Raw genomic sequence first — 72,089 nt, 5'->3', positions numbered from 1 at the left:
AGAAACAAACTGAGGGCTTCAGAAGGGAGGGGGGTGGGGGAATGGGATAGACTGGTGATGGGTAGTAAGGAGGGCACGTATTGCATGGTGCGCTGGGTGTTATACGCAACTAATGAATCATCGAACTTTACATCAAAAACCAGGGATGTACTGTATGGTGACTAACATAATATAATAAAAAAATTATTATAATAAAAATAAATAAATAAATAAAATACATTAAACTATAAAAAAAAGAAAAGTTCACTGTAGAATGAGAAACTATCCAAACAAACAAACAAACAAACAAAAAACTCTAAAGATTGCGTATCTGTATGTTAACATGGTATAATAAATAAGAAAACTACCGTAATCATTTAGGGGAAACATCTGAATTATTTATGGAAAAGAGATTTTTTAAATGCTTATTAAAAAAATCAAGATTATTCCAGTTACTAGTCTTATTACTGGCTAAGGCCTGAAATGACTATTTTACTGTCCCTGCAAAATCAGTTACTGTGGTGATTGGTAGCATCTTATGCTAGTATTTTTAAGGGATAAACAAACAAAAACAATTCATTATGATCTAGATGTTAGAAATTTGGTTTTTGGGAATGAAATATAGCTGAGGAAAAGATAAAAGTCACAGAAATAAAACTGGTTGTACAGATTTACATTAATGATCTCATCGTCATTCACAAATCCTAGACAATGTTTTTCAGGGAAGGTGGGAACAAAAGCACAAATGAAAAGTTATCCTGACCTACTTTCCTTCAGGACATTGGATAGAAGCTTTCTCTGCTTTCCTCTGGGAAATGTCATCTGAGCAGGGAAGTAAAGGAAGAGGAAGACATTGGAGAGCAGTAGGGAAGGAGGGAAGAAAAGAAATCTGGAGAATAGAAGAAAGAAAGGGAAGGATAATATTCTAATACAGGTTAGACTGAAAGAGAGATAGGGAAGAAATTCACAGAGGGACATATGCCCATGAGTTAAAAAGAAAGAACGAACTAGCCAAATGATAGGGGGAAAATAGAGAAAGAAAAAAAAAGGAAGGAAGGAAATAAAAGAAACCTTGTTTACATTATCTAATAAGTAGAAAGTATGATGCTGTTTTTGCCACTTGTAATAGAAATTAGGAAACCAAGAAAAGTTTCATGTGAAGGTTACCCTCAGCTATCTCTCAAACAGGAACTCTTCAGTCAAATGATGATTTTGGGGGGAACAAATCATTTAGTGGAAGGTGGAGATAAAGAAGTGACTGGAAAATTTGTGATATGTAGTGAAAGGGAAGGATCAATGTACAATCTGTGTTTACAGAATGTAGTCACGCTTGTATTTACTTTGCAGTCAGGAAGACAGCGTGGTATGTTGCATCTTGGAATATTCTTTTCCAATTGAGTAAAACATGAATTTTTGGAAGTAGGATCCTGCGAATAACTGCTTTATTTATACAAAGCTGGACTGAAGTCCCTTGTTGATTTATTTATCCAACCCTGAGAGGCAGCATAGATGGAAAAAATATTTTACATCAACCATACAGTTAATCATTTCATATTTCTTTGCCAAAACAGAGGTACCTTTAACCACAATCGCACTCACTCCTGCATCACGCACCATTCTCATGGTGGGGAAGAAAGCCCTGAGACACAAACTGTCAGTTCATGATCCTGTTATGGAAACTTTTCTACACCTTTGCTTGAAACAATTCCATTTGGTTCCAAAAGTCCTAAATAAAATGTTTATCTACTTTGAAACTTTATTATTTGGACTTAATGCTTGTCTACATTCTCACTTTCAACCTGACCAGCTGGGGAAATAAAGACATATCCCATTCCGAATACATTTCTGGATTTGTTTGGCTTAATAAAACATTGATATCCATAATTTGAAGGCAAGCCACCTCTGGCTCATCAAACTGACTCCACGATCTTTGAACTTCTCTGTTCATAGCCCTCACGTTAAATGTCTGCTGGGAAGCAATGATTTGAGCGTTAGAACCTAATCCTTGATTTCTCATAATGCTTTGGCTTAGAGTTTAATTCATGTGCATTTCTTTGTATGTCTTAACTAGTGTATTCTATTCCCACGACTCTAATAGAAACTGCATTTGTAAAGGACACTAATGAGCTCTATATTTTCTAATTCAATTGCCATATCTCCAGCCCCATTTTTTTGAATAACATTTGACACAATCACTTGCTATCCTTGAAACCATCAGTCCTTTCTACTTCCAATGTACTTGTCACAGTGGAGAGTGTGTATAGCAAAAATTATGTTTAACAGACTTCCTGGAACCTGTGATTAAAAATGGGATTTAGTTTTGAACAAATTAATGTTTTCTCATGTGACTTGATAAGCAAAACTCAGAGGAGGGCAGAATTCCTACTGTTTTTGCTGCTTCTGCGAGGCAGGTAGAATCGTCAGAGGATTTGTTTTTGCCATGGAACCATCAGTAGAGTTCTCAAAGGCCAGCCATTATATTCAAGGGTTTCAAGAGTGAGTGTCCATTTTGTTTTTGCAGAGTGTGTCAGAGAGGTTTGATTCCAGATCTGGCAGCAGTAACATTCTTCTGAAACATGCTATCAGCAAGGGAAATCTGTAGTCATGTTGCCTGATCTTAGAAGAGGCGTAGTTCTCATGGAGTCTAGGTTCCATGTTATAGCTTGAGAATCATTTCTAAAATTTAGAACTTAAGTCTTTCTTCAGTCATTCGAACAATTCTTAATACTCTGTAATAAAAGCATTTCTAACCTTAAAACCATCAGTGTTTCCTACGTCTGTCTCATTCTCTCTCCCTCTCTCTCTCTCTATCTCATGTATGTATAAGACTGATGTATTGAAAGAACAGAGAAGAGGTGTTACGTGAGGAGATACCACCTACTCTAGTTTGTATAGGCTGTTCTTTCAACACATTAGTCTTGTTCTAACTACCAAGACATTTTTAAGCTCTTTCTTCTGTATCCAACCCTATCCTTCCAGTTATTTCTTGTGCCTCACTCCTTCTATTTTCAGGTCTCAGTTGAAATAGCACTTTCTCAAAAAGGCCTTTCCTGACTACCAAAATATTCTGACATCCTATACATTCCCTCATTGAAAATATAAAACCTAATGTCATATTTACTTGTTGATTATCCCTTTTCCCTCATTATAATTTAAATTCTGTGATGGCAGGGATCTTGCTTGTGTTCTTTCCCACAGATGTTAGAATACCACAGACTGTATAGTTGGCATTGAGTGAATGTTTTCTGAGTGGAAAAAAAGATGAATAAATAAGTGAATGGTTTGGGAATGTGTCTACTGTGTTCAGGAATTAAAGACTGAAGCTATCTAGATATTATTTATCACATGATTATTTTTTCTTTTACTTGAATGCACACACATATCTGTATATATGAAACATATAGAAATTATCATTACTCTTCTTCTTTCAGATCTCTGTCTCGAGATAAACCTCAAAAAAGAGAGAAACTCCTCCTTTATTTCTCAAACAATCTTTGTACCTGTCAACTTCCAAGTCCAAGCCCTCAGATGACAAAAATTGGTTATTATTTTTAAAATAAATTTTGTCTTCTAGAGTAGTTCTAGACTTTCCAAAATATTGCAAAACTAATACATAGAATTCCTATATACTCCATGCCTAAATTCCTCTATTATTATCTTACATTAGAAAGGTACATTTGTTACAACTAATGAGCCAATATTGCTAAATTAACTGATGTCCATATTTCTCAGATTACTTCGGTTTTTACTTACTGTCTTTTTTCTGTTCCAGGTTCTCATCAAGGATACATTATATCTAGTAGTTGTGTCTCCTTAGGCTCCTCTTGTCTGCAACAGTTTCTTAGCCTTTCCTTGATTTTGATGGACTTGAGAGCTTTGAGGAATATTGATCAGGTGTTTTGTAGAGTGTTCCTAAATAAGGCTTTGGCATATGTTTTCCTCATGATGAGACTGGGCTAATGAGTTTTAGAGAAGAAGACCACAGAACAAAAGTACCATTTGATCACATTATATCAAGAATATATACGGTCAGCCTGACTTATCACTGTTGATATTGAATCTGATCACCTAACTCAAGTAGTGTTTATCAGGTCTCTCCATGGGAAAGTTCTTCTTTTCTCCCTTTCCAAATTGTGCTTTCTGGAAGGAATTCACTATGTGTGGCCTGCACCATCTTTTGAGGACAAATTATCTACATAAATTATTTGGAATTCTTCTTCATGGCAATTTTTCTCTTATCCCTTGTTAATGTAGTTACTGAATTATTTATTAATTTAAGTATGGACTAATGGATATTTATTTTATACTTTGAGTTACAATCCAATGTTAATTTATTTTGTAGCTCAAATTGTTCCTGCTGTAACCATTGGGAACTCTTTAGTTGCCAACATAGTTCCTGTGTCCCTTTAACATTTTCTCATAATTAGGGTTTGGGGTTTTTTTTTTGTTTTTTGTTTTTTTTACTTCCTTACTTTTTGTCACTACAAAATGCACTAAGCTCATCTTGTATATTTCCTACCCATTACTGGAATCATTCTTTTCTCTAAGAATACTTGGCTCCTTCTCTTGGAGAATGGTATTAGAAATCAAGATTTGAGCAGAGGTATGCTCTTTGCTACTTGGTTTTTTTTGTTTCTAAACCCTCTCAGCTGACAAAACACAGAAATATGTGTGTGTGTGTGTGTGTGTGTGTGTGTGTGTGTGTGACTGTGCGTGTGTACTAACCCATGTATATACTCATATCTATAAATATTTCATATGTAACAATTTCTATCTGTATTGTCAAAATAAGTTCCTATTGATGTCTCCAATTCCACTCCATTACCATTTGAGGCATTTTATCCCCCTTTTTTTGCTGATATGTAATCTTATAGCATCTGCTGTCAAATCAATGAGCTGTTCAATTCCAGTGTGTATGCATAATGGTATCAACTAGAGTACAGTGCTTAGTTTTTTGTTCCTTTGTTTTTTGGTTTTTGTTTGTTCGTTTGTTTGTTGCCTTTATTTTCGAAGATACCACATATTTCCAGAGTTTTTTATTTTGGTGTCTTTTTCTCTTACCTCTTTCAGTGAGACTATTTCATCCATTTGTAGTATGGTTGATTATTTTGCCACATTCTACATTCCATCCACAGATACATCATCTCCTAAATATTTTTTTAATTTGTATTCATGAGGAGTCACTCTTTATACTCTGCAATGCTTTGAATTTTGACAAATGCAGAGTGACATGAATCCATGATTACGGTGTCACAAACAATAGTTTTACCACCCCCAGATATCTCCCTTGTTTCATCCATTCCAACCTCCCCAAAACCAAACCCCAGGTAATCACTGATAGAGTTACTGTCTCTGTAGTTTTGATCATACAGTGTAAAGCTTTTTCAGGCCAGCTACTTTCACCTAGCAACTTACCTTTATGTCTTTTCATGGCTCGACAGCTCATTTCTTTATTATCACTGAATAATATGCCATGTGTAAATATGCCACAGTTTATCCATCCTGCTATTGAAGGACATCTTGGTTACTTTTAGTTTTTGGCAGTTATGAGAAAGCGGCTATTACACATGCAAGTTTTTATGTGGACATAAAGCCACTCCAAAGATAGCCATCAGAGATAAAGGAAAACTGCTCTTTACTTATCAAAGAAGCTCTGTAGCTTTCACCTCCCAAAAAATCTAAGTTTTCAGGTGGCAGAAATTGCTTGATACATTTTTTCTCTTTTAATTACATATATAATTCTGTAACACCTTTCATTGGAACATATATCGTTCTGGTTTCATAAAACCTTTCATTGGAACACATATGGTTCCCTTGTTAAGACACCACTCACCCATATGAACATTCACTGATTTATTCCCTGCCAGTGTCTGTGGGTGTTTTAACTGTCATGTATCTGGCAATGTACCATAATCCTTCACTCTGAAAACTGAAAGTCATTTAGCATTCATGGAGATTAAAAGCTAGCTGAAGAGAGCAAAGCAAAGCCAGAAATGTAGTTAGGTGCTTAGTAGAATTCTGTATTCCTCATTTATTACATAGTCTTCAAATAAATGTGTGGGTGGAAGAGATGTAGGTGGAAATCAGCAGTATTCAGAAACACCAAATTAGGAAAATTGAAACTACAGAGGCATAGTTATATACTTTGTTTTTACATGATTCAGAGATATAATAAAGACAAAGCATTCTGAAATATTGTTACACGGAAAAGTAAAATAGAAAATGAAAGTCCGTAATCTAGGAAGGAAGACAGAAAAAGCCACATAGATTGAAAAAGAGAGAAACCATAGAAGGTATTGATCAAAGTGTCATAGATCAGGACATGTAGATGATTATACAAAAGAGCTGAATATTATTTACTGGTAAATCATATCATTATAAAATCAATTTACATTTAGTTCTCTGCCACATGTTAAGATCATTCATCTTGTAACACTTCTATTTCTGAAGTCACAACTGCATGAGTAGGCAATGAAGTAGAAATGAAAATTTAGGCAATATAGACAGTTAATATAACTGTCTAGATAACTTGAATTAAAGATATTCAATTCGTTCATTTTGAAAATATATCTAGGTACAGTGAAAAGACTTCCAGACTTTCACATTCTTTAGGTCTTTTTTTTTTTTTTTAAGATTTTATTTATTTATGTGACAGAGAGACAGCCAGCGAGAGAGGGAACACAGCAGGCGAGTGAGAGAGGAAGAAGCAGGCTCCCAGCGGAGGAGCCCGATGTGGGACTCGATCCCGCAACGCCGGGATCACGCCCTGAGACGAAGGCAGACGCTTTTAACGACTGCGCTACCCAGGCGCCCCCACATTCTTTAGGTCTTATACTTGAAGATAATTCTTTTGGAAAGTTTTAATTGATACCCCCGTGATGGCCTTAAGGACTACTCCTCCAAATGTTTCCTAGCATCTGGAAATGTCTTAGCCATTCTCACGAATTGTACTTGCCTCCTTACAGGCCTATATCCCATACTGAAGACTAACTTCTCACCGTAGGCACTTGATACATATTTGCCGCTTCATAAGCTTATGGTTTAGAGCTGAAGAGACGTGAAATTATGAAGACTAACTCTGCCGTTTACTGTGAAAACTTGGAAAATTTATATGAGCTTCATTGGTCTCTGGTTCTTCATCTTTAATGGGAAGGATAGTAATTTCTTCTTTCAGGATAAGTGTACAGAGTCAATAAAGTAACACACAGAGTCCCAAAAAGATAGTGTCTGGACGTGGTAGTTGCTCAATAAAAATTAGTTTCCTCTAACTTCATCTATTTTGGCAGCTGCATAATCACCTAATTAAAAATTTATAGGAATGAACACATCCATTGACAGCAATACTGAGAAAGATAAAAGAACTTCAAGAACTTTCCACAGCATATTCTGTGTTTTATGCCTTCTCTGTATTCTCCTACCCACCTGAATCCACTGCCTTTCAGGGGTCTCCTGGTTGCTCAAACTTCTCTCTTAGGTACTTCCATTGATTTTGTCCATCCTTACATGCCAGCAAGGGATTTGAAGTGCAGAGACCTGAGTGTAGACCATTTTCGCATTTTGAAGCCTTATACAAACCCCTTTGCCTACCTGAGTTTCAATTTACTCATTACAAAATATAATAATTCCTACTTTGACAGCATTTACTTGACTCCTTTCAATTAACAAAGAAGATACAGCAGGAAAACAGTCACGATCTCAGTTCTTCTAGTGCTTAGGCAGTAAACTAGTATTTGCATATGCCGTGTTCAGTCAGTACAAAGTACAATAAGCACAATGTGCCAATTGAGCAGGAGTATATATATAATATATAGTGTCTGTAAAGTGTGTGTGTACATATATAATACGCATACATATAACATATTAACATATATAGCTTAATCTCAGAAGTGGAGGGTAACAGGAGTGAAAGTACTTTATAAGGCACCAAACCTATATAAATGCAATATATGAGCAGTATTCTCAGTAAATCCCCTTATTTCTTTCCTTCCTTTATAGCTCCCATAAACATTTTAGTCCTCTGTCTCAGTCCCCATCTCTCTGTAAACATTTGTTAATATTCATTGAGGAATAAAGTTTCTTTTATAGGAGATGGAGTAAGAGACCCTACCACTGAAAAGTAGCATTGCTCAGTATGAGATGCTGAAACAGCTTCTCTCTTTGAGATAATTCCTGTTAGGCAGATTCTTAGTGGTTCCACTTAGATTTTGTCACTCCGTGGTTTTTCTGGACCATGAGTTAGTTTCCAGAGATTGCCTTGACAACAAGATTTTTTTTCTCTCCACCTACAGATTTGCACACTGACAAAATGGGCCTACTCTCATTTTTTAATTTTATGCCTGGTTCTTTGCCCAGTTCCAACCAAGTGTCCTCTCACAGTGATTCAATTCCATCTTCTAGTCTTTGATGTACCAGCTACTCTTCATGCCTCCATGTCCCTCTAAAACAGTGGGACTTGGCAATTTTAGCACCAGCTTTGGCTAATCCCCACACCATTGACAATCGGCATTAGCCCTCTTGGGGAGAATATTATTTTAATGGAGACTAAATTGAAGCTTGCAACTTTCAAATCTCAGTCATGTAACCGGCCTTTGCAGAAGACCAACAGCCTATCAACCCTAAAACAGTATCTAAGAAGAGGTGACATGCTGTCATGCCTGGTATATTCTAAATTCCTTCTCTGGAAAGTATTAAAGGGAAAAATGGCCCAACTCTGAATCTTTTTTGTTCATTGTCACATCTCCAGTGGCCAGTATAAAGTCAATAATAGGTAAGTTGTCCAATATGTATTTGACGAATTATCGAGGAATGAATGAATGATGAATGGAGTACAAGAGTAACTCTCGAAATGAGAAAAATCATTTTTTTTCCCCTCCAGAGCTGTAATCAGTTACTTTATCCATGAAAGGAGATACATTTGTGTTAAACATATTGGTCACTGCCCAGGTGACAGAAAAGTGCTATCAAAACATGGGTATTTTGTTTCACCTACTTTGTTAGAATGCAATATGCTTATGGATCATTAATTTATTCAAGTTTATCAATGATTGCTCCCAAAATTCTTCTTTCTTCAGTGTTGTCTTTTAATCAATAAATAGTACCACTGTGCCTAATTACACAGACCCTAAAAAAAGAAGTCATTCTTCAAACCATCCCCATTTTCAATTAATCACCCAATCCTGCCCATTTTACCTCTTAAATGTCTCCCATCTCTGTTTATTTTCTCCAGCTATATTGCCACCACCCTAGTCCAAGCTTCTGTTGGAGTCTCTCTGAATTACAGAAATAGTTACCTAACTAGTCTTTACTCTTCTCATTTTCAATCCAGAAGTATCTTCATGCTGCATCCAGAGCACTCTTTTTTTTTTTAAGATTTTTTTAATTTATTCATTTGAGAGAGACAGAGCAAGTCGGAGCACAACAGCGGGAGAGAGAGCTGAAGGGGGAGAGGGAGAAGCAGACTCCCTGCTGAGCAGGGTGCCCCATGCTGGGCTCCATCCCAGGACCCTGGGATCATGACCTGACCTGAAGGCAGATGCATAACCACCTGAGCCACCCAGGCGCCCCCAGAGAACTCTCTTTAAAATGAAAATATGACTATATAACTCTTGGTTTAAAACCCTTTTATATCTTCTTATTGTTCTTAAAATAAAGACTATGCCCTTTGCGTGCTAATAGGAAACACAGCAGAGTGGGACCTCCCTTACAGGCTTATCGTGTCCTGTTATTTCTATGAACCACACCTCCTGAGACCCTGGCCTTGCCCAGGCCATCCACTTCAGGAGGTTTGCACATGCTGCTTTCTGTACAGCACTATTTCCATCAATTCCTTCTTCTTTTATTTACATCTCTCCACCCTTTAGGGATCAGTGACATTTCTTGTGTCAAGGAAACATGTGTTAACCCCAAACCATATGAGATTCTCCCAGTATGCGCCAAGCACCCTTTACCATCCTCAGGACCTCTAATCTCAGTTGTAATTTAATGACCATTTATGGAATTAATTGTTTTGCCTATGTGCTCTCCTTGAATATGCGCTTTAGGAGGGCTAAGGCCGAGCCTGTCCTTTTAATGTCCAGATCGCCAGCTCTGGCTTACGTAATTGAGACTCAATAAACATACTTTCAATGAATGAATGGACGAATAAATGATGAGCAAATGAGAGAAACTGTAAAGAAGCCTGTGTGAGTAATTGTGCTTAATTCCAGTTAAGTTTTTAAAAATAAATATTAGCTTCAGTAAGAAAAAAAAAGACATCAACTTTAGTTATCACAGTTGGGCTATACTGTCCCCAGCGCATATCTCTTATTTACAGTCTTCTTACTAGAGAAACTGCTTTTTCCAAGCTGAATTTTGAGCACAGGTAGAAATTTGCTGTTGATACTTGAAATTATCCTACTCTACCCCTAAGCTTTTGGATTCTAAATGATATCCACTCCAGACGCCTTGAAATCTGACTGTAACATTGCTCGCGCATCACCTCATGACCTTTGCTCAGCCAGTAAATTGAAGTTTTATGTCCCTAGAGTTAAGTTGGAATAAACTGGAAAATAGGGTTTCCTTCACTATTAGTTCTAAGCCATCTAATCTTCTTGCTCAAGGGATTCACCTCAGTTCAATTATCACATCCGGAAAAAGATGAGTCTTAACCATTTGTTCATCATCCAACAATTTCCAATGGGGTCATTGATATCCACCAGCCAGAGCCACTGACTGCTCAACCTTACCAGAACCCAAAGGACTATAAAATAACACGAAGTGTGAATTGTGTCTTTTTCTGTTCATAATTTAACTTTCCTAAGCCTCTCAAATAATGGCAGTGGTTGACAAAGCAGATTGATGCTCTTATCTAAGTAATGTAATGTAATTATTTAATGTCTTAGATCTTATTCAAGTCATAATTTCAGTGTGTCCATACCTAACTCAAAGAAGGAATGATAATAAGATCGACCCATTAGCCAGTGAAGAGATTAAGAATATGTCTACTTACGTTTGATACGTTTTTAGTACAAAGAGAAATCATCTGTATGGTTATTCCCCCAAAATAAACTCAGTCAGCTGGTTTAGAAGAGCTGGATTTATCCTCTCACCAGACCACACATGCTAGTGCCAAACTGCATGGCAGAGCTGTTGCAAGTCCAAGCATCACGTCTGTGACTTAGCTTTGTTTTTCTAACAACAACTCGTATGTAGAGATCACGAATTATCACGTGATCCCGCTCTGCTCCAAGAGACTATCTGATAAAAATATTGTGAAGAATTCAGCAGCAAGCGAGGAAGTAAACAGCAAAGGGGACCAAGTGAGGTAGGAACACATTCTCCCCCAGCTCCAAACTACAAGCTCCTTTCTAAATACAAAGCATGTTTCTCATACTGTAAATCAGCAGGGTATACGACAAAACATCAAACTTGGGAAACTAACATTTTTGCCTATTAAAGCATAAAGAGAAACATCTTCCTGTAATCCAGTAAAGCTTTGCCATAATAGGATACAAAGTCTTAGTTGCTTTAATGGTATATCACTTTTATTATTCTTAACACTTTTTTCTTGAACTGATCTGTTCTTTCCATTCAGTAATTAACTTCCTTGTTAATAGAGGCAGGATTTTACAGACCCTCTCTCTCTCCCCAGCCTCCAGCACAGTGCTGGGTGTATACTAGATGCTCAGTAAATATTATAATATTTATAATAATATAATATAATATAATATAATATAATATAATATAATATAATGTAATGTAACATTTGCTCAGTAATAGAATAATTAGTTTTGAACTGGGGTAATTATACAGTAACATGGCAAGATAGAAAAGAGGCTATCTGCCGCTCCTAGCTTTATTACTATTCTCTCCACTTAGAATTCCTGTCTGCCCCTCTTTCATTTGGCCAACTCCCTAGGCATACCGCAAGTTCAACTCAATATCACCTCCCCCACATAAAATCTTCCTTATCCATAAGGCAAAGATAGTATGCTAAACTTTGTGACCCTGTAATTCCCTAATCATCAATCTTTTAGCATTTACCAACAAAATAAAAAGTATTTGTTAGTACTCCCCTTTCTTCCAAGATTATAGGTCTGCTGGGTACAGAGGTATACCTTTTCTCATCTTGAAATTGGATTTTAAAAAATGGTTAATGCTAGAAATAGATTTTAAAAAAAGAAATAGATTTTTAATGAGTCAATAAATCAAGGAAATGGGATGATGCATGCTGATGGTAATTTACATTAAATTGTAGACCTAATTTTTACTCTTCTTTTGTTTTCATTTAAAAAATCTATGGGGCGCCTGACTGGCTTAGTTAGTTAAGATCTGCCTTCTGCTCAGGTCATGATCCTGGGGTCCTGGGATCAAGCCCTCATCAGGCTCCCTGCCCAGCAGGGAGTCTGCTTCTCTCTCTCTCCCTCTGCTGCTCTCCTCTGCTAGTTCTCTCTCACTCTCAAGTAAATAAATAAAATCTTTAAAAAAATAAAAATTAAAAATCTAAGTATTATATCTTCATTCTAAATGTGAAATACACTATCATTTCAATATTCATTAAAATTGCTTAATTAGCAAAGTTATCCTTCAAATACAAATATCTTATTCAACATAAGAATTTAGTCAAAAACTAGAGACATGAAAGCTTGCATGGCTGTCATATCAATCAACTACAAGCTGGTTAAAACAAGCTTCTGAAGACAAACTTGAGAGTAGCTTTTCCATTCTCTTTTATTGTATCTTTTCATTTAATTCCTCCAAATATAACTTTCTTTAATACAAAATTCTTTGAGAACAAATTTCTAGTGCTCTAATTTAATAAACAGGATACCAGTGTTACATTCTGAAGGGCTTTTATTTCCCACATTTTTCAGAACATGACAATAATAGAGTTTTGTGTGTTTACATGTTTTAGTTATTATTTTTTTTCTTTTTTTAAGGTTTTCCAAAAAAAAGTGATTTACTTTTTAAATAATTTTCTACAATTCAAGATTTCATGAAAAATCCTAAGTTTATATGGCATTAGATTTTTTTTTCCACATTGGGCTCTGGTGATAAATTTTCAAGACTTTTAATGTCATATTTATAAGCTTCACCTCCATGTTGAAGTACCTCCAATCCTCTTTAATGCCTAAGGATTCCTGGCAGCTTATATTTGTATGTGTAAAAGATAGGCCAAATCTCCATGGGAGAACATTCAAAACAGAAACAAATGTACCCCTGCTTAGTTTATGCATTAAACATTTTTCTCCAAATATTTCAGGAATGAGACAGTTTTTAAAAATTAATATCTTTAGTATTTTAAAATAATGTTCTTTTGTTAACTATTAATTTTTCATATTATGGCAATTTAACATCCTTGGAGATCTGGTGTCTTTATAAATTCCCTTCTATCCTTCTTCCATAGAACCCGTTTTCCTATGAAATCATATGAAACATTTTCTCTGAATACAAATTAATTTACACTCCATGATTTTAGTTTAAACTAAAAGCTCAAAAGTTTTAAGTTAATAAAAATCTCAACACATCACGTCTACCTTTATTGATTAAATTTGAATTAACACAGATATGGGCATTCAATATTTTTCAGAACAAACAAGAAAACCTAAATTGCTTTAAAATAGTCAGGCCCATATGAGGTCTAAGGCTGTTAAAAAACTGGAAATGTTACATTAATTACAAGAGAGCCTCAATACAAACATCTGGAGTTACTCAACAGATTTCTTAAGGAATGTCAATTTTGCACCTGGATGTGAGTATTTTCACTTCTGTGAATCATTACGGTTAATGTTGGCGCTAGGTCCTCTACTCATAGATTATTGCACATTAATGGCACCATTCAAATGCCGTCCCTAGCTGGAATGATGCACCTCCATGCTCTACTGTTTATAGTTTTCTGGGCACCCCTCCATCAGCCTCCAAACCTGTTCAGATACTATTGAATCCTATCTTCTTACAACAGGTTTCTCACTTTAGGACTCAAGAATGTAATGGCCCAGAATTTCTCCCCTGCCATCTTTAAAATCAATAACCTTAAAACAATCTTACAGCTCTCTTCTGACTTAGGACCAAATCTATATTCCAGATGGAGTCAAACAGCCACATAACACATACACACACACGTACATACATGACAATTTTTAACCACAGTTTCTCCTTGTGTGGGAACATGGGATTTGAATCATGTAACTTCTAGATGGGGAAATCTGACACCCTGGCTCCTCATTTTTTATGAGCATTGAAAAGCCATTAAAAGTTATGTTTCTTTGGATGGCTATAGGACAGTACAGGTTTTCTGTCCTACTTTTCTATATGCAGTTCCTTCTTAAATTGTATTATTCACAACATTTCAAAGTCAATATCCTGGAGGGACATGAAAAAGGTTACAGAGAAAGAAATGCATATTTAAGAAGCCCCTAGAGAATCACAGATAAGACAGTTGGAATTTATTTAGACCCCATGTATGCAAGATTCTATATAAGTAAATTAGGGGATTGGAGCAAGATAGCCAAAATATCACATCTCCATCCAGCTTTGCCAATTTCTGTTTCTTATTCTTCCTTTTGTTTCTCCATAGTACTTATTCATTTATTTATTTATTGTCTTTCTTTATGCACCAAATTAAAACCTTGTAAGAGTCGGGGCTTTGCCTGTTTGTTCACTGCTCAGTTTGACCCTAGAATAGCGCCTTGTACATTCTATATGCTCAGGAAATATTAGCACAATGAATGAACGAATGAATGAACATAAAAGAGAAAAGATTCATATTCAAAGAAAGCTGGCCGATTTCCTTTCATAGCATTGAAGGAATGTTATCACCAACATATCTTTCCTTATAGAACGTAAATGGTAAATGAAGATTAAATATCTCAAGAAACACAGCTCAGCGTCACTACAAGCAAATTCCTATTTGCCGCCTGAGAAGCAAAATAAAGTAGGGAAAGAAGGACTTAGTTATTAAGGCAGGGGCATTTCGTACTGTGCTAAACCACGCAATCATCCCTGATATTGAAGGCAGCTTTGAAAATCAGAAACAGGGGTATGGAGTCTTCTATAGCATAAGCGGATGGTTTATGATTGCGTTGTGATAAAAAAAGCATCAGATTCAGAGTTCTATCTCAATTAATGAGTAAGTGCTCAGTAAATGTTAGCAATCAGTATTAGTATTACATCTTTTATTATTAGTTACACTATATATATGTGTATGTATTTATGTATAATACATATGTGTAATAATTGTGGGAGTCCGTTGGATTTGGTTTCAAATCCTAACCCTGCCACATGCCAACTGGTGACCATGGCAAGATACTTAATCTCTCTAAATCTAGGGTTCTCATCTCTTTCCCCGAATCATTGTAAATCCCAAGAGACATAATGTATAAGGTGCTTTACCTACGTCTGATATGCTAAATACTGATGACGGTGATTATAATGGCAATGTTGATTCATATAAATTAACGTTGGGTAAATGGAATAAACTAAAGTATTGACATACTAAAGAAAGTTTTTTTTTTTCCAGGTAGAAACAGAATTTTTGAGAAAGACCTTAAGAAAATCTACATTTCTATGGCCTTGATAAAATTCTGTAAGAGTGGATGATGTGACTCTAGAGATCACCTAGAATCATTGTAACTGAAGGAACAAAAGAATGAAATAAAGAAGAGAATATATATGTGTGTACTGTTTTATGAACAAAACACAAATATCTCGAAGATCTTTAAAAATAAAAAATATTTTTAACAATAACTCAAAGCTGATATTTTCAAAAAGATCTCAACATAAATATTTACCTCTAGGCCTCAAAAAAATATATTTGGATATTCCTCTGTTTGGAGTTTGTTTTAAGGCTCAGATATAGACCGATGACCTTATTAATGGTCTCTGTTTTCTCCTTCTTCTCTGAGCACTGATTTTTTTCCTGATGGATAAAGGTTTGTTGTGTATTTTCATACCCCTTAAACACACATATGCTTGTGCATTGATTCTCTTTCCAGTCAGGCAATATATGACTGTAAACAGTCACAAGTATGTATCACAACTTCATCAGATACCCCTTCTCATAACAACAGTAAAATACATAGACTGGAGAATATGCTGGTAGTTCTGTAGTGAGCAGCTTCACACACAAGCAAGATGCAGACAGCTATCAAAACTTAAAATATAAAGAACAAAGCAGAACCGCAGCCACTGCAGTGGCAAAGACATTATTTGTACTCATACATTCCCTGGGATTAAGCGAGACTTCTGAGTGCTCACCTGGATAGATGACCGTAAGGTAAGGAACAAAGCTTTAAAATAAGTAGATTCTTCACTTCATGTTTTGAATCTTTTAGAATTCCTGTCTCTGGTTCCTAAAAACCATGCCAGGCTTCGTAGTTACCAAAGACCAGTCCCCATGTAAGCTTTTCGGCATCACTGCTTCAGTGGAGAGCGGCCAGGCTCCAGGAGTCTATCTGGGCCACGCATGTGCCCTGTGTCCCTTGCCCTTACAACACGATTGTCGTCCGACCGCAGATTAGTTTAAATCAGCACTGTTGCTCATATCAAGGTTGACCGTCTAAGGCCTGGAGGCCAAATCCAGGCTGTCACCTCCGTATGCAGGTAAAGTGTCACTGGAACACAGCCACAGCCATTCACTTATACGTGATCCACAGTCTCTTTGGTTCTACAGTGGCGGAGTGAGTAGGCACTGCAGAGACCCTGTGGCTCACAAAGCATAAAACATTTACTCGTTAGCCCTTTACAGAAAGCTTGCTGACCCTAGATCACCACTGACCTGCAATCCCTCCGACCACAACTTCTAGATACCGCTTCCGTGTCGCCTCCCAGCCTGCCTCAGGATCTGGTTCTGAGCATCTCAGCTTTGAAACTCATCCCATCTCCTTCTCTGACTTCCCTTTTGCCCCATGGACATGTTTTCTGAAACAATTCCTCTACAACCCCGCTGGCTCCTCTCTCCAACTGTAAAGCACACCCCTTGAACAACAACTGCTCTCATTCACTTGAATGTCGGCCAAGCCTGATCCAGTCTGGCTTCTACTCAACTTCAGCCCACACAGCTGGAATCCCTTTTAGATTCACCTGTTCCCACAGATAAGGCCTCTGGCAGGTGTACTGCATGTTAATGCGTTAGCCTCCTAAATTAACACATACAGTTGTAGAAGAATATTGTCCTGCCTAATCTTCTCTCCCCATATGACTTTTTTCTCCTTTGAAGCAGTAGGCAGTCTTCAAGCAGTTGAGTTACGTTTCAAAGAAGAAATGGCAAATTAAATTTCTTTAACTTGTAGGTCCCTTTAAAAAGAGTAAATTTAAAGGATTCAGGGAATTTTGGCTAGAAAGGAACTTTTTCCAAGTTCATCTGTGGCACCCTCATTCATCATGGTGTTCAAGCTCCTGCCATATTTTCTCAATTCGTTGTATATTTATACCAGAGAGAAACATACTAACGCTTATAAATGGGAAACTGCTATTCATAGGGTCATTCATTTTAGTTGGGATTGAGTCCTGTTTTCAGCTTAAAAAATATTTGGGGATAAATTCACCCCAGTTTAATATACGTATTATTGCCTGTAGCAAAAGACAGTATGTTTGAATTTCACAAGTCTCTAGGAGCTCTAAACTATCTTGCATTGCTTGGTAGAAGTTTCAACCTAAGCCAATTTTTTTTTTTTAATTGAAGGATAAGTTTTAGAAGTGAAAAAGCCTAAGAGCCTTACTTAGGCTATTAAGTAGATTATCATGACTTAACAAGTACAACAGTGATTAACGAATTTTTCTAATAGCCATTCCCTGCTCTCCTCTCTTTAGACATGACATTTACTCCCAGATAACAACTTACTTAAAAGTTTCACCAAAACGTAAAGAAACAAAAGAGACAGCATGAAAGAGCTTTCATTTTCGTATTTATCTTTTTTTTGAGTGTTATCACTACTTTGTACAATGGCTACTCTGTTTGCCTACAGACTCCCTACTCTAACAACCTCTCATTCATTATTTATAAAGCACATTAGGATACTTTGAGTGTGGAAGATGCTACGAAAACCAATTCTCCTCTTCTTATTGTGCTAATCCTGGATTAAAATTAATGAATTTTATAGCAGAAAGAAAATGAAATAATGCATGAAGCTAATGTGGCAAATACAATGGAATTCAGAAAATTAATTTTTAATACATTTTACTTTGTAACTTATTGGTTGAGTGTGATGTGATGACCACTTTTATTCTGATGTCTCTATGAAGCCTAGGGTAAAAATTATTACTGCGTATGATCTGTGTTCACTAACCTAGCAGTAGTGAAGCTGTCCTAAGATGAAATATGGATTTAACCACAACAATGAATCAACCTGCCTCAAGCCATCATGTGTACCCTTTATTCCTATAATATCTATGTTCTGCACTTTCCCATCGGACAACTTCATGTGCAAGTTATTAGGATTAGAGGTTATTTTACAGCCTTGGACCCATGTTATAGGAAACATCATCTAAGCTCACAAAGTCTTGCTTAAATGAGCATTTGGAACAAATATAGGGAAACACTAACGTAAGAGATTCATTAGCATTTGATTTCCTTAATGCATTTCATGCAAAATATTTACTACTCATGTTGCTTGGGGTGAAGTAGCTTTGCCACTTTAGACATCACTTCTTTTGTCATCTGTAATGTGTGGGGTGCATGTGGAGGGGGGTGAGAGGAGAATAAACAGCACCGTTGTGATAATTAGCCAAAGGTGTCACTCTCTCGATACGTGCACACCCTAAGAGCACAGCTCGGTTACATCAGAAGAAGGCACTCTTTACGCTGGGCAGACACAACCTTACAACAGAGTAACAGACTTAACCAACAGAGTGGAAATTTGGCTTTATTCTTCACTTTTTCCCTTAACTGGACACGCTTGCGCAATGAGCAACCTGCAGAAACATGTCTGGTAGCTCTAGATAAGCAGTAGAAAAGTAGACAGCCCCCAGTTTCTTCATCTCTCCCACTGTTCACTCTTCCTGTGACTATAATTGGAAGCATCGTGTTCAGAACAAGAGAACTTATGATCAGACCAGACATGGAAAACTGGTTCCATTTCTGTGTATGTCAGAGTATACTCTGACCGTTTGAAGTAGGCATCTACGCGCGGTGTAAAATAATACGGTGGTGATGGGCCCTAAGCTACGCCAGAGAGAAGAAATGGACAGAAGAACTGAAAATTCTTAGCATGACAATGGAATGAATAAAGAGAATCAAGGAAGAAGAAACAAAACAGGAAGGCACATCTTTTTTCTAGATGTAAATAACGACAAGGCAGATTTTAATATGACATAAGAAAGAAATGTTAATAGAATTCTTCAGGGGCGCCTGGGTTAAGCATCTGCCTTCAGCTCAGGTCATGATCCCAGGGTCCTGAGACTGAGCCCCACATCAGGCTCTCTGCTCAATGAGGAGCCTGCTTCTCCCTCTCCCTCCTTGCTCCCCCTGCTTTTGCTCTCTCTCTCTCTCTCTCTCAAAAAAAAATAAAATTAAAACAAAAAAAGAAAAGAAGAAGAAGAGATTAGCTGGATAAAGTGAGGTGGCTTCCTAGATAGGAACCTACAATTTAACATTTACCTTGACAAGTTCACTGCTGTGCAGTGACCAGTGAACAAAACTATTCACCATGTTACTCAATTGACATTAATAGAATACCCTATACAACAATAGAGAATATACATACTTTTCTAGTGCATACAGTATATTTACCAAGACTGACCATATCCCAAATCACAAAAGAGGTCTTAATACATTTAAGACCATTCAAGCTATTAAGAGCATGTTTTGTGACTACAATTGGATAATTTAGAAATCAAAAATGGAAAGATCTCTGATAAATTCCTAAATATTTGCAAATTAAATAGCATATTATAAATAATCATGAGTCATAGAAGTGAAAGAGATATTAAAGATTATTTTGTCGGAGTGAAAATGTAAACATAGAATATCAGAATTTGTGGAATGCCACTAAAGTGGTACTTAGAGGAATGTTTGTGTCACTGAGTTCTTATAATCGAAAAGGATCAAATCAATGATCTCAGCTTTTACCTTAATCTAGAGAAAGAAGAGCATATTAAAACCTCAAAGTAAGTAGGAGAAAGAAAGATAACTGTGAAATCGATGAAATAAATGTTTAAAAAAGAAAAGAAAAAATAGGGAAAATCAATGTAACCAAAAGCTGAGTTTTTGAGATTAATAAAACTGATAAACTCATCCAGACTGATCAAGAAAAAAAAAGTTACAATATAAGGAATGTGAAAGGTGATGTTACCGTAGATGCAGTTTCTACAGATATTAAGGGGTTAAGAAGAAAATATTTTGAACAAATTTATGCCTAACTTTGACATCTTACAGGAAATTTCAATTTCTTGAAAAACACAAGCTACCGAAGATGTCTTTTCCAACACGAACTACAGAAGAAGCCATATTGGTAGATTTCTTGGTGAGTATGAAATTAGAAAAATTCATCTTAGATTTCAAATGATGCCTTCTCTACAGGAGTGGAACAGCGAGCTGCCAGGAGGGTAAAGAAATTCTGTCAGTCTCAGAGACTAGTTTTGCCCCAGGAAGATCATTGGTTGGGCACTCAAAACATTTGCGTCTGTGATTCTCTTTTTCTATATTTCCATGGTTTATAAATTTCTGGAAATTATATTCATTCTTCAATAGATTTGCACTACCAGGTTAGAACAAGGTTTCTCAATCTCAGCATTATTGACAGTTTGGAGATTAAGACTTATTTGTTACGGGAGTTGTTAAGTGCATTTTAGGACTTTTACCAGCATCTCTGGCTTCTGCCTATTAGAGTAACTCACTTCCAACTTGTGAGAAAAAAAATGTCTCTAGACATTGCCAAATAACCCTTTAAGAGCAAAATTGTATTTGGGGGGGGGGAGGAATCACTAAGTTGCACTCAAGTATTGCTGACCTAGGATCTAGTCTCTACATTTCAGGTAATTCTGTAGGGCTTTATTATCGTGCATTGTGCTGATTTCTGAGTTCAAGCTTGTGAGAACAATAGTTTTTTAATCCTTGTTTTCCATGTTTCAACAGTAAGTAAGAATTTTCCTGTATAAGGAGCACTAGTAAATAGTTGTAAAAGGGCATCAATCAGAAAGATCAAGGTGAGCAAAAGAACGTGGGAGCAATGTACAGCTGGAGAGAATCCAGAGCTAAGAGACATGAGAGTGTATCTGACAGTCTTAAATCCTTGATTTAAATATTAACCCTTTTCATTCTGTACTGATAAGCAGCGATAATTAACACTGAAGTTTAGAACATGTGAAGAAGAATGTCAAGAATTACATTTATTATGTTCTTCAATGCTTACCCTATGAAGTAAGTACTATTATTGTTCCCATTATGTACATGACACAACTTAAGTAACTTAACCAAACACATACACTAAGTAGAAGAAATACTTTACAAACAGACATCTTGTCTGTTTCTATAATCTGAAATCTAGACAATGTGCTCGCCTACAGGGATAAAGATAAATAAAACCATCTTTCAAGAAACTCATAGTCTAGGGAATCCTCAATAATCCAGTTTTATCTTTATATATTATTTTATCCTTTCAGAATATCTAACCATTAAATTTTAATGTAAATAAATATTAATTACAAATTACTCTGTAGTTTATTCATTTCCTAAGCCTTGATCATAATATAGCCTGAATATTTACATCTTTGGAAATTTTCATTTCAAATGCCATACTCCTGAATCAATTGCATCCCGTCATGTCTGCAAGAGGTGAAGTAAACAAACAATGGGGGGAACATGCAGTGATGTGACTACGCCTAAATTGCAAAGACCAGATAGTCAGCTACCTCTGGTGCAGAGGCATCGGCCAAGGAAGGTTTTGACATAGAAAATTATTTGACAGAACTCTAAAGGAATATTTTACTTAGGCTGGATAACAATGGCGGTAAAGAAAGAATGTGTAATTCTGTATGCAGATGGTTTTCTGTTGTTGTTGAAGGTAAGGCATCTTCATGTTTTCTTTTGCAGTATTTTAGGAAACAGGTGGACTGAAATCGGAAAGCCTTTTTTTTAAAATTCATATTGATGTGAATGTGTTCTTATCACCCTAAAGTATCTGCTGTTTACAATTTAATCCTGTAAGAGAAACAAGGAAAGGCATCCAGCTGAGACAAGCCGTGCTCAGGTCCTCCTCGAAAGATTTTTTGATTGGCAGACTCTTCTCAAATGTTTGGATTTGCATCCTAAGTTATGTGCAGGGTTCAGCAGGTTAGTGCCAGCCTCTGTCATTTCATCCTGTACAAAGTATGTCACCTGCTGTCAGTACTGGTAAATAGGAAGCAATGATTCAAAGGAAAAGGTCACATTTGGTTTTTTGTTTGTTTGTTTGTTTGTTTGTTTGTTTGTTTGTTTGTTTGTTTTAAGACAGTCTTCTTTGAGGAGAAATTTCCTATTTTGCAAGACGGCAGGTCCACAAAAATTCTGTCAGATGTTTTTCCAGAAAAGGGCATGAACGACTGTGACAAATAAAAAAAAAGTAAAGATACTGTGTGTGTGTGTGTGTGTGTGTGTGTATAAATAATTTTATAACTTTCCTCCAAAAATGTTTGAAGAGGCTACCAAAGGAGTTATATCAGATGGCTTACGGACAAGGACAGACAACATTCTTGTCTGCAGGATCCTTTTGAGATGACAAACCTTTTTCTTCACTGATGCCTATGTACTAATTTTCATTTATTTAGTATTTTAAAGTTTTCCCCTACCTCAGAGTAATGTTAGTAATAGCGAAAAAAAAGGACAAGACCCTTTCTAAAGGTTCTCTAGTGAACCTATTGCATGTGAAACCCACCTGCAATATTTATTTAAAATATAGGTTCTTGAATTTCATCTCAGAGGATTCATCTCAGAGGAGTAAGTAGGTCTAGGATGAGGTCCAGGAATCTTCATTTTATAAGTCACCCAGTTGATGAGTTGGTCCCACACCACAATTTGAGAAACATTTGTGAAGAGAGCCCAGCAATATGGTATGAGATATATAAACTTTCAATCCTTTAGGAACTAATTATTCACTAAGGCCATAATGAAAGAAAAACATTTAATATTTCTAAACAAAAATTCCAAGTAAAAGAGAACTTATTCTGAAGGCCCGGAGGTCTAGAAAACCCTGCTTGAGGCTAATGTCAGACCTAGAATCTCTTCTGTCACAGCATTCACAAAAAATTCAGCCACCAGATGGGGAACTCAACCAACAGATCAAAGGCCAATATCCTCATGAAATCACAACATATCCAGTGGTAATTTATTATCTTTTTCCAAAAATCACAGAAAGAGCAATCAAGGCAATAAGATCTCAAGCTTAATTTGAACATCCCAGTCTGAAATTCTTGCGTCCCCTACACTCTCAAAAAGAACAAAGCCTGCAGAAATTATTTGAGTGAAGATTATATAGTCTAAATTTACTTTCCACTCTTCTTTTCAATGCAAACCATTTTTGAGTCTGTCAACTTAGCTCTTGTCTTGCTGATTTTGATACTTGTCTAAAATAATCTGGGAAAAATAAGTCATATTGTGCTGTTTGTGGAAGTGGAGTTGGTGCATGTATTTTTTAATGGATTGTGTTTGTGACAAGAGCTTTCCTTTACCACTTGATTTTAGGACATTCCCTTAAGTGACAGAGAAGTAGTTCCAGTGGAATCAGCCATTTAAAAGAGCACAAGAGGATTGTACGCTCCTCTACCAAGTCCTCTACCAAACTGCCCAGAACACTCTACAACAGGCTAAAATAAACTATTCCTGAAAGAAATCACAAGACTGGCAAGACAGCATAGCACAGTGGTTAAGGGCACAAACCCTACAGCTGAGCTGCTTGAATGGAATTCTTGTCACTAGCTTGTGACTTTGGTCAAATGACTTAATCTCCAAGTGGAGAATCACCATAGTACCTATTTGGTTAGGTACTGGTTAGGAGGATTACATGACTTACTACATGCTAAAGGGCTTAAAACAATGGCTGCCTCAGCACTTAACAGCACTTCTGTAGTTTTCTATGTGCAAAGGCTGAGGAAAACTATGAGGGAATGGCTGAGAGAAAAGTTATTATATGTTAGATACAACAAAACACGTTGAACGTCTTTATGTACCAAACACAACAATTATATGAAATGAAAAAAAAATTAAAAATGAAAAAATGAAAGAGAGAGAGAAAAGAAATGTTTTAGTATTTAGATTCTCTAACTCCAAATAACTCCTCTTTTGGCTAAGACGAAATGCATGAATGACATCGAGATAAATTCAAAATTTCAATATTTAATCAGTCATTTAAAAAATTGAGAGAAAGGAATCCAGTGGGGTTTAAGTGAAGGCAAAAAGAGTAATTTGAAGTGCCCTGCTAATGAGGCAGACCAACTGTTTCTAGCACACGCTTGGTGCTATGCCCACTGTTCTCTGTAATACTGCCGGTTGCCGCAGAGAAAGCCTCAGATCCTATCGAATGGCATCTAAAAGGTCCAGTGTCAACGAGTACATGGCACCTTTTCCTGAGGCAACACACTGACAAGCTCCATGTCAGTTTAATACTGTCTAGGGGAGTAGTGAGAAAGCGGATACTTATCAAGGAGTAATCAGCCTCTATGAGGTCAAGAGACAGGTGAGCGAGAACAGAGAAGGAGGTAAATGTCATTCCCCACCCTCCACAGAATGCATTTAAATGGCTTTGCTTATGGTTATTGCTAACTAGGGATGGGGAGAGGTTGAGTAAGGCAGGATTCTCTCCCTGTACTTGAAATAATAGCACAGATGGTTCATTTGTAGAGACGGGAAAAAAACCAAAGCACACAATTTTATCAAGTTCAGTTGACTTCACTCCTGAATCTGCAAAATTTGGTTTGAAACCTTGTGAGACCCAAGTTTCTTGTGAGATTTCTCTGCTTTCAGATTCCATTCAAGTGGAAAATGAACAGGTTCTCTCTCAGCAGGATACTGCTTCCACTCGGGGTAAATCAGAGACATCTGGGGTTGAGGGTCCACGAACCCGCCAATCCTAGCATACTGTCTCTAGTTTCATATACTCTAAGTTCCAAGGAAAATCTGCCTTCCCAACCTTGAAGTTCTTGCTCCCCTTACTTTGCTAGAAACACCTTCATATCAATCATTCTACATTGACACCCATCCTTAGTCCCTTTTGTCCTCAGAGTAGCATTTGTTGGGGTGTGACAGAGAAAGGAGAAGGGCAAGTACTTAGATGCCACAAAGAAGAAGATTTCTGGATTAAAGGCTTTGGAACAAGTGATACTGGATGTGAATAAGAACACTACCCTGAATCAATATTCTGTGTGAAGTACATAAAAGAAATACGCTTTAAACAGCGATTATAATATTCATTTTCTTCCATTTCCTTTCTCCATCAATACCTAGTTCCCCCAAAATTGCTGTTGTAAAACAACAGCTAAGTTTTCTCACACTTTCTTCCTTCACCTTCAGGGTTTTAAAGCATCCTTTAGCTGCAGGACCTATTTCTTAACCTCATAGCACAGATGGTCCATTTGTAATGATCTCATTAAATACACACACTGGAAAAGTGGCGGTGGATCCTTTATGAAGATGGTTACTGTGAATACTACTAAGCATAAATACCTTTGAGCTAGTGACAGACAATTGCATCTCCTTACGCCCACAAAATCCCACCACTGTGCCGTGACTCAGATGAGAATGGAGGTAATAAGCTGAGGAAGGCAATAGGGATGTGAAGGAATGGGGAGGAATGGTACCTGCTAGACAAATGAACTTCCCGTGTAAATAAAGTCTACGAACAATCCTAACCTTTTTATGTTCAGAGATTTCTTTCTGAAAGCCCATTCCAAGTTCCATTTCTAGCTGGGGCCTACAGTTAGAAGAAGGTCTTGGATCAAATCACACTTTATTTTACTAGATAGACCAGTTTGGAATAAGAGCAGCATGTGATCATTAAATTTGTTTTAATAGAATTGCTTGTTCTATGTATCTTTTAAGTTGTAATGGGGAATTACGTTTGTAAAGTGGTGTTTATGAAACGAGTCCCTTTTTCCAAGATTAAGCAGTTTAATGAGCAGATTTAACAAGACTGCTGCTTGGTACCCCGATGACCAGACCTTAGGAAAATAAGCCTCGCTGACATTTAGAGTTATATGTTAATTGCAAGGAGTTTTTTGTAAGATTCATTTTGGGGAGTTAATTTCACTCTTGTAAGTCTTGAATCTATTTCTTGGAAAAAAAAAACTGTCATGAAAACCTACGTCTGCCAACGCGGGGTTAGGAAAGGGTTCTTTTCAAGTTTTTGTGTGCGTATAAAGAGCTAGGTCATTAACAATGGTTATATACACATTTCAACCAACTCCAAGAGGCAGATAAATAGTTTTTAGTGTGCATTTTGACAAGACTGCATCTTGAAATACATAGATATAATAAAATATTATTTCTTCTATTTTTCATTAACGAGGCTATGGGAGGAGAACAGGACATGAGAAGGATTGGGGAAGTCATTACTGTAGATACAAAGAATGGTGGGTGGGGAAGTTAAGGATCTGCACAAGGCTTTGCTTTGTATGTTAGTTTTTTAAAAGTAGCTAAATTTACTTCTTAAAGCATTGCGTTATAAAGTTTGTCACAGTAGGCCATCTTAGAAGTCAATATATAGAGAGAATCGCTTAAGTATTTTTTCATATTGGACCAATAATATATAATGGAGTTTCTGAGGAAAAATTGAAATTTTCTCAGCACGTTTGATGTGACTTTTAATAGACAATATAAAAATATTTCATTAGAGTTACTTGGCACATTCTTGTATTTAAAATGGATTGTCACAAAAACTAAACTCTAATATTTTTATGGAGACAAGCAGGAAGAGAGTTATTCTGGACTGGAGCCGACACGCAACACATTGAAGAGGTGTGGCTTTTGTGATAAAGGTAAAAACTGCACACTTGCAAAGGTCTTTTTTTTTTCTTTTTTTCCAAAGGTCAGATGGTATTATATTTATTTTGCTCCTTTAAAACTGTAATTAAACATTTTTATTTGTACTGTCTCTAGCTGTTAATCAACATCTGGGTAAAATGTCAGAATCACTTTTCATCTTTCTTAAGTGCTTTTCTTACCACTCAGCAGCTGGGGTAAGAGTCACACTGAGGGAATGGTTGTGGTCTCCGCCTTCCAGTGTGGGCTGGGGGGCGGGAGGCGGACGAACGGGGTGCTCCAGCCAGAGGGTCTTTGTTCTAATCCCTCATCCATGCATTTGACCAATATGGTCAATCTGACAGCATGTTCCCAAAGATTGATTTAAAAGTAGTCACTCTTAATGGTCAAGGTAAAAGAAAAATACATTTAATATTTACAGGAGTGATTTTAAGGACTCAGACTTTAATTATGATTCAACGGCATGGTTGTTGACTTTTGTTTTTTTTCCCGGTGTCAGAAAACAAGACCAGGCTATAAGGAAGTGGTTTAGACTGAAATCAACAACACAAAACAAATCTGCAGTCGAGTCCTATTTCTGCCCTGACCTGTGACTCACCAATGACGAGTGGACAAATAAATGGTTCTTTTGCTTCATGTTTCTTCGCGAAAATAACAGCCCTGACATAAGAAATGATAAATCTTTTTTTTTTTTTTTAATTCTAGTAAGAAGCCGAATCCCTCTTATTTAGGCAAGTAACACAGAAGGTAAACGGTGAGTGTGCTTTAATTAATGCTGAAAGGATAGTTTAATATATTTAGACACAAACCTTTATGAAAACGCAAGGTAATATGATAGTGCATTTTAATTGGCCAGGCTGAATTAGAAAATTCTAATTTAATTGTAGCAGTTTCCTCCGTGCCCTTTGCTAACACTGATAAATCTATGAGGTATCCTCTTACACTGGGGCTGAGCCGGAGGGGACTGAAATGAGCAAATGACTCCCTTAGCACACACACTCCCTTTCTTCTTCCCATCCCCCAGAGCGCTCTCCATCGTATCAAATGAAATAAGTCCTCCATACTGCTCCTCAGTGGCCGAGAAAAGTGAAATCTTTGCGTACACAGAGTAGACCTGGTAAACTTACAGTGAACAGGGGTTGATCCAAATTTCCAAATTTAAAACTCAGTGTTGAAGTTGTGGTCAAATCAAAACAGACACTGAAGGAACAATGACATTTCTGTAAATGGCTCAGAGCTTCAGTGTTATTTTCCATCTGGAGCAGGACTTGGTGACAGTTCAAGCCTTTTGGGCAAAAAGAGGTATTAGCTATCCTTTGCCTTTTAAGCCACAAAGGAATGTCTGAGTGGGTCCTGTGCTCAACCCTCTTTGAGAGGAACCAGGCAATCAGTGCCGTGTGACGGAAGGTTACCAGGATCAAGCGTCTCTCGCACACACAACCAAAAGTCTTGTCCTATGGTAGTTCGATGTGCACGACTTAGAACCGAAGGAAATGCTTTTCCTTTAAGAAACTATTTTACGAAAAATAACAAGTAAGAAACTTTTCCTGCCATTTATCTTTTTTGGCCTGACCATGATATGTTTTCTCCCACAGAAGTTAAATTTTAGTCAAAATAGAATAAATTATCCTTCTCAAGGTGGTCTCAAAATGCAATCCAACATCCCCAATTATTTAAGGTCACAAAATATTTCCCACTCTTTCCTACTGCCAAAAGCAAGAAACATTAATAACCTGAAGAATTATGTTATCCACAAAAGCACCTAATTCTGTCTAGATGCCAGCTAATTCCTCTTCATTATGGATGGACCTGTGCTATCCTAAGTAAGTAGTGTAACTAAAATTCCATTATAGCACTATTGTACTTAAACTACAAATACCCCAGGAGCTAAGTGTCCAACCAACTCAGTGAGTTACCCAGTACCAGTACCAGCTCAATTCATGCCAACTTATTTACACCACAGTCTCAGCTGAGTCAGCACACTCACTCCATCGTGCAATCGGAAACACATACTCAGCCTACCTGTTCTCTCATAAACCAGAGATTTAAAAATATTTCTGATTAACACACCCCGTTCTGTATTACTTCCATGTCATAGCAGGCTTGCCAGAAACTGATTTGGGGTCTTTGGAGGAGAAGCTTTGGAGCTTTGTGTTAGACACAAAGCTGGGGACACCATGTCATTTGTGACTTGGGTGGCAAGCTACAACACTGAGTTAAAACATCTCGAACTGTCTGCAATCCAATGTGAACTGGACACATTTTTGTCTAATGCCATAACAAATGGAAATGTGTGACGCTAGGAAGGGCAGTGTAACGAAGCTTCAGCTTAGTCATGACTGCCCTTTCAGAGACAGATCTAGGACAATGTGCTGCCAGCATTCTAAGACTGCGTTAACTTTCATGTATTTTAGAGAACTAAACACAGACAAGGCACTTCCACCCATTGAATATGTCCCACTTCTACCGGTTGAATGTGGCACTGTTGGGACTCTCTTTAAAAAATCTCTTAAAGATTAAGGTTTTATGTATTCGGTTGGTTGTCATTCCATATCATCACACATCGATACCTTCCGGGCATCTATTACAGAGTGAACCTCTTCCTAGGAAAGAGTGGAATTTTAGTTACTCAGCAACCACTCCCAGGAATCCATTCACTCTTGTTCTGGAATGGCTCTCCATCCCTTCTATTTTATCCAGAGATAACATCCTTCCTTCTTGGCTCATGATACCCAGAAAGGCAATCTGTCAACCCTTTGCTCTAGCATAGAGAATGGGATTTGGGCCCAAGTTGATCAGGTCACTGCATTGGACTCATGATGGTAATTCTCTCTAAGAACAGCATATAATCTAAGACAGTTCAATTAAAATAGTGACTCTTATAACTTTTGGAATATATATCTAAAACTAAGATTTATCTTTTACACTGAAGTTTCTACTGGATAAATAGAAAAGGATATGAGGATCTGCAAGAACATTTTTATATGACAAATGCACCAGTACAAAGGAATGTGCTAGAATATATAGAGAGGATAAGAGAAACTTGTAACCTAGTAACATTGCTTGAACCCTGAATCAAGCTTCCCACGAAGCAGAGTTATTGCTACACTTAAGAGTTATAAAAGCTGGGGTGCCTGGGTGGCACAGTCGTTAAACTTCTGCCTTCGGCTCAGGGCGTGATCCCACTGTTCTGGGATCGAGCCCCACATCAGGCTTCTCCACTAGGAGCCTCCTTCTTTCTCTCCCACTCCCCCTGCTTGTGTTCCCTCTCTCACTGGCTGTCTCTCTCTATCAAATAAATAAATAAAATCTTTAAAAAAAAAGTTATGAAAGCCAATAAATGCATTTCCTTTTCCATAAGCTATTTTGAGTTTTTTGTCACTTCTTTGTCACTTCATAATTGATATTTAGTTTTCTTTATCTTCACAGCAATTATATGGCGTAGATAGTATTATTTACATTTATAGAAGTGAGGAAACAAACCTTGGTGAAGTTAGGCCAATTGCCAAAGGTCACCAGTTGGTAAATAGTGGAGTTGAGTTTGAAGTTATCTCCACTTCACTGTAAATTAAACCTCTTAAACATTACAAAATAAAGACTTCTCTGAAAGGAGGCGGGGGATAATGTGATTTCAAAATTAGAACTCCTTACAACTGATCTGTCACCTGTTTTTACTGGCTTCAGGTATGTGGACAAACAACCCCATAAGACTGAAATAAATATGATTGAATAACAAAGTCATGGAACTTGTGAATAGTTTGTACAACATATGTCATATTGTTCAGTTGTGCTTTATATAATTTATACTTCTCATAATTGCATAACCTTCCTCCCAATAGTCAAATGAATCCTAAAGTGACACTTTCCTCTCCCCTCCCTCTGGCTCATTCTGGCCTGGATATGACTCATTCTGTTGATCTTAGCTTCACCATAAGTCTTCCCAAGGAAAACTTGTTTTGATTAATATTTAAAGTACCTTGGGGATTGTTTCCTGTTTTTCCTAAGCTGTCTACCCCCTTGCCATTATCTCACAGATGATTTGTTAGGCATGCAGGTTTGTATTGTTTCGGATACCACAAGAAAAACAAATAGGGTGGTGTTTTTCAAACTGCTGTGCCCAGGAAGCCGTGGAGAGGAGTGGATGTTACATGGTAAGTTTCAGAGCACAATTTCAAATTTTTTCAAAACAGTGCTGTGCTTCTTTTTAAAACATTTGAAATTCCTAACTAAAAATTTCCTTTAGAATTATGTCACCTTTATGTATGCTATGATTTGGATTTTTTCTGTCCTTCATATAGTAGCATAACGAGAAGAGGAAAACACTAAGCAGTACAATTTAATTTATACCTTGCTATGTGACCTGGAGTAAACAGCTCAACTTCTCTGATTCTCAGTTTTTTACTCCTGCAAATTGGAGATATTAACAGAGCGCAGTGTGATAAATTCTACAGTAAGGATATGATGATGAGGCTAAGGGGGAACGTTTAATCCCCATCCCAGGATGACAAGGATGATTTCTGAATTGATGTGTTAGTTAATATGAATTTTATAACTCCGTTGCAAATTTATATGAAAGAGGTGGGGGAAAGAGTAGGACATTTCCAAGTCGAGTGCACCAAGTGCAAAGAACCCATATATTTAAAAAAATTTTTTTTAAGATTTTATTTATTTATTTGACAGAGATAGAGACAGCCAGCGAGAGAGGGAACACAAGCAGGAAGAAGCAGGCTCATAGCGGAGGAGCCTGATGTGGGGCTTGATCCCATAACGCCGGGATCACGCCCTCAGCCGAAGGCAGACGCTTAACTGCTGTGCCACCCAGGCGCCCCTAAAAATCTTGTATAAGATAGAATGTAGGGAAAGTAAATGTCTAAATCCATTGTGCATTAGTAAACTACAAGTAATTCAGGGTAGAAAAGGCAGGAAGTGGATGATAAATCAGAATGGACAGAAGAATAAAGATTTCTTAGAAATCAGATTAGAGATTTTTACCCTCCAGCAAAGAAAGAGGCATGGAAATATGATAAAGACTTGACAAAACTTACTGAATTTACATTTCTAAAATATTACCCAGGTGGCAGTGTGCAAATAGATTGCATGGACTCTTAACCACATGGTGACTTGTTGAGATGAAGAGGTGATTTACAAAAAGACCGGAGACTCCTAACTTGGTCCTCAGGGTAAATGATGATGCTATTCATTGCGAACGCGTCATCCAGGAGAAGCAGTAATATCTGGTCAGTGCGAAGGGATGTCTTTCAGTCTTCTTTTATTACTTTGGAAGCTAATCATTTTGAGGTTTATTTGTTTTTGTTTTTATTTTTTGAAGATTTTATTTATTTCTTTGAGATAGAGAGAGCAGGAGTCCTGGGGAGGGACAGAGGGAGAAGCAGACTCCCTGCTGAGCAGGGAGCCCCATGCGTGTATATGGGGCTTGATTCCAGGTCCCTGAAATCATGACCTGACCCAAAGGCAGATGCGTTACCGGCTGAGCCACCCAGGTGCCCTGGTACCTAATTATTTTGTACTAAGTAAATAATTCTTCATATTGAAGTTTCCTTACTCAAATAACATATTCTTTCTGTCTCCTGAATTGAACTTTACTGATATTATAGGTTTAATTAGATGATTATTAACAATATAAACAAAGAAATAATATACAACTAAAATAAGTAGCTATAATAACAACAAAATGGGAAAACCTTGTGTTTTTGGAGAACTTTTAAAAAATTATTAATAACTCATTGACCAAAGAAAAAATCAAAGTGGAAATTTAAAAAAAAATAAAAATAAATTAAATGATGATTCTTGATGTGCAAATTTCCCTATGCTAGAAAGCAAATTCAATATTAATGATCTAAACTTGTAACTTAAATTAGAAAAAATAGCAAAATAAAAGTAAGAAGATGGAATGAATAAAAGGATACGACAGAGATCAACAAAATAGAATACAACCCACAATAAAGTAGAACAAAGCCAAAAGGTGGTTCTCTGAGCCAACTGATAAAAATTAAAAGTCTCTAGTTAGGTGAGTAAGATAAAAAGGAAAGGAGGTACACACGCAAAAGTAGTAATGAAAATAAAATTATAATCATAGGTCATTAGTGTTTAAAAATGAAACATAAACATCTTTGTTTTTAAAAACCTGAAAACTTACATGAAATGAATGAATTTCCAGAAATGTAAAACTTAGCAGGCAGTGTAGCACGGAATCTTCAAAAGTTTGGATTTTGGAATCAGCTGCGTTGGTTTTGGCTGGGGTCATGATCTCAGGGTCCTGGGCTGAAGCCCAACCTTGGGCTCTCTGCTCAGCGGGGAGTCTGCTTAAGGATTCTCTCGGTCTTTCTCCGTCCCTCCTTACCCTCTAAAATAAATAAACAAATATATATTTTTTAATTTACATCTTGGGCAATTTCATTTCGTCTACTACCCTACCCTCAGTTTCTGTCATAACAACACTGAGAGTTTTCTATACACTTTCTCCATTCTACCTTTATTCTATTTCAATTTCAATCATGTTTTGTCAAAGTTAGCCATGACCTCTATTTTACTAAATCTAATGATGCTTTTTCTGTCTTTGTCCTCTCTCAGCAGAATCTGATACAGTTGGGTTCTTTCTTCCTCCCTTCCTTCCTCCCTTCCTTCCTCCCTCCCTCCCTTCCTTCCTTCCTTCCTTCCTTCCTTCCTTCCTTCCTTCCTTCCTTCCTTTCTTTTATGATGTTGCTCTCATCTCACTTTTCATTCTTCAGATGAGTGTTAAATGTAACTTTTAACACTCCTCATCAGAGATCCCCCAGTCATTCTACTGCATTACATTATCATTTTTCCATAACACTTATGCCATCAAAAATGATCTTAATTTACCTCTTTCTTTTTAATTTCAACTTTACTAGATTGTAAACCTCACAAGAATAAAATCTCGCTTATCTCCGTCATTGCTGTACTTCCAGTGCCTTGAACAATATGCCTAGTGGGTCATAGGCACATACTGGTTAAATACATTGATAGAGTAAATGACATAACACATAAACAGATGTCTGCTACGAAGTAGACCCTTAAGGAATGACCATTTTTTTTAATCTTTCTAGTTTATATACATCTGAAGGAAAGTTACTGATAGCTTGTTTAATGAAATGATCCTCTGAGTGGTATGGCTAGATTCCCAAATATAACTCCAAAATAACCATGGCCCAATGTTCTCCCTACTCTAAACCTCCATCCTTCTATGTTTCTTTCTTTTCTCAGTAGGTTAGAAATTGCCATCCTATTTAGATTGTCAGCTGTTTTCAGGGGGAATTCTTTCCACAGAGCGGTGGGTTGTTCCTTTATTCCAGCCTTCGCCTCCCAGAGACACTGTGCCTAGAAACGTCACTCCTCCACCCAAGCAGATCTGCTGCTAGCTTAGTCCACTCAGCCAGATGGCTCCCCGCACTCAGGATATTTTTTTCAAAAGTCCTGTTGTTTCTCTGGCCAGCTTCATTTCTTTTAGCGGTGTCCATTCCCTCGGATAAGTTTATACTTACAAAAACTGCAGTAATGGACATGATTCAAGTTCTATGCAATTCGATAAACCCATGTAAATTTAAAAATATGGCCAGGCATGTGTTCCAATGAGCATTCTGTGATAGGTCAAAGAATTCTCCAACCGTTCTGTACTAGCTAGGCTTGTCTACCAGAGAACATTAAGGGGTGGGGGTGCTTAGTTCCTTCACACTCTAGCCAAAGACTCTCAGCTCTGACCCCAATAACAGCGTTATCGTAGTACCCTTGCAATATCTTAAAAATCTGTCAATGCAGTAACACGCACAATCACTTTCATGAGAAAGAAGTAAAACTGCATCTGAAGATTGAATTGAGCACTTGTTTTATTTAATTGATCAACTAAGAAAGAACTGACCATCAGATGGCCTGAACTGGACACTTAAACAAAACACTATAATTTTCAAATCACAGTTATATACATTATTTTGTTTAATTTATAGCATTATGAGAAAGTTAGAACAACCAAAAGCTATTATCACTAGAAATGACCTAAGTTGTCATCTCCTTCAGTTTTTTTATTTCTATAATAATAGTGGTGATAATGACACCACATTACTGATTTGAGTTATCTTATTCTTTTGTTAAGATACTTAATATAGTTTTAAAATTAACTTTAAAATCAACTTTGATTAGTCCGTGTTCTTCTGTCTCAGTAATATCGCAACCCACGTCAATTATTCCAGCTATGTGATATTCTATCCTATGTGGCAGCAGGTTTTTTAAATCATGTTCGCAGAATACTGTTTAAATTAAATATAGGAAGAAAATGTAAATTAGAAATTTTAAAAGATGAAGATGCTGTTAACATATTGGCAGTTGTCATACATGGATTATCTTTTATTTGAAGACATGGCAAATGCACAGAACTTGTACCATATTCTGCTAACTCTGATACCAAAACTTGACATGTGCTAAAATGTTAAATCCACCAATGTCAGTTAGTAGTACCTTCTGTGAAAGTGTATTCAAATTTTTTTGTATGTCAGTTTTGTTTCTTTCCAGATACTATTTTGGAAGCTACGTAAGGTATTCATGACCAAGAGAACTCTATTAATTTTCGTCCTGGTTATTTTTACATGGCTTTATGGAATCTGTTCAGAAGAATATAAATACCTGGAAACTTACAAGAAATGTTGTCATTTTTCTGTGTACCATTTGCTTATCCATAAAAGAGAAAATGTTAGCTTCCATTAGCAGCTACTACCAGGGTAATCATGGAGTCATCCAGTAACGCCAGAATGTTATGGCACGATAGCTTTGCCGGTCTAACTGCCACATCCTTGCTGTGAATCTCTATATGCCAAACAGACCTTCTCTGGGGAAAAGTTAAGGGAGAGCAACGTTAGAATCTGTGAGTTCATTTGCTTCCATGTTTGTTTTGAGGGGTCCGGAGTGGGTTAAGGTATGTTTCCTATTTTAAGTAACTTTCAAGAAATTATTATTTTGTTGAATCACAGATGTTATGGTTCTCCACACTGATTGTTCTCACCTGGGCAATAAATTATAATTCCACTTTATGGATGAAGTAGCTGAGTCTCTGAGAGTTCAAGTGCTTTGAAAAATACCACACAGTAAATTCAACTAGAAATGGGCACTTAGTACCCTGTCATGATTGCCTATTTAGTTATTTGATGGCCCCCTCAAAAGAGTCTAAGCACCAAAAAGTACACATAAAGAGATCACATGCATATCTACCACTTTTGAATCATTGGCTCCTAGCATCCTGCTTGGCACATAGAAGCTGAATGTTATTGGGAAAAAAAGTAATAAAGAATGGTAGCTCCAGGCCTGCCCACAATACACTACTTATGGGTGGGTATGAACAGGGATTTGTTTCAGTTAGAAATTGTGAATGACACATCCTATTTGCATTTAGCAAAATCATAAAATCAGATAATATTTGAAATAGGAGAGGACCATATATTACCATACCCCCCAAAAAAGGAAAAGAAAAAAAAGTTGTTTTTTAGTCCCTTGAGCTATAAAATGGAGTATGAAAATTGAAACAAAAAATGGGCAACAATACTTATTTCATACTGTTCAATGGAGCCCAAATGAGGCTTAATTTCTTAGGGTGATTGATACCCTTTATGAATAGAATCTAGCAAAACATTTTGTAACCTTTTCGGGAAATGTTATATTTTTCTTTGTCTCACCAGAGGAGTTTCTTTCTGAGCCGGAGTACCCAATAAATTCACACTGAAAATTAACTTCAAAACTATCGTGGTTTCCTACCATCGTCATTATTGAAGGCCTCCAGGTGCTCAGTCCTCAGCCTCTTTCAGGCAGGAAACTGTTCAGGTCTTTTTGACAGATTTTGAAACAGAGAACCGATAAATCCATCTATAACCTCAAAGACCTATCTGTCAGTTGCAGACTGACAGGTCTTTGTTTTGTTTTGTTTTGCTTTGCTTTGCTTTATCCTGGGGGCACTAATGGCTGCTAATAATTGGGACATAAAGATAATCAAAGAAGAGACACAAACAGCATTATATATTAGAGAATACCATCAGATTGCCCTAAGCATGATTTTTTTTTTCTCATCTCCCACTGACACGCATGGGTTTACATAATGTTTCTTTCAAGCACAACTGTCAGAAAACATCAGACCAAATTGATACTATTTAGTATTCAGGTGGTCATTTATTTTGCCAGAAAACAATGGAAACAACACACGAACAGAGAACTTTCCTGTAGAAAACACCTACTCTTTTAACAGACTCTTATTTACCAGAGCTCTATTATTATATAAAAAATCTCTTGAGTTTTGAATAATCATTTATCAGATGAACTTTGTAGTGATTTTATTTACCAGCCAACCGGAAATTCATTCATTTTCACAAAGTCATTATTCTGTCAGGTATATTCACTCTAAAAAAAACAAGAAAAGAAGGAGAAAAAAGAAAGAGAGCTGTTGCTTCATGAAATATTTTATTCTGACGCACAGATGATTAGGTTAGCCTCAGGTCTCCTTCTGTGTTCTATAATCCAGAAAATGAGCTTCCTATATTATTCTATTCTTATATTTTAAAAAAGTCCTGGTTTCTAGAGAAGAAACCTGAGTTGCTTTTAGTTTTGAGGATAATATATGAAGTTTGCACAAATATCTGTACAATTGATGAAAATTGCTCAACAATTTAGCTTTCTTGAAAAATCTGAGAGAAAATATTGGAGAATAATAATAGAGGGCTGTATTTGATTTTACATTGGTTGGCAGGTTTTCCCTCTTAATTTTAATAAACATGCAAGCATCACGGGTCGTCTCATTTCCATCTACTCTGCTGCTATAGATTTTAATGCAATTGCTGATCTGAAGGGACATCCTATGATCAAAGGCAAAACAAACTTTAAAGAGATTTCTCTTTTTCATTAAAGTCTATCTTAAAGGCCTCAGTGGAGTAAGACCATTTTTTTTTTCTTTATCTTACTTGGAGGTTTCTTATTTGAAGCTAACCTAGAGAAACCAACTGAATGAGAAGTTAATCTTCAGATTTCTTGGGTTGTCCTACAAAGCATCTTTCCTGGTCACACCATGACATCTGAAACAGCCTGTCATTCCCAGTGTCCACCTTTGTAATGCAATGCAGGTGTACGCTCGTCCTTTATGGAAGTTATTGTGAATTGTGATGAGACTCTGTCTATCTGGCTACACCTGACTATTCCAGAGATCAAATTCTGTTGTCAACCTGGATACAGAGGCAGCGGCCTATGATGAACCCTGCCAAGTACAAAAATTTGCCTGTGAGAGGTGCTCTGTACCACACACTGACTAGTAAATAAATCATGTCTTCTCTCTCGGGGCTTTTAATTATGAGACAGAGAGCCAAAGATAGTAAAGTTGCTTAGAGGCCAAAAAACATTTGGACTGTTATCACTTTGGATGCTTTCTGACTGCAGCTGATAAAATACCTTGTCCCAAACTGGGTTGAATAATAAGGAAACTACATTTTCTCCCATAAAGAAATCCAGAAGCAGGTGTGGTGTAGGGGAAACCTTTAAGGCTCCAGCTCCACTTCCCAGTGCATCATGCTCTGTCCATGGCTTTGCTTTCAGGCTGGAAGCAAAACGCGTGCAGTCGTTTAACAAGCAAAATCCAGAGCCAATAATACCAAAAAAAAAAAAAAAAAAAAAGTAAATATACTATTTCTTCTTATACTGTCTTTAGTGCAAGGAAAACTTTCGAGAATCCCTCCAGAACATTTATCCTCCTATACCCTTCATAACCCAATCACTAGCAAAGATAATAGGATTATGATGATTTACCCAGTTTAGAAGATTCATTTGGAGAACATTAACATTTAGGGGATTCAACTTCAAAGAAAACGGAAATATTAAAAACAGAGAGAGTAAGAAAATAGAATTAGAAGAGCAAAGCTGAGTCAGGATAACAGTAAGCAGAATTGTTTTGTCTTGAAAACCTGTCAGATCTCCTTAAAACTTTGCTGAGGGTACATAAATGATTCTGTTTTCTAAGCCTACTTCCCTATGTATCTTTGCAACAAAATTTCATAAGTTGAATTAAATGTAACATGTTCCTATCAATTTCTGAAGACTCCAGCACAGCATCCTATTTGCTCATAACACCCCAAACTCCAGACTTTTTCTTACTTCTTACCTTATGTGGTAAAGTACTTTTTCATATCTTATTCCTTGAAGCCTTACTCTATAATACTTAGAGTAAAAATATCATTAAGTGCTGTAACTTTTTCCCAGACTCAAAAGGTCCTTGGTCGAACCGGAACCTAAAGATAAGTAGTAAAGCTGTTTGCTTTAGGCCTCTCTACCTTACTGTTAAAGGTACTTCCTGTTTCCAAACTCTGTGTCTTTCTTATTTTCTTACTCCTTAGCTGCTGTCTCAGCTTGCTATTGCTTTCCTTAACTCAGTCATCACTGGAAGGAAATCAATCGTCAGGCCACCTATGATTCTACCGTTGTTGGTTATTCACTGGTAGTTTTCCCGCAAGTGCCATCATGGCCGTGGCCACCACAAGAAATCCTATAAAGGGAGAGCCTTCTCCTGTGACTACAGTTCTTTTGACCAACTCAATAAATTATATCTCTTTTAACAGTAGCCTTTAAAAGGGTCTATTAGTTTTCTAGTGTTATGCAGTAAATTGTTACAAACTTAACACATTAAAACAATACAAATTTATTATCTCAGAGTTTCTGTGGTTGAGAAGTATAACGTAGTTGGCTGGGTCCTGGGCTCAAGGTCTCACGCAGCTATAATTAAAGTGTTGTCTTGGGCTGAGTTCTCTTCTGTGTACTCTTCCAAGCTTACAAGATTATTACTAGAATTAATTTCCTTGCAGCTGTAGAATTCATGGAGCTTCCTTTTTCAATGACAGCAGGAAAATTTCTCTGACTTTAGGAAAGCCCGGTTCCTTGTAAGTGTTCACAAAATTAGGTAAGTCTCATCCAGAATAATCTTCTTTTTTGATTAATTAAAACCCAACTGATTTGGGACCTAATCATGGGGGCGATAATCCATCATATTCATGGTCCCATCCAGACTCAATGGGAAAGGATTATAAAAGGTATGTACACCAGAGGGTGCAAAAATTGAAGAGGAAATTGAAATTCCACCTATCACAAAAAGCATCCTTCATTTTTACTTTATAGCCTTTATGTTGGGTTAAAAAGATGAATGAGAGTTTATCTCTACTCTTAGAGAGTTTAATTCAGAAGGCATATGTAAAGATATTAAATAAAAGCAATGGGATAAGTATTATGATAAAAAGAGTCAAGGAAGGGGGCGCCTGGGTAGTGCAGTCGTTAAAGCGTCTGCCTTCGGCTCAGGGTGTGATCCTGGCGATCCGGGATTGAGTCCCACATCAGGATCCTCCGCTGGGAGCCTGCTTCTTCCTCTCCCACTCCCTCTGCTGTGTTCCCTCTCTCACTGGCTGTCTCTCTGTCACATAAATAAATAAAATCTTTTAAAAAAAAAAAAAAGAGTCAAGGAATGCAATAATTCAGCAGAGGAGAAACGCTGATACAATTTGGGGGAGGAGAAAGAAAGAAGGGTCATGACTTAAAGAGGGGAAAATCTCTTTTAAAATTTGATGCTCTCAGGGATGGATAAACATTGTTCAGGTTAAAAGTCAGAGAAAGGAGAAAACAAGCAAAAGTAAGCGAAGAGAGAGAGAGAAAGCGGTCATAGGCCTTGAAGTACATATTGTTCATTATTATACACGGAGGCCATCAGACTGAGGTGCTTTTAGTACCTTAGCAGCCTGCTAAGCAAACCAAAGCCTAAGCTTCTAAATGCATCCAGATTGGAGCACCTGGGTGGCTCAGTCGGTTGAGCATCCAACTCTTAGTTTTGGCTCAGCTTGTGATTTCGGTGTCGTGAGATTGAGCCCCAAGTTGGGCTCCGTGTTCAATGGGGAATCTGCTTGAGATTCTTTATCTCCCTCTCCCACTGCCCCCTTCCACCCCACTCATGCTCTCTCTCTCCAAAATTAATAAATAAGTCTTAAAAATGCATCAAGATTAAGAAATCAAAACCTAACCTCCCGTAATCTACATTCTCGAGATTGGAATCATGGAACATTGCATCAAAAACTGGGGATGTACTGTATGGTGACTAATATAACAAAATAAAAATTATTTTAAAAAAGGCCAAAAAAAATCAAAACCTAAGGACAACAGCCATAGGCAACTAGGTGTTGCCAAATAATGCAACTTCTTAAGCTATAGCCAAATAACTTTATGCTTTGCTTCTGCCTCTTCTCTATCAGTCTTTTCCCAAGTTCTTTTTGGTGGAGTGCTAACCACTCCCTGTTTGACACTGGTCAATCTGGATCAATTTTTCTCAAATAAAACTTTAAAAAGTTGTAACATACTCTATTTATCTTTTAAAAGTATCAACATGTAACATCCTGTGAAATAGTAGCCATTTTTCATTTTGCTACAGTTTGATGTTGGAGGCAAAAAATGGAAACCATTAAAATAGATACTAGCATTGCATTGAGAATAGTGAATGCCGCCATGTAGGATGACCACATAGCCTATTGTGAATGGGAAACTATTTAAGAGATTTCAAGGGAAATTATTATTGTATTTGTGTTCTTAGTAGATCATATCATCTTGATGATCATGTGAAAGATGGCTAGCAGAAAGAAAAGAGGAAAACATGGGGTAATAGGTTCTTACAGATTCAGGTCAGATACTAGAGTGTTACAGCAGCATCAGAGGCAAGGAAAACAGGAGCAATTGTGATACGTTGAGGAGCAAAGTTGGGCAACACTTGACAATTGCCAATATTGAGAGAAAAATCCAAACAAATTCCCAGTTTCGCATCTTGACAATTAAGTGGGTAGTGGTGTACTCTAAGTAATAGAAAGCACAGGAGAAGGACTTATGGGCCTGGAATTGGGGAAGAACTGACTAGTGCAGTGTGAGAAAATTCATTTTGACATTCTTATGTGATGTCCAATTGCAATATCCAAAAAACCATTTTGTATATAAACTAAAGCATATATTATAAGTCTGAAGCCTAGAGAGAATTCAAAGATCTGGGCTTTAGAGTCAACAGCATGTAAGTTTTAGATAATCATATTGAAATGCCCAGGAAGAACATAAGGAGTAAAAACATAATGAGCCAATAATCAAATAATGGTTAAACGGAGGGAGAAGGATTTTCAAAGCTATTAGAAAAATAATGGCCTAAGAGCTAGAGGAAGTTGGACAAAGAAGAATCATAAGAGTCCAAGAAAAAATGTCAACTATGTCATATAAGACTGTATAGAATAAGGTAAAGACCAGAAGGTCCCTTCCATTTGATATGGCAATTAGAAGGTCATTGAGTACCTTTATTAAAGAAATTTAATGAGGTGATGAAGAGAAAAAGCCACCTGAAATTGTCCTAGGAATAACAGGAGGTGACCAAATGGAAATAAAAGAGAAGACTATTCTATGAGAAGTCTACACATGAAGAAAAGAAGTTTCAGAGAAAATCTAGATGAGGCGTAAATTGTAAAAAATGTAAAGCTGGGAATAATTGTAAGTTGTGTGTAATAAATCAACACACAAAGTATTAAAGTAAAAGGACTCAGAAAAAATAATTCATGAAAAGAAATTATGGAAGAGAGATTGGAAGTCAAAAGCACAGATAAAGGGGATTGGTCTTGAGAAGCAAAGATGGTATCTCTCCTACTGAGACTGAACAGAAGCAAGAATGGGGGATGCCTGGGTGGCTCAGTCAGTTAGGCATCTGCCTTCATCTCAGGTCATGCGCTCAGGGTCCTGGGACTAAGACCTCTGTAGGGCTCCCTGCTCAGTGGGGAGTCTGCTTCTCCCTTTCCCTCAGCTCCTCACCTCTGCTCATGCTCTCTCTCTCACACTGTCCCTCTCTCTCTCAAATAAAGAAAGAAAGAAGGAGGAATGGCAGAAATATAACTTATGTTAGACAATAATGTTTTGTTAATGGAGTTCAGACAAGATTACTGTAATGTGTTTTTTGTTTGTTTTCTTGTTTTGGTAAAATAAAGGTGAGATTAGGGTAAAATATTTGTTTAGAAGACTTGAATTAGGTAAGATTTTCAGAGGAACGGGAGAAGAGCTTTAAAGGAGAGAGAGAGAGATGGGCATTGGAGAATCCAGGTGTAGATTATATTTAGCATCTTGCAATTCTGAACAGAACAAGCCAGCAGGGTGAGTTATTAAACTAAGGAAATAGATCAAGCAGCATGAAGGACCTACTTAAGGTTATGAACGTAAAATGACTCCTGTCAGCATGATGGTGTGTTTTTATACAGCCATGGTGTGTTTTATTCAGCCATGTTGGCACAGGAATTAAATGGACAGAGACTTGGAATCAACCTTGAGTCTTGGGTCCATTATCTTATTGCCATTTTTACCCTTAGTGCTTAAATAATAAGATTCCAGTTGCCACCAACAGAGCTGCTGGTATTCAAATGCATTCATCTTTAAAAGCTGGATATAATGTCATACAATTGATAATGACCTCCTTCCTACAACACATGCTATTGAGTCTTTCTCCTAAGTATGTCTGGAATCTACCTTCTTTCTCTCACTTCAATTATGAAGTATTTAAACATCCAGAAAGCTGTTGAAAACAATGGGAGGTGTTTATTTTGTCATATATACTACCGAGATCTAAAAGGAAAATGAGATTAAAATATAGCTAAAATCTTCTCTACTTCTTTCTGTTTTTATCTCTATCTTCTCTTTCCAAGAGTAAGCACTGTCCTGAATTTGGTGTCTATCACTTCCATGTATGTTTTTAAAATAAATTTACCACATGTTCATTATAAATTAAAATATATGAATGTTGTTTTTCATGTTTTAAAATCATTTAAATGATATAATACTCCATGCACCATACTAGGTTTCATTTTTTACATATGATTTAATTTACAATAAATTCAAACATATAATTATGGAAGCATTTTAGCAAAATATGCAAAATATAGGCACATGTTGAAAATGAATAAAGAACTATGTTATGTTTATGAATTGGAAAATTCAATATTGCTAAGTGTCAATTCCCTTTGAGCTCTAGATTCAACACAATCCTTTTCAAACCATAGTGTGATTTTTTTCAAATTCAAATGGCCAAGGTGAATCTAAAACATATATTAAAATACAAATGATCTGTAATATCCAAAACAATTTTGAAGAGAAAGGATAATGATAGAGATGCTATCATGTTTCAGTATTTACTATCTATCTAGATACACTAGTCAAGACTCTGGTATTAGAAATTAGGTAGACAAAGGAATTAATTTAATAAAATAGAGTCCAGGAATAGATCCACAGTTGTGTGGTCAATCATTAACTCAAAATACATCATAAACCTAATAATAAAAACTAAAAGTATAAAACTTCTAGAAGAGAATCTTTGCAATCCTGCAGTAGGTTAATATTTCTTAAGACACATACACAAATAATGAAAGAAAAATAATACAATGGATTTTCTCAAAATTACAGACATTTCTTTAAAAGATATTTTTAGGGAAATGCAAGGCAAGACCCAAAATGATGGAAATATTTCTAATACTTATTATTTTATATTTACTTAATATTTTGATACATATATCTTCAAAAAGAACTTGTACCAAGTATATATTAATAATTCATTATGCAAAAATTAAGACAAATAACTCAATAAAATGGGCATTGTAAAACAGACACTGCAGAAGAGAAAATATATGAATGATCAAGAAGCACCTAAAAAGAGGTTTAATATCATTAATTAGGAAAATGAAATTAAAATTACAATGAGATTACAAACTTGTTAGAATTGCTAGAATTAGACTGACAATACCAAGAGTTGGTAAGAATGTGAAGGTACTGGAATTCTTACTCGAAGGGAAAATGGCATAACCACTTAAAATAACAGTTTGGAATTTCCTGAGTCCAATACACCCCCACCATACAACTCAGGAATTCTATTCATTGGCATTCAGACTAATACCAATTATTATATTATTACTAATAGCCAAGCACTTAAACAACTCAAGGGTCCATGAACAAATGAAAAGATAAACAAAACGTAGTATAGCCATATGGAATACTACTTAGCAACAAAAAGGAAAGAAGTACTAAATCACTCAACATTATGAATGAATTTAAAAATCATTTTGTTAAATAAAAGCAGCCAGACATGAGCACATGCTATATTACTCCAGTGGTATAAAATTCAAGACAATGAAAACCGATGTATAATGATAGAAAGTAGATTATTTTTGGGAAAGGCGTTGAAAGGACTTATAGTCTGCAAAGGTCCACAAAAAATCCACCAAAATTTCTGAAAATGCTCTGTATCTTGATTTTACACTTTAAATGGGTGCAATTTATTGCATATAAATTAAAGAAAATAATACTATCACTAAAGATTTTTAAAGAAAGAAATTTTAAAGAATTTTAAAGAAAGATACAAGTATACAATTTTACTAAGTTAGCCAACAAAAGAATTTTAAAATAATAAAGCTTTCAAAAGTGAATTCAGGAAAAGAAGAAATAAGGACTTGAATGAGTGAACAAATCTTCACCTTGCATTGCAGGTGTGAAAATAACAGATTAAGGAACAAATATGTGTATTTTTTAAAGTTATGGAAGAGAAATACCCAAGAGTTTAAAGAAAGAAAGATTTCTATGCTCTCTTCTGAAGAGCACATTTGGAGTAAATGTTTAACGGAACAATATATCATACTTATATTATTACTTGTTTGTTCTTAATAAATTCTTCATTACCATTTAACATTTTTTCTCCATGAAATCTATTATATGATTTTTAAAAGACATTCCTCTCAACTAATGATAGTTTTTCTAGACATAGTGCATGTCTTTTCTTTCTTGGGTATAAGCTCCAGACGTTCGCCCTGTGCCTTGTTTTCTTTATAGAACATTAATCCTGCCTGTCCGAGGAACTGAGCAACAACCCCAAAATAACCTTCATCATTTTTCCCAAGAGGCCTTATAATAGAGTTTTTTTATGCAAATAAGACTCCTTGTAGCTTTTTCTCTGTAACCTCGTGTGTATTCGTAAAAGCTATATCCCTTTTGTGTCCCAAGTTATGAAATTAGAGCCCCATTCAATATAGGAAACCATGGAAATTCCCAGGTGACAAAGGAAAAAAGCAAAGGAGGGGGTGTAGGTCAGAGGCAAAAACAATGTTTTAGTTTACATGTGCAGAGCTATAGTGAGAACATAGAAATGTGGTTCAACCAAACGTAGGATGCTGGAATTGGAAAGAAACACGTTGGGCCCCATTGATGAAGCTGTCTCACCATGGTCCTCAGTGCTCCCAGTCGCTAAAAAACATCAGCAGGTATTAGAAGGCTTTTAGGCCTCAATGTATATTCTCATCTGAATTTCACTGTAAGACCCAAGTTTCAAATGTTCAGAAAAAGATAGGTTTAATTCTTTTATGGAGTTTCACAGATATTTTTATTTACTGTTTTTGACATGTACAAACCCCTGAGGTTATTCCAAAATCCCTAATAATATTGTCAACCATGACAAAATGCTAACAGTCATTCTGTCTAGAGCTAAAAGTTGGGGGGGGGGAGAAGTGGAATCTAACGATGTTAAGCTCTAATAAGTTTTTTAACTCAAAAAAACATTGATTTTAACACAAAAATTTTAAACAATATACCCACTGGAAAGAACCTATTTCTGTCCTCATTTCTATATTCTAATAGAAACAAAATAGATAAATTAATCAGTTTGTAAATCCATATTAGAACAAACAATTTCTATGTATAGGAATTATATATATAAATTCCAACCGAATGTTTAATTATGTCTAAAAATGAACAGATAAAGGACTTTTAATGTTAAAACTTAGTTATTGATATCCTTTAAAATGATGATAATTAAATCTCAGAGGAAGATTCCTATGTCTTTGTTCTGAGTCCATGGTGGTACCTGGGAAGAATATTTATCAACTAGTATTTAGATTTACTTCTGAGAAAACTGAAAGGTTTTGGTAAAATCCATCTCTCTAATTAAATTATATTTAGGGGCACCTGGTGGTCAGTCAGTTAAGCAGCCTACCCTTGATCTCAGTTCAGGTCTTGATCTCAGGATAGAGAGTTCAAGCCCTGCATTGGGGCTACTAAAGATAAAAATAAATAAATTAAAATAAAAAATTAAATTTAATTAGCCTTTCTTAAAATCTTTGACTCCCAAGTTCTAGCCAAATGCCTGATACAAAGGTCTAATGATACAATAAATGCCTGATGAATTACTGAGTGAATAAAAGAAAATAAACATCTTTAATTTTTTTAAAAATATGTATTTATTTTATTTGAGAGAGAGAGAGAGAGCAAAGGGAGGGGCAGAGGGAAGGAATCTCAAGCAGACTCCCCACTGAGCGGGGAGCCTGACATGGGACTTTATCTCAGGACCCTGAGATCATGACCTGAGCTGAAATCAGGAGTCAGCTGCTTAACTGACTGAGCCACCCAGGCACCCCAAACATCTTTAATTTTTTATTTGGAAGTTCTTCATGCCTAAATTATTCTCTAAAGTAATTTAAGCACCATCAGCAGTCACACTATCTTTCATAGAACTTAGAACATGAAATAAAAAGAACTTTAAAAAAAGTTCCTACTTTCTTGAAAAAGTCAGTAGAACACATTTCTACTGTCGAAATCCAAGTATATTAAATCAACCTGTTAATCAGAAATTGCCTTTTGGTTCTTTCTGTGGATGAACACAATAATATTGACAACAATAATACTGTGAAGCAGTTATACTTTAGATTTTGTCTACATTCGCAAATATCCAGATAATTTGGGTGCAAGTAGATGACCATTGTACTTTGCATTTGCAGTAATCTGCCTTTTATAAATAGCCACTGGAAGAGATTTAATCTGGTGGGGGTTAGGAAAGGAGAGATTGTTAAATTTTCAGTTTAAAAGTTGCTAATCCCTCTATGGAAGAATCAGCACATTTTTTATCAGAAGTTTTTAAAGAATTAAATCAAAAGGGGACAAGTTTCCATTATCTCATTTTCAGTATTCAAAATGAAGAAATGATTTATAAATTTTATTACAGAAACTTTGACCACATTTTTAAAAAGTTTCTGAAAGGTGAATCAGTTGACTGATAAGAACCTGAGCTTTTCCATAAGGAATAAATTTTAAATTACGGCTTAGATTTATCTACCATATAGCTTTTATATAAAAATGTAAAATTATACATTTCTTAAAGCTTGTGGAATTAATATTACTGTAAGAATATTTTTCTCTCTGGGTATATTTAGATATGTCAGTTTCATGTAAATGTCCATCTTGTTTTCATTGTCAATGGTAGAATGGAGAAATGTAACATTTTACAAAACAACAAATTTCCAAAATAATCACTACTGGGAAGAAATCTGGCATAATATTAATAAAATAAGATGTCTGCATACTAGGTAAAATGACATTGGCTATGATTAAATGTCACCTTTATTTTTGTAGGCACAGAGTCTAAAAATAGGGATCAGAGATGTTCATAAATTCACCCATTGAATGTACAAATATCATTGAGAAAACCTTATCAGGCACATTCCATGGAAACCTTCTGAACTTTAATCATACATGGATAATGGAAAATTTGTCACAGAGTTGATGAAGTAAGATTGTGAGTTAATTTGAAAACATGTAATGAGACAGAGGCTTGCATAAGATAGTCATTAATTCAGGTCCTAAAGACGCATAACCAAAGATACCCCTCTGCAAATTTTCCCAGGTAGATACTGCATGCTCGCTCATTCTGTCCCTGGATGTCTTGCCTAAAGACACATATGATTTTTTCAGTTCCTCCTGCAACTCTGTGAGCTGTGTAGTTTTTTCCCCATAAATTACTCTTTTAGCTTAAGTTATCTTAAAATTTGTTTAAGCATGCTGAAGTTTGTTTCCGATCGCTACCAAATAACCATAATGAATATCAAAATCAGCAGCAAGAGTCGGTCATGGGCAACATCACCTTGGAAACGTGGAGCATTTGGAATTGGTTATCAGGTTGAAGTGAACCGAAAGACTGAAATGCTAGCTCATATTCTGCTCCTTCCTTTGTTGACCTGAAGCCACGTGCCTACCAAATATTTAGCTTCTGGTATCGATTTTCGTATTAGAATCCCTCGCTTGCTATTATGAGAGGTAAATTATCTTATATTAAATTGTAAATAATTGGAAGGAAAAGTATAATTGATAAGATTGGCAGATGAGGGGAGAGTGACCGACTGGATCAGAGCAGAGACAGAAACAGGCATGCTGTCTTCACCAAGGTATTCTTTTGTCTTTTTATCTTTTTTTTCTTTTTTTTTTTTATATACACCTCTTGGCTTGATACTGAGAATTTTTGGAGACTGAATGTTTGATAACAAATGTAGGAGAGAAAGTTTTCCTTGACTCTCAGGGTACCTGGCTGGGTCTGGAAATCAAACTGACAAAAACAGATTAACAGGGAAAAAGCATACACGGTTTGTTAAAGTTTCACATGTACACGGGAGCCTTCACAAGACAATGAAGACCTGAAGAAGTGACCAGAGCAGGAAGCTTTTATACTTTTAAGACCAAGAATCAGGACACCTGCGTGGCTAAGTCAGTGATGCGTCTGCCTTGGGCTCAGGTCATGATCCCCAGGTCCTGAGATGGAGCCCTGTATCAGGCTCCCTGTTCAGCGGGGAGCCTGCTTCTCCCTCTGCCTGCCGCTCTCCCTGCTTGTGCTCACTCTCTCCCCCCCTCCCGAAAAATAAATAAATAAAATCTTAAAAAAAAAAAAAAAGACCAAGAATAAAGTTGTGAATGGTCAAGACAAATGGGTTTGGGCTAGAGATAGTAAATGGTGAAGAAGTAACTAAAAAGATAAGGGTTAGTTTAATAAGGTTTGTTTGTACAGATGTCTTGGCCTCAAATTCCCTGTCTCTGATGATGAGAATGTCTTCTCCCTTCCTGGTATAGAGACAGCACCTTTCACAGGGGAGTTTTATGACTTGTTTCAGGGAAGAAGGGTGGGTGGTGGAGGGTGAGTATCAGAGTGACCTTCCTGCTTCCGCTGTTTCGTTTTGTTTTAAACTCCTTCAGCTTAAGCTATACAATATGCCATCCTTTGAAATAGCATATCCCGAACCCCATCAAGGACACCAGCAAATGCCCATCATAAACTAAGCACTATCTGATCAACTCCCAATAATACAACGTGTTAGCCCTGAAGTCAGAAATGTGAATGAGGAAGTTGCTCAATATATGTATGTGCTACTGTTTTCCTATTGTCACCTGTCCCGTGGTCCACAATAAGGTTCCATGAAGAATTTCCTATGACTGCATGATTGAGGGTGAAAAACCTCTAGAATTACAAAAGGCCCAATAAATGACACCAACTCTGATTGGAAGTATGCTGTTTAGATCTTGCGACTTCACCAAGGAATGGCCTCTAAGGACTATGGCAAGTGATAGTCTTGCAGTGGACATACATCTGTGGGTTCATTTGTTTTCTACTTTACTGAGAAGTGAGATGACCATGCTCTATTCGATGTTAACAATCTTGGAATAAGCAAGATTGGGGGATTAGTCACAAGACTTGGGAATGGGAAACTGAACCTCGTGGAGTAAGTCTGGAGTTTGAACAGGACTGTTTGATGTGATCACTCATCAAATCCTTTTCACCCACATCCCCCATTGTCATTAAAGAAGCTCCTAGGAATCAGGTGACCAGGCACATACTCTCTGAATGTTGTCATCCTCTTCACTCAACAAGGTGACCAATTAATTGTTAAAAGGGCACACCACAAAGCAACATTGCAAAAAAAAGGGCAATGCACAGACTAAACAACATGTTTTTCCCTTCCACACTGACCTGGTTACTTTGATTGCCAAGGTTTTTATTTTCTTGGAATAGAAACCAATTCTAAGTTCCTTATATGTCAAAAAACTTGCAGAACATCTGGTGTCGGTTTGATTAATTGAAGGAGGCAGAAATATACCCTCATTGGAACAATGCCTTAGAGTCCCTTAGATTATTCTGAATTTGGATTTGTGTACTTAGTTGAATATTGTACTCTCAATTATAAGGTCGCACTAATTAGTAATTAGAACAAGATCATACTGGATTAGGGTAGGCCATAAATCCAATGTGACTAGTATCTTAATAAGAAAATATGAACGCAGAAAGTGTAATGTTTTGACTTATAATGAGAAATTGTGAAACTAAAGTCAATCTCACTTAAAATAGAGTTATTTAGGAGGCCGACAGGAGGTGCTCTCTCACCCTACCAATTCATCCCTGATAGGCAGAAGCCTACTTTCCTACACTGGCAGTTGGAAGGAAGTTATGCCCATGCCTGTGCAGGCTAGCCAATGAGAAACCGCCACAACTCAGCCAATCAGGAACCGTCACCACCTGAACTCTCACTTTCTTCCAATAGATTTTCGTTCAAAGCAGGCTCTTCCAACTTTCTCCTTTTTCTCTATAAAGTAATATTCCTCTCCTGTGTTCTCTGGATTTGCCTAGGCTTTGCCATAGCTTGCATGTCTCAAATTGCAATCCCACTGCCATTTCCCAATAAACCCAGTTTGCTGGTAAAATAACTGGTTGTTTTATTTTCAAGGGCAACAAAATATGTATTTGGTCATCCTCTACTGTTGCTGACATGTAGTTCCTAAAACACTGTAATCCCTATATAAGAACTATAGAGGCATCTTCTGTAATAATACTTAGCTTTGTTTCCAGTTCCTCAAATAGCTCCAGAGCACTAAAAAATAAATGGGTGTCTATTTTTCATATAATAAGCCCCTTTCAACTTCACCGGAGTTTATGTTACTGTGTTTATGTGGTGTAACTTTTACAAATCTCCTAAAGTTGGGGCTGGTTGCCAGGAGAACCAACTGGGTATTTAGAGGTCGGAACTTTTAGCTCCACCCCTAGAGCTGGGGAGAGGGACTGGAGGTTGACTTAATCACCAATGACCAATGATTTAATCAATCATGCCTGAGGAATGAAGCTGCCGTAAAAATCCCAAAAGAAGAGGGTTTGGAGAATTTCTGGGTTGGTGAGGGTGCTGGGACAGCGGGGAGCGCAGAGAGGGCATGGAAGCTCTAAGCCCCCTTCCCACACACCTAGCCCTGTGCACCTCTTCCATCTGGTTGTTCTAAGTTACTTCCTTTTAAAATAAACCAGTAATTGAGTAAGCTAACTGTTTTCCTCAATTCTGTGAGCTGGTCTAGCATATTAATTGAACCTGAGGAAGGGGTCATAGGAACCTATGATGCATAGCCGACAGAAGTACAGGTAACAACCTAGATTTACAACTGGATCTGAAGTGGGAAAGGGGAAAGGGCGGTCTGTGGGACTGAGCCCTTACCCTGTGAGATCTGATGCTATCTCCAAGTAGATAGTGTAGAATTCACTTACATTGTAGGACGCCCAGCTGGTGTCCAAAGAATCTGAGAATTAGTTGGTTTGGGACTGCCTTCCGCCACGCACGCACATACGCATATGTGCGCTGGGTGGCCCAGTAGTGCTGTGAGCGTAATGATAAGCGTAGAGGAGACAGAGGAGTGGTTGTCCTTTGTGGGAACACAGACCCAAAAGCGAACAGCATAGGAGGATGGAGACAGACACTGATGTGTCTACAGCCAAAGAGCGCCAAGAATTGCTGGCAACCACCAGAATTTGAGAGAAAGGCATGAAAGGGATTCTTCCCTAGAAACTTCAGAGAGCACGGCCCTGCTGACATCTTGATCCCAGACTTCTAGCTTCCGGAAATGTGAGAGTAAACTCTGCTGCTTTCAGCCACCCAGTCAGTGGTATTTGTTATGGCAGCCCTACCAAACCAATACAGGTTTCTTTACATGTCAGATCTCTGCCAGCATCCCCCTCTATGGATCAACAGAAGCAAAACAAAATTTCCTCTGAGCAGAACATTCACTTTGAAACGAAAGAAACACAAAAACTGTTCGGTTCTCGGGGGATTTATTGTAGTGGTTGGGCTGTCTCTCACTGGAAAAGGATCGAATGCATTTTCAGTTGTGATGGTTTAGTGTGATAAGATTAAAGAAAGGTGCATTAGGACATGTTCTTTCATGAAAATTGTAGAAATAAGCATAAAAAGAAAGGCCTTCAATGTTTATTATATAATGCTGGGTCCAAAAGAAGAAGAGAATCAGTTTATTTGCTTTCCAGAGATAATTGGATGATTCCGGATTGTAAATTATATTGCCTTTTCAGACAAGAGCTAAGCCCCATATTTTCAACTCTATCCCGCTGGAATTGCAAAGTTTTGAGGCAGGATGGAGACTTAGCAAGAGAAATAAGTGCTAAAACTGATAAGAAATAAACATGTTAAACTACAGGAAAGAAAGTGTTAGAAAAATGAAAATGAACCTCAAGGAGGTTGTGGGAACAAATAGTAGTCAAAGCAGAATAGAGGCTGTATTTTATACAACACAATATAGGCATTTAATAAATGTGAATATGTTTTCATTATTACTTTTCCCTTGCTATCATTAACGTTATTAATTTATGAATCACTGCAAACTTAGAAAATAGATGGTAATTGTAATGCTTAATTAAACTAGGCAAAGTGCTACCAGAGTAAATGAATAAGTAAAACTTCCAAGTTCATTTTATGAAAACCTCAGCAGTTTTATGTTATTAAAATCCATACTAGTCAGGTTTTTTTTTACGGATACATTTTCTGATGTTTTCCCACATCAAATATTATATTAGTCTCATAATTTATACAACTGTAATGTCGGTAACCAAAAAATATGTATTTTAGCACATTGCTATGTATGCATCTTAGATTCTACAGGAATTGAAGCAAATCAAAAATTGACGAAAATAATTTGGAAGAAAAGAAAGAGAATTGGAATTTAAACAGTATTCGAGGTTTTCTATGTTTTGCTATGAAACTGTTTTTTAGAAAACACATTTCAAGGGAAACTGGATTATAGGTTTATTTATAATTTAAGATCTCATCCCCCCAAAGATACAATTAGATTGTAGCAAATTACTTATTATAAAAATACTTCATGTCTAATGAGCACTTCCTGTGTGCAGGGCACCATTCTAAACTCTGTTCATATATGTGTGAGCTCACTTACGCTCACAGTTCAATGAAAGAATTATTGATATTATCCTCATTTTGCCAGAGGAAACTATGGCATAGGGAGGTTAAAATAATCTCTCCAAGGTCATGGAAAATTGAAATAACAAACTTTAATATTAACTGGTTAAAACTGTGTAGAAAATAAGAATTCTCTCTAAACTCATAATCTAACGTGGCGTTTATCCAAGTATGTTTTACTTTCCCATTACAAAATAATAGGCAATGTGAAAAAAAGAACTCCATGAACACAAAACACCAAGAGATGTTGGTTTAAACAAAGATAGTTGTGTGTGTGTCTCATATATGTATAGGGGTGTGTGTATGTGTAAATGCATGACAACTTTCATCCTTTAATAGACTAATGTATATTGTGATTCACTAAAAGAAGGATATGGACAATTATTTAGCCAAAATATTTATTGAATTCCCACTACATTCTAGGTACTAGGCTAGGAACTAAGGAAGCAAAAATGGCAAATATCTATTTATATATATCTAGATATAGTATGAACTCCTGGAGAAGTCATGAATGATAAGGGCCATGAAGAAATACAAGGTGTAGTTTAAAGATATAAAAAACAATCTTGGGGAAGTTTTGGTAGGAAATGACATTTAAGGTTTTTAGAATAAAATCAGTAGAAGAATGAATTACTTAGCAGAAGAGAAGGGAAGATGTTCCATACCGAAATACATCGTGTGCAAAGATGCTGAGGCTAATAGAATGGCAGATTCGGTAATTAGGAAAAGTCTAGTACAGCTGGATTCAGAAGAATGAAAAGATACTTTTAAAGGTGAGCCCAATGAACCCGACTTAGGTTCAGAGACTTAGTGAGATCTGATGAGGAAATTTTTTAAATTTTATCCCGTGTAATTAGTCGTTAAAAAAGTTTTTATTAAATATATGTTAATTATATATTATATAAAGATAACGAGTAGTTGCCACTTACCTCATGGTCTGACTTAATAATAGAGGTCATATTCACTTTGCCTCCAAAGTATATTTTCAACCTATTTGAGTCTCTCATCTATTGCTACTATCCTAGTCTAAATCACCGTCCATCCTTTATCAATTTTATTATATCAATTACTCCCACTTCCTACCGCCCTCAATTTGACTTAAACCAAAGATAATTTCACCACACACACATCAGATTATATCTCTCTCCTGCTCTAATACTGCCCATTGCTGATAAAGTACCAATGTCTCACCATGGCCGTCAAGCCCCTTCATGCTTCCGTTTCTATCTATGCTCTGATCTTGCCTACTCTTATTCTAGAACTTGTACTTACTATTCCCTCCGTTTTGTCTTTAGATACTCCTTAGTGTAGGCAGGACAGGGGCACCCAGGCAAAAGCAGGAGCAGATCAGAATTCACTTTTCACCAAGTAATATAAAATTTGTGAAGTTGTCACTTTGTCCAATTATACGGTCTCTTTGATTTCTAGAGCTTTACCAAGAAGAACTGAGGTAACTCAAAATTCTAAATATTTTAGGCAATTTGAATAGAAATACAAAGACTGACACCTGATTTTCCTCAGAGGATAAAACAAAGTTTGGAGTTGGAGAGCACATGAAAGTTATAATTACCTCAGACTTCTTTTTTCCTTTTCACATGTGGTTATATGTGTGGGGAGAAATCTGGCCATTTCTTTTTAAGTGAGAATTAAGAACCTTAATTCCCTGGTGCATGAGATATTAATACGGAAACATACTTTCCACTGCCCTTGTTAATTATGATGCCTTACTCTTAGGACTTAAAAAAAAGTGCTTCTGTAAAACAATAGATGGATTGTTCATGTCCTTGAATGTGTCTTTCTACAGTGGGTGCTGGGATCTGGGTGTGGTTCCTGAGTTGATGACTCAGTCTAAATGAGTAGCGGATTTTTTAAATAGCAAGCTAACACCATCTGCACAGGCTGTGTATTTTGACTGTTCATAAGCTACAGGAAATCAACTCTGCCCTAATTTCCTACATGATTCAATAGGGTGGAAGCCAAGGGAATACAAGCTAATGTGACCTTTAAATACATTCCTATGATATTAAGCTTCAGATGAAAAATTGGGGGATGAGGTAGACTGCCCTTTAATATTAGGACTATGCATCTTTGCTGGTATTAGTAAATAAAACTTAACAATTTTGAAGTTTTCAGTCTTAGCCACAGAAATTCCTCAAATTCACAGAATTTATTTATGCAAATCTTGTAAAGCTTAGAATTGTAAAGACTATTTAAAAATAATTACAACTTAGTCATCTAGATTGGTGCCCAAATTTAATATAATATGCTTACAGTGTGACTTTTTGCAATATTATTTCTAATTATTCTTTATCTTCACATAGTTCCCAGATACTTCTTAATAGTTTTCTTAGAAGCTCTCTTATTATTAGATCTCTAATAATATTACAGACCTCTCTCTCTAGTATTATTCTAAATTTATAAATTTGATGTAACCATGTACTAGTTGCAAGGACTGCCTGATAAAAATGTAAGGATGTATAGACTAGAGGGTGAATTTTCTTTTTTTTTTTTTTAAAGATTTATTTATTTATTTATTCGACAGAGATAGAGACAGCCAGCGAGAGAGGGAACACAAGCAGGGGGAGTGGGAGAGGAAGAAGCAGGCTCATAGCAGAGGAGCCTGATGTGGGGCTCGATCCCATAACGCCGGGATCACGCCCTGAGCCGAAGGCAGACGCTTAACCTAGAGGGTGAATTTTCTAAGAAAATGTTGGTAATACTGATGGATCAATGTCTATGACAATAATGTTGTTGCTACTTATAAGAAAAAAAAAAAAAAAGAAAGAAGAAAGCAAGAAAGCAAGAAAGCAAGAAAGAAAGAAAGAAAAAATTGCCCAAACCACTAAAATGGCAGCTACAGACCTTTCAAGGACAGCTGGAATTTCAAAGTAGAAAATACTGGAATGTCACTTACATTTTCAGGTAAACATATCTGAAAAAACAGAATGCAAAAAAGGCTGCAAGTCTGAGAGGAAAAATTGGGCCATTCCTCTATCCGGATAGAAAGAGCTAATAACACATTTATCCCAGTCCTAAAGTGAGCACATGTATGACAAAGAAATTAAAACCTGAGAAATTCTAATTCAGGAATACAAATACTAGTGAATGTAAGAGAGAGTTGATTCATTTAATTCAAAATGTTTGAAAGGTATATGCCAGCTGGGGGGTAAAAGATAAAATATTGTCTCTGGACTCTAATAAAAAGATTCTGTCCAACCTTTACTGTTAATAGTGGTCACTCAGCAGTCATATTTATGTTTTGACTCTGCTCCCTAAGTCTTGCTGTTTAGAGTATCGGTGAGTTCTCAGTCCAAGCTGGAATCATCAAATTCTCTCCCCAGCAAATTTGGGAAGGGAGTTCAGAGGCTTTCTCCATGTAGCTGGAATTATAATGTGTAGACTCTTGAGCTCCAGGTTAGCCATATTGTATTTTTTTTTAAGATTTTATTTATTTATTTGACAGAGATAGACACAGCCAGCGAGAGAGGGAGCACAAGCAGGGGGAGTGGGAGAGGAAGAAGCAGGCTCCCAGCGGAGGAGCCTGACGTGGGGCTCGATCCCATAACACTGGGATGACGCCCTGAACCGAAGGCAGACGCTTTACCGCTGTGCCACCCAGGCACCCCAGCCATGTTGTATTTTGTCATGAGGATAGAATCGGGGACAGCTACTTGACAAAGAGAGTAAATACTGAAGTAAATGAAGACAAAGAAACAAAGACAATGGCGAGAAAAACCTCGGTTGACCTTGGTTAGAGTCTCAGATCCTTATGCCTGTTTTTCTTGATGAAAACTTGTTGTCCTCCAGCTCTTGGGTTCCATTAAACATTTCTCAATCTTTACATTAGAATCCTCTATTTTCCTCAGTCCGGTTTGTATTGCTTCTGTTAATTGCAAGTAAAGTGCCCTTGTATTAGTTAACTCTAAGGGCATTTTACTCTAGCGTAAAGCCAGAAAACTCAGCCCATAACTATAATACAGGGGCTAACTGGTACAGAAAGCACATGGAGAGGACTATACACCACGCTAAGCTAGAGGGGACAATGGGTGTTGGGAGGAAGGAAGAAGGAAGATAGAGATAAAGACAGAAAGCTGCTCCTGGAGTGAAGGTTGTCATAAATTTGATGCTTGGTCCATATGCTAAGAAATATAGCAGAAAAACAAAGCAGGCACAAGAAATTATATGCAAGGTTTGAGAGTGCATATGATAGATAACTATTAGATCCGGGGTTCTCTCTGTGTCTTTATAATACATGTCTGGGGCAAGACTTCCAAATAAAATTACTTGAATCAGAGGGGACTAGTTTTGTTCTAAGGTGAAATGAGGAGGAGCATAGAGAAAACCGTGTACAGGTGTGTGCGCACGCACACACACACACACACACACACACACACACATACACACTCCTGTTTGCCAGGGCATCAAGCCGATATCCAGAACAGTGACTATTAATTCAGTATCTCTGTTTCTTTGAGATGCTACAGATACACTAAACAGTTGGGTCAGCATAGGTGTTATCAATGGAAAATAAAATGCCTACAGACTCCATTAAGATAAACTTTGCCATTAATGTTAAAGAAGTAAAATCTCTTTTTTAATTACTATTAGCAAACCTCTGAAAGGAATGTTATTTCTGTAGCAGTTTCATAATTAAAAACTTAACCTAGTCAGTTGGCTGTGGATTTCCTTTGCCTCTGGCTTTCTAGTTAGTTGGTTATTGTGACTGAAAGTCTTACTGCGATTTCCCTTCAGAACCTATAAGGATTCAAGTTAAGTTCCATCAGGTCTGTTTTAAATACCTTGATATCATATCAACAAAATCTACTACTTCCCCTTTCATTCATAAAAATGTAATACCACAGGGGGATGCCTGGGTGATTCAGTAAGTGAAGCGTCTGACTCTTGATTTTGGCTCAGGTCATGATCTCAGGGTTGTGAGATCAAGCCCCCTGTCAGGCTCCACACCCAGTGGATTTTCTCTCTCCCTCTCCCTCTCCCTCTGCCCCTCCCCCACCTCTCTTTCCCTCTCTCTTAAAAAAAAAAAAATGTAATACCGCAGGAACATTGAAAGCAAAATGAGTTGGCTTCTATAATTTTGTCAAATTTCACCATATTTCCTTCCCTTCTCATATGAATATGCTATTTGGGAGCTGAAAGTTTCATTCTCAAAAGAAATGTGGAGAATAAAACAATTCAACAAATACACACACACAAAACAAAAACAAGGAAAAGAATAAGCCTACTGAAATGAATTGAAGAAGGCCACAGCTTCCCCGTGGTCAATGGAGCTACCAAGTTCTTTGACCCAAGGAGTCCCAAAATACTGAAACCATCCCTAACACTCCACAAAAGTAACCCAATATGGCGAAATATGCACAGATCCATTATTTGTAATATTACTAGCTCATCTGTCATAAAATTTTAGATCTAAAAAAACCCTTAGAAATTATTTTTAGTCTCCTGGACGCCCAGATTCTTGCAATAATCTATGTTTTCTTGCAATAATCTATGGTTTCCGGTCTGCCAGAGTCACAGTTTACGCTATAACGACATCATCTCTGGACCTATAATAACCTCCTTAACATCTGTATTCTTCAATGATCTCCCTCTCCATAAAAAATATAGAATAATTAGCATAAGTTGAAATTAATGTTTTCCTGTCTGTAGAATTTTCTACAATCTCTCTCTTTTATGGTATGCTACCCAGAACTGCGCTGAACCTCTCTTACCTTTGCTCTGATACTGTTTCTTCAGGAGTCTGTACTCTTCACAATCACCTCCAAAATAAAACTGAAACCACTTTTTTAAAAGCTGGAATTAGATTGCTTTCTAAATAAACACTCATCTGCTCCCGTCTTTAATAGTCTCTTACTTATTGACCATCCCTCTACAACTTATTCCATCACCAAACGTAACAACATTCTTCTGAGCCAATTAACTGATTATTTTCTTCAAACGTCTTCACCTAAAGTCCTGGTAAAATCTATCTTTCTGTTCTTCTTAATTTATATTTGATTTATTTATTCTGGGAAGACAACCCATAAAAATCCTTCTGGGCACCATTCTTTTATTAGTCATTTTCTCTGTTCAGCATTTTTTAACAACGCTGTTCATATCATTGAATTACAGAGCCCTTGACTTAGAATTTTTTTCCCCAGCAACAGCTATGGATTACACTACTCAAGGCATAGATGATTGAAATTACTGGTAATACTGCATAATTTGTGGAACCGTTTTTCTCTATGTCAAGCAAAAGGGCTGGTAGAATAATAGACATCATGACTTTAATGTTATTAACACTGTTAAACAAATTCTAGTCAAATAAAAAGTATGTTGACCCATTGGCTGTCTTGTGTTTATGTTTGTTGTTTTGCCCTTGTTTGGTTATGTTTCTTTATTTATCTGGTGGGGTGTGTGTGTGGGGGGTGCATGCAGGTGCATGGGTGTGTATTTATGTGTTTCAGTTTTAGACATACGGCACACCTAAAAAAATGCCTGCATATTTTTATATCACGCAAGTTCTAAATAATCAGATGACCATGCCAGCCATTACTTCCATAACTGCATCTAGCTCCTTTGACAATATCAGACCTGGCAATTGTTCTTCTCATGAGATGAGTTTAAAAGCAATGAAGTACACCAATTCCAACACCACCCCCGCCATCACTCACAAATGTGTGTTTGTGTGTGCATGCCTGTGTACGTTTAGAATCATCTTGTCAGTCTACAGTTAGATCTAACAATTCTGCTCATAGAATTAAAGGCTCTAAGAAAGCAGACTTCCCACTCTTTTTTTTTTTTTTTAAAGATTTTATTTATTCGACAGAGATAGAGACAGCCAGCGAGAGAGGGAACACAAGCAGGGGGAGTGGGAGAGGAAGAAGCAGGCTTCCAGCGGAGGAGCCTGATGTGGGGCTCGATCCCAGAACGCCGGGATCACGCCCTGAGCGGAAGGCAGACGCTTAACCGCTGTGCCACCCAGGCGCCCCCAGACTTCCCACTCTTGTCCTAGGATAACCTATAGCTCTGGATATAATCATCTTCAGCATCTGTAATGCACAGGTCCACCTTGGTTGTTTAATTCTCTCCTTTAATAACTTAGTGTTTTTTAAGTTACTTCCTGCCACCACAAAGAGAACTATGATTGCGAAGTGTCCTTCTCCTTCTCCCTCCATGGATCATCTTTAAACATTTATATTAATAAATGATCTCCTACACTCTGAAAAAATTTTAAATTTGATATATTTCAGTCTCACTGAATTGTAAACAGTTCCATTTTCCTTCGGCGTTTAGGTTTTATTAGCTTTCAAAAAAATATTAAATTAACATGCTGAATAATAAAAGAGTCAATAAGATGTTTTTTACAAGCTTTGCATACAAATTTAAGGAAAAGATTGTTGAAGAGCTGACAGATTGAACACAGTAATAGTTAATGGACACACAGTGCAGGATAAATCACATTCTTTATGGAAATTTGCAGCAAATAATCTTTGAAGACCATTCCTTTCATCAGGGTAAACCACGAGCAAAGATTATACAAACAAAAGAAACTTCTGTGTTGCACTTACATGAAGGGTCCAAACAGGATTTTTTAAAGTCAAACTGTTGTCAAAGTACGATGCATAAAAACATACTTTGTTAATCTGTGGTTTGAAAGAACCTCATGCACTTCACTTGCCCTTGAATTTCGGCACCTCATTTTTAACTGTACTTAGTTTACATTTTACTTACAGAGATTAATCTTCTCTTTTGCTAAGTGCATTGGAAATCATGAGCACTAACTATGTAAATGATGTTAGGAAATGTATCCCCCAAGTATGAAATAAAGCTCTAAGTAGATAATGCTAATAAATATTAATATGTGAAGATAGCCAAGGAATATTAAATGATTAAGCCGCCCAAAATAAGAATAATAATACACCTAAAGTTCTCAAGGAAGCCATTCAGTATTTTAGGGCTCCACAAATATTAACAAAAGCAGAGCCTGCAAAGAATCATAGATCCTAAAAGCTTTATGACTTGAATCACCAGAAGAAGAACGGGCACTGGTCACAACTAACCAGATGAAGAGTTGACTCAGTTGGTTACAGCTGATAATTAATTCTCATAGACACAGTCTACTTTATCATCTTTCATAATCAGGGTTTTTGTATAGAAATTACCACACACCAGTCTTTCTCTTTTAAAAAAAAGAAAAAACTTGGTAGGGCTTGGGAGTTTCTGGGGATTTTGCTTCCACCCTAACCATATTACCCATTTTCGGTCTTCAGATAACTGGATAATGACTACTGAAGCCAAGAGAATAGAGCGTGTTACGCAGAACATAGACGCCTTTGTCACCCAAAGCAGCAGTGAAGTCCACCGAGAAACATTCCATGGGCATTTCTATGTTTGCAGGTTCACAGAGCAAAAGATGGAAGGAGGGGCAAGTTCCCTCATTTTCTCGTGCAAGACAGCATCGTAGCACCAACCGTCCATTTAGTTTTTATTGTTCCCAGTATTTGAAGAGTATCGTGTGCACGCCGTCACAAACAGCTTCTTTTCAGGAGGGCATTCTCTCCACCGCCCGGCAGCGGGGTGTTTCCAGCACACTCTGATATTGCTGTAAAGTGACCTGACTGATGACCAGGTCAATAGGGTCTTCTAAGAAAGAGTTTGTACCAAGCCATAAAGGTTTTGTTTCCATATTTCGGAAGGGGAAGGGAGTAGATAGATGATGGTTCCTAGTGACACCACCCCTCGCAAACCCCATCTCAGTTCCATCAAGGAAAAGATACAAAATTGTACTACTGTATATATTAGCAGCCTGATAACAAGCTCTGAGCGTGGTTGTAAGATTATTTCTCATCCCGGCAAGATTTGAAAGGGATGCCTGTCTACTCGCCACATTAGCAATTACTCCTTGGTCTGCACTATAAATAAGGAACCTGAGTTGGAGATATTAAAAGTCAGTATTCTTAATCACAGAACTACCGCTGCAGTGTAAATTGCACTTCTTGCTTATGGGGATTATGTAAAACCAATAATAAGAGAATGACCTGGAAACAATTGAGTAGCCGTAGCATGATTGTTACCCTGCTTGCAAAAATCAGAGAAACACAAAAAAGGGAAAAGGGAGCTATTAGAAGAAGCAGTACAAAGCAAACAGCACAAAGCAAAGAGTCTATAGATGTGATTTCGAGTAATTCAGCGAGTTTCTATACAGTGCATAGCTTTCAGCCTCAATAAAAAGCCAATTATTAATCCTGCAATTACCCAGCTTTATCGCTACTGCCCACACATGCTGACTATGGCTACAGTTCTAGATGATATTCTTTTCATTAGTGTGGCCAAAGGGAAATTTAATTAGAGATACATCTCTTAAGTGGACAAGGGAAAATATAAGGATTAACAAATTAATCCTAACTCTTAATTACATTAAAATGTTTATCATTCCGTATAGGAAATATTGACACTCTAGCTAACCTCCTTTTTATCTGCTCTCTCTTATATAACAGTGAAAACACTATTTTTGAAGAGGAAAAAAGGTGGGATTTCCTTCCTGCCAGCTTGTGTACTGCACAGGAAGAAATAATCAACCCAGTTTATTCTGGACCCTATCAGTTCCTGACCACATTCCGTAAATGCAGGCATTCGGAAGAAAACAAGCTGATACACAGGTAACAGACACCAAACGATGTACTGATGGAGAGATAGGGGAACTGTGACTAAATGAATTCAGGTAAGTCTAAAATGGAGTGATGGAAAGGAAACCGGGGGGGCGGGGGGGCTATTTAAAGAGATAGTCATAATTGCATCACAAACCTGTATTACCCAAGCCAACAACTAAACTCCTCTTCCATAAATTGCAATGTCTGCCTGTCCACCTCATTCTCAGTTTTCTTTTTTCTGGCCCTCTCCCTGTACTGCACACGTGCGCAGGGAAGATAATGTATGTGCCTTCTTGGGGGATTTCTCAGCTGTCTAAAAATAAGGCCCAGCTCTGCGGTGGTAGAACACCCACTCGAACCTTTACATGTGTCTGCTGGAACTTTACTGTTATTGTTTTGACATTTAAGAAACAGACGCATGTTTTTCACTTTGGAAGGCAGACATCTGTTTTTCAGAATTCTCTCCAGAAGCTGGAGCTTTCTAGCAGGAGCATATTAAATTAAAGAAACTCTGCCATCTTGCCCCCTACTTGGGTCTCTCAATCAAAAATATTTCGAGAAACAGAACAGAGAAACTTATGAATAACCTTACAAGCACGCAGAGTGTCCTGGCGTTGATTAAAGAAGTCCATACAATGTTCACTCCAAGGTAATCTATGCTAATGCAATTTACCAGGAAGAAGGAAGAAGGAAGTTGAGCTCTGAGCTGTGATGTATGGAGAGTTGCCTGAGGAGCCAGGTAGCCCAGAACTTCAGAAAAATTGCATAATTCCCATGAAAATTAATTCTGTCTGTTTTTATTAAGAAAAATCTAACCTAAAACGCATATAATCATTTGTGTCTGGTTCTGGCATGTTGAACGCCATGGTGAAAGGGGGGAGAAATGTTTCCTGAAACGTGCATAGGAGGAATTCTTTTCGGTGTGTTGTTTCATTTGGGCTTTATTTTAGGAGGGGGTTCTGCTTTGATTTTACTCTGGAAAGTAGACATTGCCAGCTCCATCAAAGCACAGTTTCCAAAACATGAAATTGCAAAGCCCTCAGAACATATCTAGTTCATCTGGAATTTGTAAATATATTAACTCGCTATTCTCCAGGGGGAATATGGTATGTTTTAGATGAATTTTGGATGTAAATTCTAAACAGGTGGACAGAGCAGCAGGAGGACGATATCAGGCTTTCCGCAGGGGGCCCACACCACATAGTTGCAGAAAATGAATCACAGGGATTGGTGGTAAAAGAAATCAGATTTGCCAAGCCGAATATTTATATATGAAAGGAGCGTGAATGCTCAGTAAATGAGAGATCGGGGATTCAAAGCCATGTGTCCACAACCACAATCGTGCGGACTCACTTCAAGCCACTGACAGGCCTTCACAAAAACAATACACACATTTTTCACTTAATTTTCCAGATTTCGTGCTAGAGCCTGAGTGCTCATATGGTGAAAAACATCTCTTCCTATAGACAGACTGTACATGTGCCTGGCAGTAAAGTTGTTTTTTAATTACAAACATTTGTGAGCTTCCCGCTGATGACACCATGTGTGACAACGACAGGAACAGAGTTCAAATGGAGAGGTGATGAACTTTATATCCCTCCGAGTTAAATAATACAGAAGAGAGCGAGGGAGACCCTGTGTCATTTTCTAGCAAGGTACAAATTGTCCCGAGAATAAATAGCGGATGTTGTTTTGGTGCCATAATCCCAGTGGGGACATAGATATTTTTGTGGAATTTCCATTTATTGCTGGCATTCCAAGAAATGACAGTTAGTTTGTTTTCTTCCTAGTTGGCAATTGGCAGGAAGCTTGAGACTTTTAATGAAAAAAATGCATTTTAGCTCTTTCAAAAAACACCGGAAGTTCGGTGTTTAAATGGCCTTGGTTGACAAGGATTCTTGAGACGTTGAGGGTTCATCTATGTCTCCGGGCGGTAAATGAGGAAGGCTCCTCCACTCGTCTGCCTTCTCACGGCCCCCCTGGCTGTCCCAGGTGTTTTGCTCTGCATGACAAGCAAAGTAAGGATAATAATGTAATTAAGATTTACTGAGCATTTACTATTTTACAAGACACTGGATTAAATGTTTTGCCTTCATTATCTCACTTAATCCTCACTGTAACTCTGGGAGTTAGGTAGCATTATTATCCCCTTTCCAAAATGCATGAGGAAGCTGTCGTTTGATGAGGTTAATTAATTTGTCTGAGATTATTCATTCTAATCATTGGTACCGCCAGACTCAAAGGTAGAATTCTCTGGCAATAAAGCCATACGAGGCCTCTCAGTGCAAAGTGTCCTGACTGTTCTCCAAGTTGATCATTTTAATTTTCACTAATTGAAGTTTTAGGGTATTAGCCTTCAAAAATTACCTCAAAACACTGTGGTAAGGCCATGTGGCTTGACTTCATTGCTCTTGCCTTTTCATGGACCCTGGAAAAGATACCTGCTGACTTTTCTCTCCAGCAGTTCTCTTGTCCCAGGTAAATGACTGAGGTGATGGCTTAGGACTCATTCCTCAGCCCCTATGGGTTTAACTGCCAATATCTTCTTACTGGAGCCTCCGTCTGGGCAGCCCAATGAGACAAGACCTATGAAGACCATGCACACGGTCTATTCCTGATGGTCCTCATCTAATTGACAGCTCATTCACCTTACTTCACCAAAGTCCGAGTTGTACTTTGCCCCATGGAACAGTGCTCCAATCAGATAAACCACCGAGGCGGTGAGTCAGGCCACATTTATCCTAGATGTCTGTGGGTGGGAGTTAGACCATCATTTGTCCTGCCTTCTGATGGTGGAGGATCACAGGTAAGCTCTTTGTGGACTTCCATAGAATATCTCCACTACAGGTTTGATGAAAGTGCAAGAAATTCCCTCATCACGGGTTGGAGGAGGGAATGAAACTCAAAACATGGTCTTTACAAATATTATATCCTCATGAGAATTATGCCTCACTCACCCTCCTGAAAGCTCAAAGTGGCTGAGGAAACTCAGAATTCTTAGACCAGATTCTATGGAATTTACATTATAAACATGTATTTGGTGATAAGGCAAACATTTTAGCATGTTTTATGTCCAGGACTGGTAAAAAATTCAATTTTTTATATCCTGTTGTATCTGTATCATTCTATCTATATAGCTATGTTTTGTATTTGTACCAGTTTCCTCAGCTTAGTATTTATCTTTCAAGGATTGTTCTTTGAATTTACTAAATATTACATTTGCTTGTGCACTGGAATTAACGTAATGTCTCCTCTATTGTTCATAAAATTGTTTACAATTTTTAAAATAATATAAAACAATATTGATTTATAAATATTTAACCACATCCCTAATCAGAAACTAAGGATAGATGCTTGGAAATATAACGATTGAGTCTACATGCATGAACTGTAGGGTTTTGAGCATGTAGTATCAAATTTACCTTCTAGTACGTAGTATGATAGTACCTTTTGTTTTCTGTACCGATAGGAACATCGGGTATTATAATTTTTAAGTATATTCGATATTTTACTAGATTAATTTTAAAATGTAAGGACTACCATGCTTGTATTTAAGACTTTTGCCTTCCTGCATTATAATTTTAGGTGTACAGTCTTCAAATTTAACATAGTATTTCAAAAGAAAAAAAGAACACATTTAATGGCATTAAAACTATCACTTATCTTTTTTAATACCATTCTAATATTGGATTATTTTAAATGAATAGGTAAAATGCTAGTAAATACTTGTTAAGATAAAATAATCTATAATTATTTATTTCTCACCGAAACAAGTATAAACAGTGAGATTCTTTGTGCAAAGCCTAAAATATCTCCTATCATTTTTAAGAAACTTCCGTTCTTTACACTGGAATTGCCCATTTTATTTCTTTTCTCTATTTTTTTTTCTCGAAGTGTGCAGGACTTATTCTGCCAGTTATTAATGTGTCAGCATTTCCATCCTTTCTGAGAGGTTTATAAATCAGCCGTAAAAAATGAGATGCTGGCGTAAACTTGGCATATATTCTTAGCCCAGAAGCATTATTTTTTTTTCACACTTTTTAAATGAAATAGTTTGGCCGCTATGAACCTACAAAAAGGCAAAATCTAAATGTGTTCTGACTCTGTATATGTTATGCCCTTTTCCTAAAAAGATCTGTTCAACAAAGAGGAAAGGAAAATTTAGAGACAGTTCAAGATAACAGCTTCAGGGAAGTCATTACAAGTTTGCCCTGTCAAAGATTTCTGTGTTAATAGCTTCGTGTATACATCAATGCATACATAATAATAACTTTAGAACTTGCGTGACTCCCACTTGGGCAGCAATGGGAAAACATATTCAAGAGAGAACAGGCAGCATACACACTGAGGTATTTATTTGTACATTTTAACTACTGAAATTCTTTCTTGCTATCACCCACATTTTTGTAACCAAAGCTCACTGAATATAGCTAATAGAAGATAACATAGCAGAAGTGGGAACATGTTACAAAAAAAGGAAATGCACAAAGCTCACTTATAGATCTGCTCAAAATCTTCTCTCTGTGCAAGGAAGCCTCTGCACAGGGCTCTGGTTTCTTGGAGTCGAGCGTTGAGGGGGCGGTGGGGAGACAAAAGGAAAAGAAAGGTTTCATTATTGGTGCTACTTAGTGCTTTTTAAACCTCAGAAAAAGTCTGAGGCATGGTGTGTTGTTTTTTTTAATACGATTATTTTCACACGCAAAGACATTCAAATAAATATTAAGAAAAATTGCCTTATAGCCAATATTTCTGTAATTATCTCATTTATAAAGCTTTCACTGAAGTATTAACCACATAATCATTGAAAAGCCATTACAAAGAAGTTAAATATATATTTGTCGTTTCCTTTCGTCTTTGTATTTGTAAAATAAACATTGCCCAAATAGTAATAACTAAGAAAAGTTGTATAGCCTTACCACATAGCTGATAATCAGAAGTAAGTAAGGATAAAGTAAATCTGCAGTATTTGTTTGAAATGTATCCTCTATATCTTACATTTTGAAGGGGAAACTGAGGTGAGTGTTAATATGTAATCATTCCCTAAGGGAATTTACTTTTTCAATGAAATATTTAGTGTCTCACAAGAAAATCACCAAAAACATCCTTGACACAGTTCATCGACTTGCAGAGATTATATTTCACTACCAAAGACTGCCGGGTTGTTTTACCAAGAATATACTCCAAGTAATATCTGATTTTATATTTCTACTCTAGAAAATTAAAAGCACAGGACATAAAAAGAAAATCTTGGATGAAGGATAATATCTCTAAACGTAGAAGGAAAGAAGTTTCCTAGTATGATAAAATACTGCCTGGTTCCTGTATCTCAAAGAACAAATAAGATATTTCACGTCCATATCCAGACGGATTTTGACTTGCTCTCATTTCGTAATGAATCAACCATTTTCAAATCACAGATTCTATTCTCAGATCAAAAATTATTCATCACCAATGTCACATAGCTTTTTCTATAATATCTACTGCACTTCACATAAATCATTTTGGAGGGCCATATGAAAATAACTCTGATTTAAGATTTAATTCACGGTTATTATAATCTATAACATCTCTGACAAAGAACTTCAATAGCATACTCATCAGATCTGTTTTCCTCTCTCTATTTCTTCATAGCAGAAATGCTCAGGTCTACAATACAAAAAAATACTTAACTTGTGTTTCATTCAAACTTAGATCTGTTATCAAGGCTCTCTTGGGGCTACAGAGCCTAGTACCAGGCCAAGAACCGTTTATCTGCGGAGGAGAGCAGGGCTTTGCTCAACACTCCTAAGGCCTTGTGCTACAACTCAGCTACGAGGACCTCCCAAGGGCCCCAAAGGGCATCCCTGTCTGTCGCCGCCTCTGGATCTGCCGGATGGGGCTCGAACCTGCTGCAGACGTCTCTTCTGTTCTGGGCCTCACTCAAGGCCAGCAACTGTTTGGGTCTATCAAGAAATGGGCTGGGGCGCCTGGGTGGCACAGCGGTTAAGCGTCTGCCTTCGGCTCAGGGCGTGATTCCGGCGTTATGGGATCGAGCCCCACATCAGGCTCCTCCGCTATGAGCCTGCTTCTTCCTCTCCCACTCCCCCTGCTTGTGTTCCCTCTCTCACTGGCTGTCTCTCTGTCGAATAAATAAATAAAATCTTAAAAAAAAAAAAAAAAAAAGAAATGGGCTGGAGTAACATACCCAAAGGAGGAATTTGTTGCTTCCCAAATCCGAAAGCCTCCCTAAGCATTGTGCTTTGTGTGTGTGTGTATTCATGTGTGTACGTGTGTGCATGCATGCACTTCTAACCCTACCTTTAAGAAATAGGACCATTCCTTTCTTTAAGAAGAGGAAAATGGATCTGAGAGTTGAAGTAACTTGCCCTGAGTCACTTAGATAGGAAAGAGCAGAACTAAAGTTTGAACATAAGATACATTTTGTCTGTTTGAAAGATGATGTTCTTTCAATGACATTCTGCTCTTGTTCTCTTGTACCCTCTCCCCTCTCTGGCTCTATAGAAAAACTAGGCACTGTTGTTGTAGCAAATATGACAATGATAAGTGCATTCATCCGCTCATTTCACATATTTTATTAATAATTTACCATGTGTGAGGCCTACACTTAGTATTGAGAATATGCATATTAAAAGATAGCATCATTTATATCCTCCAGTAGTTGAGTCTAGCGCAGAGACAAACAAAATTACGTATTAGTGAGTTATATGGATTTGCATAGAAAGAAATGTGGTCCCAGATTTAGTGGTGGGAGAAGAGAGGAAGGAGTGTGTGTGGGGGGGGGGTGGGGGGGTGTGTGTGGGTGTGTCTGTGTGTGTGTGTTAATTGGAATAAGGGAAGTCTGTATTAAAAAGCAAAGAAAAGTGTGTAAATGTTGCTAGCATTATAAGAATTATAAGTACCTTGGTATTGCTAGAGTGTAAGTACATAGAGGAAAGAGATAAAATGAACTAGATAGATAGGCCGTGGCCCCATCATACAGAGCTATATATATGCAGTATGCATTAGAAGGCTTGAAATATTTTGAGCATAGGCATGGGGAGAGAATAATAGAATCTGGATACTAAAAATAATATTCCTTTGGCCACGTGGAGGCTGTTTTTGAAGGCATGTGATCTACTACAGGCGAGCTATGCCCTTTATGACAATTAAAAAGACATGACTGCAAAAAGGGGATTAAGAGTACATTTAATCTTGATGAGCAGTGACAAATGTATAGAATTGTTGAATCATTATACTGTACACCTGAAACTAACATAGCGCTGTATGTTTATGATAGATGATAGATCGATCGATCAATCAATAGATAAATAAAAGAAGTTGAGTCTATTTATCATCCCTTGAATCTGAGAAAAAGAAGGGGAGATAAAAAGTTGGTAGGCTAACGTAATCATCCAGTCAAGATTATTGTGTCTTTTCTAGGACAGTAGCCTTAAAAATGGAAAAGAGGTGTTACATATGAGAAATGTTTAAGACATGAAATTCTAAAGAAGCATACAGTTTGGTGGTGACAGACTTGTAGATAAGAAGCTATAATGAAAAGCAGAGTGTAATAGAGTTATGATAAAGTAACAGACACTATGCCTTGAAGCATATGCTAGACCCTGTTGGTGCATTACTCATATCCTCTACATGCTCACCTTCCCAGACTTGCAAATGGTGTCCACCTGCCTGAGGACTTTGGCATAGCCCTTCTGCTAGAAGCATCCAAGAGTTAGTGGTCCTAAGAGCAACCCTCAGCCAATGATGCATTAGAGTTTTAGGGTAAATAAATACTTCATCATCCTCATGCCCTGGGTGTGATAATGCCGAGGACTTTTCTATTTCATCTCCCTAAGTTCCTAGGGGAACTGAAGCCCAATAGCCCATAGTGGTGACCAACTCATTAACATACCCTCTTCTCTCTTCCTCAGCCCCAATGTGTGACTTTTGGGGTCTCTTTACAATAACCTACTCTCACACAGGCCCTTGCCTTAAAATGATCTTTTGAAATTTTCTGTAAACCAATAATAGGTAAAGAGATTGAATTAGTAATTTTGAGACTTCCCACAAAGAGAAGTTCAAGTGCGGATGACTTCATTGGTAAATTCTGCTAAACATTTAAAGAAGAATTAATACCAACTTTTATAAAATTGTCCAAAAAATGGAAGAGGAGGAAAGCCTTCTCAATTCCTTCTGTGAAGTCAGTCAGTATTGCCATGATACCAAAAATCAGACAAAGACATCATCAGGAAAGGAAACTATAATATCCCCTATGATTATCGCATAAAAATCCTCAGCAAAATATTGCAAAGCAAAGCCAGCAACATACAAAAAGGAATATAGACTACGAAAAAGTGTGATTTATCACAGGAATGCAAATTGGCTTAACATCTGAAAATCTATCAGTGTAACGTACCATGTTGATAG

The 72,089-nt window shown here is 37.0% G+C and overlaps 1 long non-coding RNA gene across 2 annotated transcripts; it reads left to right on the top strand.

The window, feature by feature from the left end:
• The first annotated feature begins 30,913 nt into the window (after nucleotides 1-30,913).
• LOC123795278 (uncharacterized) lies at nucleotides 30,914-69,849 on the top strand. 2 transcript variants are annotated; one of them, XR_015726273.1, is made up of 4 exons: nucleotides 30,914-31,053; nucleotides 31,977-32,139; nucleotides 63,531-63,754; nucleotides 69,375-69,849. It is a non-coding gene; the product is annotated as an uncharacterized LOC123795278 (long non-coding RNA). The 2 variants fall into 2 exon arrangements; XR_006780423.2 differs by lacking the exon at nucleotides 31,977-32,139 and having other exon boundaries at nucleotides 30,920-31,053.
• Nucleotides 69,850-72,089: the final 2,240 nt, after the last annotated feature.

The sequence above is a fragment of the Ursus americanus genome, chromosome 12 (genome assembly GCF_024610735.1).
Source record: "Ursus americanus isolate L20-20 chromosome 12, mUrsAme1.1.p, whole genome shotgun sequence".
NCBI lineage: Eukaryota > Metazoa > Chordata > Mammalia > Carnivora > Ursidae > Ursus > Ursus americanus.
This window is presented reverse-complemented; position numbering and strand designations above follow the sequence as displayed.